Genomic DNA, 67093 nt, shown 5'->3' on the forward strand with positions numbered 1-67093 from the left:
CTGCCCCCAGGCCCCTCTCCCAACTGATTCAGAGCAGCCGATTCCAGAAACGCAGGCAAAGATGATTAAGAAGCCTTAGAAATTAATCCCGCAAGACAGAAGGTCCCAACGCAATTTCAAAGGGCTTCGCTCATTATTTTATTGTTCAACACACCAGCCCCCCTGGTTTCTCCCTGTGCGCCATAAGATCTTTATTGGGCGCACCGGGGATGGGGCAGGCGGTAGAAGGACGGAGGGGAGCTGGGACGAGAGAGGAGAGGCAGAGACAAGAGGCAGCATCCCAGTGCCATCAGCCACAAGGCAACGTCCCCCATCGTAATCATCGTCCCCAGCGCTTTTGAGCAGTGTCGTGACCTCCAGGGTACAGATGGGGAAACCGAGGCACAGCGTGGCCAGGTGAGCGGCCCAAGGGCACTCAGCAGGGCAGTGGTGGAGCTAGGAATGGACTCGGTCCACCTTTGGCCAGAATCCTCCAGGAAGATTTACTCAGGCCGCCTTTGATCCCCGCCATCGAGATCCTCCAGCCCTGACCTGCCGGCCTCACGCGAGCCAGAGAATCCTGCCTGGCTGCCGTCTGGCAGGCGAGCGATGGCCGGTCTTTTAGAGAGAGGTGTCCGCTCTCCGTGCTAAGGTGCCGGGTGACGGAGACTCCATTGTGTCCCTAGGGCTGTTCTAACTCACCCTCCGTCCCCTTTGGGCCTGGGGGGGCAGAGAAGAGCCACAGCAGAGTGCACCCTGGCCACACCCTGATGCACCCCGTATGCCAGGGACTGGGAGCAGGACTTTTACACCAGCTCCCCATTGGTCACTGAGGACTCCTGTGCTGGGGGGGAGGATGTGTTTTCAGGGGGCCATTCCCACCCCCCCCACGCCCCCGAGGGGGCCCAAGCCTGGCTCAGATTGGGGCCGGCCAGCTTCCTGGCAGTGACTCCTGCTGTCCCTCAATAGTAGGAGTCTCAAGCCCCTGCCACCCCCAGGCCCCGGCACTGCAGCCCCTGAGAGGTGGGGGGGGATTTCCTAGCAAAGGGGAGCAAGGGGGGGCAAAGCTTCAGGGATGCAGCCGGGGGTAGGGCTGGGGCCCGTGGCCTGTCCAGCCATGGGATGCAGGGCTGGGCTGCCCTCCAGCTGCCCCCCAGCCCGGTCAGGTGCATGTGGGGAGGGGGGCGGAGGTGTTGGCAGTCAAAGCAGCAGTTCAAGATAGGGGCGAAGGGGAGACAGGAGGAAGAACCATCATCAAACACCCCAATCCAGATGGCTGCTGCTGCCATGGAAACGGCTCTGGAGTCGCGGAGCTGAAAGATGGAGCGTGACAGAGAGCTGGGAAGGGAGGGGCCACTGGCCCCCCTGCCACACCCACTGGGGGCCTGGTGGGAGAGACCCCAGAGCTCAGAGAGAATAGCCTACCACAGGAGCAGAGATTGCTGGGGTGCTGCCCCCGAACCCCCTCTTTCTGGGGAAACCCCTGCAGCTGACACAGGCCAGCACCCTCCTCCCAGGTCCCTACATATTGACCCCCAGATTTCCCACTCCCAGTTCCCCTGCTCTAACCACTAGACCCCATTCCCCTCCCAAAGCTGGGCAGAGAACCCAGGAGTCCTAGCTCCCAGCCCTCCCCTGCTCTAACTACTAGATCCCATTCCCCTCTCCCAGTGCAAGGGAGAGAACCCAGGAGTCCTGATGCCTGGTGCTGACTATCCTGCTCATCCCCCCGCCCCCATTCATGTGTTAGCAGCGCAGCGTCACCCCTTGGCTGCCCCCAACTACCCCTGTTAAAAGTACAATTACCGTGTCCACACTAGCGAAGGCCCCTTCCCCCAGGTACAGCCGGCCCCAGTCTGATGGCTGTACGGCACCTGGCATGCCGGGGCCTTGGAGCATCGATGGTAGCAATCAGCCTTTGGGTCCAGGAGGCACCATGGCATCATCTTGTCTGATATCCTTGGGAAACCAGGCCCGAGAATTCCCCTTGTCCTTGTTCCTGCTGTGCTGAGCCCAGATCCCTGGTGCAGGGCCAAAGCCTCCTCCCATCGGGGTTTGATGGACTCAAGACGCAGGCTCTGCCGGTTACTCACCCTCACCGGCCGCTGGGCCTCGCGCTGCCGAGATCGCAACCCCGTTGGGAACCAGGCTTTGATCCTAGGGAATCCAGGTCTCTTCTTCTGCCTTCCCTCACCCGGCTGCTGGGGTCCCTTCTCCCATCAGGCTAGATCATTGCAGGGAAGCATTTGGTTGGGCGAGCCGGCCGGGATCTTTCCGTGACCCCTTGGGGTGCGTGGGTTATCGGGCCTGGATCCACGGACGAGTTGAGCCTGGTCTAGCACCAGCCCCCTGGCTGATTAGCTCACGACGTAGAAGCCCCTGCTGCAGACAGTACCTCCAGTGTGCCAGCCAACCGTTGCCCTTCCCAGCGTGGCAGACGAGCTCTGCACAAGCCGGGACACTTGTCTCCATCCCTGCCAGCTGCTGGGCCAGCAAGAGACATTGCCTCCCTTCATCTTGTCTCTCTGCTTCCCTGGGACCAACAACACAGCTGCAACACATCCACAGCACTGCAGGGGGGTGCACTAACCGGAGGGGTCAGAAGTGATGCATTGTGGGACAGTAGCAGGAGGACAGGGCAGGGGGGCGATTGTGGGAAGTGGGAGGACTGTAAGAATCCCTGGCTCTTATTATTAGAGCACTTTACAATGGATCATTAGCCCCCTTTTATCACTGGGGAAACTGAGGCACAGAGCAGGACAGGGAGAAGTTCACCCAGCAGGCCAGTGGCAGCGCTAGGAGCAGATGCTGCTGAGTCCCAGTGCAGTGCTCTGTCCACTGTAGCAGCCCTTGATTGTCAGGTCATGGGTCCAGACGTCAGAGGGAGCAGCTCTGATGGGAAACTCTCTTGAGCCTGAGCCCAGTGGTGCCAGCCCCGTGACCACAGGGTGCTCCAGCCAGGCACTGGGGGTTTGTAGCTGGCTGGGGCTCAGGTGCCATTGCTGATGTATGGCCCCTGGGCATCCCCCAAACCAGCATTTCCAAATCTCCCTCGAGCTCCGAGTCTTCCTCACCTTGCCCTAATCCAGGCTGCAATGCTGGGCTCTGCCTGCAGCTTGTTCTCCGCAGCCGGCCTTCACTCGTGCCCCCAAGCCGACTACGCCCTTTCTCTGCTCACACAGCCAGGAGGGACAGATTGACCCCCGGGTCATCAGGTACTGAGCTGGTTCCTCCAGGCAATGTGCCTGCTCGAAGGGGAACCCAGGAGTCCAGAATCCCACCGACCTGCCAGCTCCATCGCATGCTCCTTACGGAGATGGGAATAGAACCCAGGAGTGCGATTCCCATCCCCTCCAGCCAGCACCCCCTAGAGGGGAAAGGCCTCAAATCCCATTCCCCACCCTCCTGAGCCAGCTAATTATTTCTTGAAGATTTTATACATTTCCAGCACGGTTTGACTATTGGTGGTAAGCCAATAATAATAATAATAACGAGCTTGTTTCCGTAATAAGTTAATTATCATGTAAAATCATTAACATAACAATGAGCCTCTTTATCATAACAAGCTAATTGCAACAAGGTGCTTACTGTAGCCCCTCATTGGCATAGCAACAAGCTAATTACCACAATAATGAGCTCATTATGGTGCATCATTAGCATACTAATGAGCTCATTTGCATGAAAGCATCTGATCTCTTTTACTGGCTTCTCACTGGTAATTTTTCTTGGCTTTCCCAAAATCACCAAGACATCACAAACGAATAAGAGAACCAGACGGGTCACACTGAGTCCTGTATTTCACTTCCTGGAAATTAGTCAAAGTCAGTTCATCAGGGATTAGTCATCTGTGCATTGAGCCAACAGAAAGTTACAATGTCACATCACAATGGGGTGATGTCATGTTGAGATGCCGGAGGTCGCATCAGGTTGTGCTGACCCAAAAAAAGACCAGGAGCCGGGATCTTGTGATCTAAATATCTTACCAAGCTGGGCTTGTTTTTTAATCTTCCTGGTGAGATCTACCAGACAAGACAAGTTTGACATTTGTCCTCAGCCGCTTCTGAGTGAACCCAGGGAAGTCTTTCCAAGCGCTGCATGGGTGGGGGGTTTTTTTGGGTGGGGGGGTCTCTCTTTAGACTAACCCAAAAGCAGCTGGGCTGATTGCCTGCGTGGAAAACTGCTGCCTGGATGGGAAAAGCTTGGGAAAGTTATGAGCAATTGGAAAAAAGGGAAGAAAGAATTCACAGCAAGAAAGGTTGTTAGCTGGGTGCACTGGACCAAAGTTATGGGAAAGATGGGTCGGGGGGGAGGGATTAAGGCCAGATCAGAGACTGACTCACAAGCAAGTTGTAGGAGCTCTTCTTGTTGCATCTGGCAATGGCTTCAGTGAACTGCTCAGCAACCCATAAAATACAAGCAGCTGGGCTCTCTGGGGAGCTCCCGTGCCTTGTTCATCCAACTGCTCTGGCCACTCAGCCTGCCATCCGGGCTCTGCGGCCTGGCACTACCCTGTGCGGCTTGGGGGGCGGGGGAGAGAGACAGCAGCGCTGAGAGCTGGACAGGCTGGGCAGGCCAGGGGGGGCAGAATCTGGCTAGCTGACACAGTCCCCAGGACACACAGGAGCTGATCAGCACCGTGCAATACATCCCCTACTGCGTGTGTGCAGGCAAACACGCAAACACTACTCCTAAGACACACACACACACATACACAGACACTGCCCCAAATCAGTACACACACACACTGCACCAATCAGTACACACACACACACACACACACACACACACACACACACGTGTCGGCTCTGCCCTTCCCCGGCTGTATCTTCACAGAGACTGTTTGTAATTTCACAGGGTGTCCCCGTGCCCTGCCCAGGGGAGGCTGAGTTCTGGGGTGGGCGCATAGGCCAGGGGCACCTTCCTGGCCCTTCCTTCAACCTCCCCCCAGCTCTGCCAATCTTCCGCCCCCAGCAGCTTTCCTGCGCCCAGCGAGCGGGGTCAGTGCCCAGCCACATGCAGCTGTGGGGGGACTCCCAGCTACTGCAGTCCTGGCCTCTCCCAGCAGGGGGCGCTGTGATGAGTGGGGCAAGAGCTGGGTGTGGGGGGAGCTCCCAGCTGCTCCAGTTCTGGCCTGTCCCAGCAGGGGGCACTGTGCAGAGTGGGGCAGGGCACTGGCTATGGGGGGAGGGCCCTTCCGGCTACTAATTCCATGTTCATGGACGTGCCGTTCTGGGCTCATCCGGTCTCCGCCAGGCGGGCAGGACGAGACCAGAGCCAGTGGGTCGTGAGATGGGCAGCAAACGATGTAGCCGACAGGGTCCGAAAGAACTGGCTCCGCCCTCCCCTCTTTGCTCAGCTCTTGGGCTTGTTAATTAGTATCATTTGCATATATTCCCATAGCCCCAAAGGCCTCAGTGCCCACCTGTAGTCCCCCAGCACCCAGGTTACCCCCCGCCCCCAACCTGCCTGGATCCCAGCTGGTCTCTCGTCACCCCCACACCACTGATGGATTTGCTCTCAGACTTCTGCTCTCCGACACCCACCTCTGCCATCTGTGTCCCCCCCTCGCCCTGTCTGGGCACTACCCCCATCCCCTGCCCCGCCTTGCTCTCTGCACCTGCCCCCCCTTGCTCTGCCTCCAGCCCCCACCCCCGACACGACAGACACAGGCCGGACCCCACTGCAGTTCACACATAAAAGGTTTTAATCACTTCCTGAAAAGGGGGGGCCATGCCCCAAAAGGGGACAGTGAGGGGGAGAGGGATCGGGGGGGATGAGGAAATAAGGAGGTTCAGGGGGCAGAGGGCACAGGTTTTTAATGTAAAAACTTGTGTTCGATACTCAAACAGCGTTTTCCTTTTAAAAAGTCATGATGGGGGAAGGATGATGGGAAATGGGGTACAGTGGAGAGGTTGGGGGGATGGATGGGGAATGGGGTATAGCTGTGGGAGCAGGGGTGGATGGAGAGGAATGGGGTACAGCTGGGGAGGTTGGGAAAAGGATGATGAATGGGGTACCACTGCAGGGGCTGCGTGGATGGAAAGGAATGGGGTACAGCTGTGGGAGCTGGGTGGATGGAAGTGAATGGGGTACAGCTGGGGAGGTTGGAGGAAGGATGGGGAATGGGGTAACACTGTGGGGGATGGGGGGATGGAGAGGAATGGGATACAGCTGTGGGGGGTGGGGGGATGGATGGGGATGGGATACTACTGTGGGGGGTGGGAGAGATGGTGGGGGATGGGGGATGGCTCTGGGGGTTGGGCAGGTTGTGGGGGGATGGTGGGGGAATGGGGTACTGCTGGGGGGCTGGGGAGGATGGAAGGGGAGGGCACGGGGTATGGGGGGAGTTTGCTAGAGTGGAGTACAGTTTGGAATAACAGGGAAAAGGGCGATGACTTTTTCGATACTGAATACACTGAACACAGAAAATGATCTAGACCAGCCAGATACAATAAATAGGCCCCCCGCAGTCTGTGTCAGGGAGCAGGTGCCTGTCGCCCCCTTCCCAGAAACACTTGGGGGGCAGGGGGAAATAGGTTTATTTTGGAACTAAACTCTGCTCCATCCCCCATCCCGGACAGTTATTAATGCATAAAGATTTACTCAAGGTAAAAGGATCTTTGTAATTTCGTGTCATCTGTGCATGTGTCTTTGCTAGTCCTGCTCTGTCCTTCCCGTGCCGCCTGGCGCAGATGGGGTGGAGGGGGTCTCTGGAAACTCATCCCGTAGCCCTCCCAAGCCCATTCCTCTCCCTGCAGCCGGGCAGTCCCCTCCTTGCCCAAATGCTTGCATTCGCTCCGTCCGTCGGGTGGTGTTTTCAGTTTCTGTCCTCCGTCTCCGTTCTTTAAGGCACCGCAGTGGAAGAGAGCTGGCGTCGGTGAGATCGGTGCAGGACCCCTGTCTGGGGCGGGTGGGTGAAACCGGAGCCGTCCCCTCCAAGCCCCCGGGGAACTGGTCGTGCACCCCGCGGGCCCGACGAAATTGCCACCCCCGCAGCCCGCCCTGGGGCCCGTCTCAGACGGTGCTCTCCAGCATCCACTCGGTGCTGCTGAAGGTGACCCGGCGTTGGCTCAGCGGGCAGTCCTCCGCGTTCAGCTGGGATGTGGACATGTGCCGTTTTGTCCGTGCCCGGCGCGGGTAGCTGTGGCTCTGAAACAGAGAATAGTCCCCATCGAAGGAGTGACGGTGGTGGTGAGTCCTTGACAGCTCCCAGGGAAAGAGGCCCACGCTGCCCAGTGTGGCCCGGTGCTGGCTGCCTGGCCCACTGTCCCGGAGGAGACCCAAGGAGCTGGTCACGCTGCTTTCGGGCTGGCCCTCCTCCGAGGACAGCACGGCCACAGTCTGGAGGTTTGCACCCGGCTTGGGGTCTCTCTTGTCCGGTTCGGGGGTGATGGGCGTGTCCTTCTTGGGCTCCGCCTCCATAGGCCCCGCCTCCTTAGACCTCGCCTCCTGGAAGGTCTCGTATTTGTCCTCGGCGGGCTTGGAGGCCGGGGGCTGCCCACCGTTGGTCTGGGAGTAGACGTTGCTGACCTTGGCTTTCTTGGGCCCCTCGTGCCCGCCGTGGACCTTGTAGCGGATCATGAGGATGATGATGAAGACCAGGACGGAGGCGACGATGATCCCGCCAATGATGATGATCATGGTGCCGCCCAGGAACTGGGTGCGCAGAGCGTGGCACTGGGCCGTCTCGCCCTCCGTGGTGAACTGGACGCAGCCCACCACCCTGGTGGCCGTCAGCGCCGTCACCCCGTCGTCGTAGACAGCCAGCACGCACAGGTCGTAAGCCCGCCCCGCCGCCAGGTCGTTCACCAGGAAGGCCCGGCTGGATGGGGGGATCATCCTGGGAGAGGGGAGACACTGGTTAATTGCTGGGACAGCCCCTTGCCCCGTAGCCCAGGCCCCAGCCCCTGGCACATCCTAGGGATATAACCCTAACCCCATAAAGCTCTCTGGGATAGTGACCATCTTCCTGCTCTGTGTTCGTACAATACCTCGTGCCGTGGGGTCCTGGTCCATAACTAAGGGTGCCAGATGCTAATGTAACACCCCCTAATAGTGATAAAATGTACAGCTCCTGGCACAACAGGACCCCTAGTTATGGGCTAGGACCCCCATTGTGCTAGGTGCTGTACATTTTATCACTATTAGGGGTCTTACGGTAGCACCTAGGCACTCTATTTATGGGGCAGGACCTTCCGTGCTACCGTAATGTACATTTTATTGCTATTAGGTGTATTATGGGCAGAACCAAGGCTCCAACCCCATAATTAGAGTGTCTAGGCGCTATCATAATACACCTAATAGCAATAAAATGTACAGCACCTAGCACAATAGGGTCCTGGCCCACAACTAGGACTCCTACCATGACATTAACTGTCATCTGTAACCTATCATTTAAATCAGCTTCTGTACTAAATGACTGGAGGATTGCTAATGTGACGCCAATTTTTAAGAAGGGCTCCAGAGGTGATCCCGGCAACTATGGGCTGGTAAACCTGACTTCAGTACTGAGCAAACTGGTTGAAACTATGTAAAGAACAAAATTGTCAGACATAGAGATGAACCTAATTTGTTGGGAAATAGTCAACATGTTTTTTGTAAAGGGAAATCATGCCTCACCAATCTACTAGAATTCTTTGAGGGGGTCAACAAGCATGTGGACAAAGGAGATCCAGCGGATATAGTGTATTTAGATTTTCAGAAAGCCTTTGACAAGGTCCCTCACCAAACGCTCTTAAGCAAAATAAGCAGTCATGGGATAAGAGGGAAGGTGCTCTCATGGATTGGTAACTGCTTAAAAGATAGGACACAAAGGGTAGGAATAAATGGTCAGTTTTCAGAATGGAGAGAGGTAAATAGTGGTGTCCCCCAGGGGTCTGTTCTGGGACCAGTCCTATTTAACATATTCATAAATGATCTGGGAAAAGGGGTAAACAGTAAGGTGGCAAAATTTGCAGATGATACAAAACTACTGAAGACAGTTAAGTCCCAAGCAGACTGCAAAGAGCTACAAAAGGATCTCTCAAAACTGGGTGACTGGGCAACAAAATGGCAGATGAAATTTAATGTTGATAAATGCAAAGTAATGCACATTGGAAAACATAATCCCAACTATACATATACAATGAATGGGTCTAAATTAGCTGTGACCACTCAAGAAAGAGATCTCGGAGTCACTGTGGAGAGTTCTCTGAAAACATCCACTCAATGTGCAGCGGCCGTCGAAAAAGCGAACAGAATGTTGGGAATCATCAAGAAAGGGAGAGAGAAGATGACAGAAAATATCATGTTGTCTCTATATAAATCCATGATTCGCCCACACCTTGAATCCTGTGTGCAGATGTGGTCGCCCCATCTCAAAAGAGATAGATTGGAATTGGAAAAGGTTCAGAAAAGGGCAACAAAAATGATTAGGGGGATGGAACGGCTTCCGTATGAGGAGAGATTAATAAAACTGGGACTTTTCAGCTTGGAAAAGAGGCGACTAAGGGGGGATATGATTGAGGTCTATAAAATCATGAGTGGTGTAGAGAAAGTAAATAAGGAAGTGTTATTTACTCCTTCTCATAATGCAAGAACAAGGGGCCATCAAATTAAATTAATAGGTAGCAGGTTTAAAACAAACACAAGAAAGTATTTTTTCACGCAACACACTGTCAACCTGTGGAACTCCTTGCCAGAGGGTGTTGTGAAGGCCGATACTATGACGGGGTTAAAAAAGGAGTTAGGTAGATTCATGGAGGATAATCCATCAATAGCTATTAGCCAGAATGGGCAGGGATGGTGTCCATAGCCTCTGTTTGCCAGAAGCTGGGATTGGGTGACAGGGGATGGATCACTTGATGATAACCTGTCTGTTCATTCCCTCTGGGACACCTGGCATTGGCCACTGTCAAAATACAGGATACTGGGCTTGATGGACCTTTGGTCCGACCCAGTACGGTCGTTCTTATGTTCATAATACACCTAATAGTAATAAAATGTACTGCGCCTGGCACAATGGGAGGCCTAGTTATGGGCTGGGACCTTCAGTGCTTCCATAATCACCTAATAGCAATAAAAAATTCAGGTTCAGAGAAGTGCTGGATTTGGGGCAGTTTTGCTTATCTGTTTGTGTCATAAAAATCAGTGAAGTAGTAATAATAATTCTGAAGATGCCGTAATTTTCTTTTCTTTTTTGACCTTTTGCTTGGAAATTTCTGTCAAATTTAAAACCTACAATAAAAATCCCTCACATTTGAAAAAAAATGGTTTCTTTGACCTGACATGATTTTTTTGGTTTGCTGAAAAATTCAAAACACATTTTAATTTCAGTTGGTCAGGAATCAATCCCCCCCCAATTTTTTTGAAACTGCCAGCAAATCAAAAAATCTGTTATTTCTACAGCTCTACTTCTGGTCCGTGACAGCCCCCGCGCCTCACCCTAGAGGCAGCTGCATCTCACTGCTGAGCACAGGATCTTTGTATAAACAGTCCTGTGCTCCACCCCAGAGGCAGCTGCACCTCAGCACTGGGTGAGTGCTCCCTGTAAACAGCTGTGATGCCCCACCCCAGAGGTGGCTGCATCTCAGCAGCAGGGGGAGCAACTCCTGCACTTACCTACGCACAAAGAGTAATGTCACACACACACAAGAGTGTCACAAAACACGTGTGCGCACAGTTGTGGCTCACATGCACGCACACACACACACTGGGGAGCTCACACACACACTGAGAAATGGCTTATAACACACAAACACACATACACACACTAAGCAATGAGCAATGGCTTATAACACAGACACACACTCTCTACTGTCCCTGTTTTCAAAGGCTGCAGAGGGAGCCCTTAACCCTTTGTAATTTTCCTCCATCAACTCCCTGCCCTCTGCCCCCTGCCTCCCTCTCCCACACCCTGCTGACCCAGCAGTTGTTAATCCCACCCAGGAATGGAGTCACAGGGCCCAGATTCTGCATCTCGCTGGACTGGAAACCCTACCATCCCCTGAAACAGATTCCAGCCGCGTGGCCGGGCTCGCTACTGGTGATAACCAAAGGGTTCGGTTGCCATTCACCCCAAAGCCCAAGGCTAGCCAGGATTGTGCTACTGGAACGCAGCCACCTCTGGGGTGGAGGGCGACAGCCAACTGATGCACAAGGAAGGGGGAATCTTGGGCAAAGGGGCTTGGATCGGAAGCAAAGCTGTGCCAGACCTTTAGCATCTTGTAAGCTGTGGAAATTGAGCCAGCGGCGGTGGGATTTGAACCTGTCACTCTGGGAAACCTAATTATATGAAGCCAGATAATTAGAGCTCAAAGCCCTCTGCCCTGCCCCCTCCTTCCCCGCAGCATTGCTGCTCCTGGCCTGGGTTCGCCTTGGCATTGGGGTGATCCACAGCTCTCTCCCCGCATCCCCCACCCACGGATATTTCCAGCCAGTTTCATGGCTGTGACGCTTCCCCTAGAATTTCCCCAAGGGCAGAACTGAGAGAGACCCCCACAGGGCAGTGCAGGCTGGGAGCTAGTGAGCAGAGTCTGTCCATATCCAGCCACTCTACTCCTTCCTCTGCCTCTGGCTGCACTGAGGTCAGTGGGGCTACCTGGGGATGAGAGAGGCCAGGCTTCGGTTACACCTGGTGCATCGCCCACTCGTTAAGTGGTGCGTACAAGCTGGGGGTGCTATTAAGAGGATAACAACCTACTACTGCCACCAGTGGCTCTACTTTAGCACCTGCTTCTAATGCCCCTGGTTCCAGCCCTGCTGATGGCCCATGGACTCCATCCACCAGCCCAGCCCTCACCTATACACCAGCGAGTCATCCAGGGAGCTGTTATACTGAATCTGGTACATGCGGATGCCGGGAATGTGCCGCTCCGAGGGCCAGTGGATCACCACCGAGGTGGAAGTCAGCTCAGCTGCCACAATTTTCTTCTCCAGGTGGTTCTTGGTGTCGTTGGCACCCGACTTGGCGGAGGTGGTGATGTCGGATGAGCCGGGGTCGGGCTCCTTCATGTGGCCCGTGTTGTTGACCAGCAGTGGCAGCGGCACGATGCAGACCTCCACGGGGGCGGTGGCTTCGCCGGCGGCATTGGAGGCGATGCAGGTGAAGACCCCGTTGTCCTTGAGCGTGGTGATGTGCACCTCCAGCGTGCCGTTGTCATAGACAGTGGCACGGGTGGTGTTGTGGATCATCTTGCCGTCGGGCGCGATCCAGTGGATGGAGGGGTCGGGGTCTCCCACCGCCTTGCACTTGAGGCTGACTCCCTGGCCCTCCATGATGAAGGCCTTGGTGGAGTACTGGCGCGTGATGAGGGGCTGCTCGCAGATGAACTCCTCCTCGGGGATGGACCAGAAGTACTTATCCATCAGGTGCTCAGGAGAGGCGCAGGTCTCCAGGTCGTCCTCCCGCGTCAGGCGCCGGAGCCAGAGCAGCTCGCAGTTGCAGTGCAAGGGGTTGCCTCCGAAGCTGATGGTCAAGGTGGATGGGTGGGAGCCCCGGACATTAGCCAGCACCTGAGCCCGGAGGAAGAGGTTGTCCGGTGGCAGCTTCTGCAGCCGGTTGGAGGTCATGTCCAAACGCACCAGCTTGTGGAGCTGGGAGAAGGTGCCCACGGCGATATGGTCGATGAGGTTGTGATCCAGGGTCAGGGTGTTCAGACTGACCATCTGCCCAATGGCCTCCCACGGCAGTGTCTCCAGGTTGTTGTAGGACAAATCCAGGTCCTCCACGGTGGCCAGGAACTCGTCGAAGGAGGCCGGTTGGATGTTGTTGATCTGGTTGTTGCCCAGGATGAGGTGCCGGAGGTTGCCCAGGCCTTTGAAGTGCTCGTTGCGGAGGGAGGCCAGCCGGTTGCTGTTCATGTGCAAGGCGCGCAAGGCCCGCAGGTCGGAGAAGGCGTAGGGCATCACCTGGCTGATGGTGTTCCGGGAGAGGGTCAGGTGCACCAAGTTGGTCATGTTGGAGAAATCCTTGCGCCGGATGATGGTGATGAAGTTGTCCGTTAGCCGCAGCTCGACCGTGCGCCGGTCGATGGATGGCGGCACGAAGAGCAGCCCCGTCTTGGCACACAGCATGGTCAGGGTGGGCGAGATATTCTGGCAGATGCAGCGGCCGGGGCAGTGCTGACCCTTCGCCATGGTGCCGAGCATCAAAAGGGGCAGGAGGAGTTTTTCCATGGTACTGGCCCTTGCTTCCTCCCTGCCCGGGCTCTGCGGGCAAGAGGCACAAAAATCAGTGGCGACAAACCTACAGCGGCAAATTGCTTCCCAAGCGCTGTCCCCCTCTACTAGCCAGTCTAAGTATTCAGGTGGCTGCAGCCCATTCCCTAGAGGCATCTCCGTCTCAGCGCTGGGTGAGGGATCCCTGTATAAACAGCCTCCGTGTCCCACCCCAGAGACAGCTGCATCTCACTGCCACGCAAAGGATCTTTGTATAAAACAGCCCCTGTGCTCCACCATGGATTCTAAAGCTCAGATGGCAGAGGTCTCACCCAAGTGCCCCCCAGCTTGTGGAGCTGTGAGATCCCCCCCCCAGTTCGATTCCTGTGAGTGACGGACCATTCTGGGGACATCGTCTTAAGAAAAGGGGCCCCCAACGGATACAGCCTGGATCTTTTTGTGGCTAGCCCCATCCCAGCATCACCAGGGGTGGAAAATCATGAGTCATGCCCCTAGAGAAATCGTGAGATCTTGCTTGAAAATCATGAGGGTTTACCCTAAGCGAAGCTTCATAGCAGATCCTTTTTGTTAGTCGCCTCCTGGTTTTTGAGACGTTAGGGGTCCGGTTGCTAAGTTTTTCTCAGCCACCACCAACTTACTTATTTTTAAATGAAAGCTTAAATCCTTACAGGATCTCGTGCCTCCAGGAGCTGGCGATTGAAGGAAAAACACCAGGCATTGCCAGGCTTGGGATAAAATCATGAGAGGTGACGATACGGCCAACACCCACTGGGTTGCTTCCTCACGCTTGATTCGCTTGGAATTTTCCAACCCCCCCCAACCCTCCTCGTTTCCCCTCCCCCCACCTGGAAGGGTTTTGTTTGTTTGTTTTTTTGCTTTATTGGCCAGTTGTTTGTCGTTTGCTGGGGGTTGTTGTTTTTTTTAATTTTGCACGGTTTGCCATTTTCCAAAAATGAGACATTTTCAAACAAGGGATTTTAAAAAAAGTAACTTTATTTTTATTGGGGGGGGAGCGAGAATATCCCATCATTTGGTGAAAAAATATCATTTTTGGAAAATTTCTATCTCCAAAGATAGAAAAAAAAATGAAAAAATCACCCCTCCCCTCCCTGCCTTTTTCATAGATTTGAACATCTGAAAAGCCAGCTGTGATAGTGTAGTTTGACCTGCCCGAATACCCTGTCCCGGGGCAACAATCAGTCTATACAGCGGACAAAATTTCATTTCTAATCATAGGCTTGTGGGTTGGGGTGTTCCTTTCAGCCTCCGTGTTCCCCCCATTTCACCGTTCGCACAGACATTTGCTGATCTTTGTGCACAAAGGCAACCCCCCCGCCTCCCCGATCTCAGTCATCGCCCAGCACAAACAATCTTGGTCAGGCCCTCTACACACCACTGTCATCTATGAGACCAGTCAACGATCAGAGGTGAAGACACCATTAAAAAAAAAATCTCCTCCCACCCCTTCAGAAAACCCTTGAACAGGAACAACTGGGAAACCTTCAGATCCTCAAATCCAAGGTTCTTTGTGGCCCAGACACAGTACCTCAGTTTCCCCACTATGCTCTTCAGCTTTGGGTATGACTTGATTCCTCTCACCAAGCTGCTTCAGAGAATGTCTCCCACCTCCCCCGTGTCTGGGGCAATGGACGGTGACAAAGTGGGAATTTTCTGTCATATTTTTATGAAGCCTATGTGTGCCTTAGTTTCCCCTATTTTTCACAAGGCTGTCGGGGTAGGGAAGGACTGTCTCCGGACAAGTGCAGCCCTCCTGTCACACCGCTGCTCACATTTGTCTGAAATAGATGTCAACTCCCTGTGAGGCAGGAGGCGCCTCCCACATGACGGATAAATAGGAACAGCACTGATGGCTACAAAACCACGAGGGGGTGGGGGGGAGAAGGGCGATCAGGAGCTTCGGCTCACCCCCTTTTGTCACGCAAGGGTGAAGGGATGTTGGGGGGAAAGGGGACAAATTCAAAGCCAGTCCCTTTCCTAAGCCATTGGCCTGTGGAACTCACAGCCACATGAATCCTACCCAGGTCAGGATTTAGGGAGGGATTGCACATGGCTCAGATATGAAGAATAGCCGGGATTAGAATAGCTCATGCTGACAAGGATGAAACAGCTTCCCCAAAAAACACGCTCTAGGCACGTATCCCAATATCCCCACACAATCTCTCTCCAGTGACTTTCAGGTGCCCAGTAGGAGCGTCAGGGGCTGATGCAAAGCCCCGGGGCAATGAGAAGCAGCCACACTGAAGCACCTGGCTAGCCCCTCATCCTGTCTCCTTCGGGGGGGGGGGAGGGCGGCTTTGACGCATCAGTATTCCCCCTCACCCCACCCCACCCCCAAGCGTCTAGTCGCTCCCCAGCACTGCGCTGTCAGCCTGCACCCTGGCAGGCAGCCTGGTGACGGGATCGCGGCTGACAGCTGCGATGTGACTTTTATCCGGAGCAGCCGAGTGTGACGGCACTGAACCGGGCCCAGGAGACAGAGCCAGCTCCAACACGCGGCGGTTCAGACACAGCCCTGGCCCCCATTGGCCACCCAGGCTCAGAGCCGGAGCCTCCTATAAGCCCCTGTCCCATTCCCTGAGCCAGCCAGTCTCCTGTCCTAGGCTGGATCAGAGTCAGCACCCACTCCTGGGACAGTCTGGGACTGGGGTAGCTGGGAGCCACCCCAGCCTCCCCCAGTTCCAGAATCTCCCCCCACCCCCCACCCCCACTCCACAAAGCAGAGGCCTGGAAACTCATCACAGAATCTCTGGCCATTTCAACTGGCTCAAGCCTGTCCCCTCCACTCATTCATGCCATCCGTCCCTCTAGGCCCTCAGCCTGGCCCCACTGTCCCCAAGCCCTCCCGTCCCCATGCCCACACCCCACAGCGTGCCTCCCAGCCAGATGGCACCATGGGTGGGTAAAGGGGCACCTGACTCTCATACCTGGCTAGCTGCATCTCAGTGAGGTCCGCTCCCCACACTCCTGGCCAGGGAGATCTCAGCCTCCCAGCTGCGGATCCCCAGCATGGTGAGGCCACTGCCAGGCAGGCCCCCTCATATTACCAGCCTTTCCTTGGAGACGCAATGCTCGAGGGGCAGGGGATGTCTTTGCAAGCACCTAGCCTGGCACATGGGGGTATCTACAAACTTCCAGAGCCACCCCCACCAAACTAAGGGGAGCCCCACTACAAACCGTAGGCTCTCATCTGCTTGACCAAGGAGATTGCCACCAGCATCTCCATTTTGCAAGTTGGGGAAACTGAGGCACAGAAAGAGTAGCGAGCAGCCAGTTAGCAGCAGAGCCAGCGTTAGAACCCAGGCATCCTGCATGCCTGTCCCATCCTCTTCACACTGGGCCAAGCAGCTGCTGTGGAATAAGGTTACACTTGAGAGAAATTGTGACCCAGTGCAGAAATGCTCAGTACACCTGGGTTCCAGTCATGGAATCAGAGATTAGGGTTGGAAGAAACCTCAGAAGGTCACCTAGTCCAACCCCCTGCTCAAAGCAGGACCAACCCCAACTAAATCAGTCCGGTCTCTGTCACTTCTCTACTGGGTGAGCTTGGGCAGGTCATCTCGCTGCTCTCTGCCTCAGTTTCCTGCTCAGTCTTTAGCCGTCAAGACCGTGAGCATTTTGGGGGCAGGGATTGTCTCTCACTTGGGGTCTGTGCAGCACCCAGCCTGACAGGGGACCCCGTCTGATCTCGGCCAGCGTCTGGCACAGCACCTGGCCCGATGGGGGACCTCCCCACCCTGCTCATAGCCGGAGTTTCTAGGTGCTACATTTAATAATAATCCAACACAGGTGACGGGGAAAGTTTCATCCTCAGCCACACAATGACCACCCTGCTCCAACTGGCTGCAATTTGAGATCTGGGGGGAAAATTCCTAGCCCCCACTGTCTGTACCATGATCGTGTTTCACAGGCAATTCGAGGGGCATGGGGAAGAAAGTACCATACGAACTGCAATGGAGGGTGTGTGGGGGGGGTCCTGAGTCGTTATGGTTCAGTGTTTTATAAAAGGAAAAGCAACACTCATTATACCCTACAATCCCACCACCCCCACCACGTTTTTAACTCCCCTGGGGAGCTGACGTCCTAAGAGGAGTCACACACCCGAGACGTGAGTGAGAGCCTCTGCTCCTCATCCTTGCAGTATCTGAGCACCTCCCAGGCTGCAGTGTAATTATACACACTACCCCATCCCCACAGGAGCCCCATTGTACCGATGGGGAAACTGAGGCACGGAGTGGCAGCTCAAGGAGGCGCATCAGTGGGAGAGCTGAGACGCTAGCGCCCTAAGCCTGGCGCCATCCTGCCGCTCTCAAGCAGCTGCTTAATGCCGAGCAGTTTCACGAAAGACCAGAATGCAACTCAGGAGTCCTGATAGCCAGTTAGCTTGGTTCAAACCTCTACACGCCACACCCCTCCCAGAGCCGGGGATAGAACCCAGAATCCCAAGCTTCCAGTCCCCCCAGCTCTAACCACTAGACCCCACTTCCCTCCCAGAGCCAGGAATAGAACCCAGGCATCCTGGGTCCCAGCCCCACTGCTCTAACCACTAGACCCCACTCCCCTCCCAGAGCCAGGAATAGAACCCAGGCATGCTGGCTCCCAGCCCCCACTGCTCTAACCACTAGACCCCACTCCCCTCCCAGAGCCAGGAATAGAACCCAGGAATCTGGCTTCCAGCCCGCCCCTGATCTAAACCCTAGAACACCAGCCCTGTGTGCGGACGAAAACAACCCCTGCTGTTGCCAGGCAGATGTGGATCGAAGTCAGCGACCGGCTCTGAGCCTTTCTCTCTCATTCTCTCCCCAAGGAGAAGAGAATCAATTACACCGAGCGAGAGAGAAATGGAGGGGAAGAGAGAAAAACGGAGGGCGGGGGAAGAGGCTACAGCCACTGCCCTGCTAAGCACAGCTGGTCAGCCACAGCCCCTCCCCACGACTGGGAGCCAGACCCTCCCCCCGCTAACCCAAGTGCCCCCTCCCAGCACCTTATCGGAGGGGGGGAAGATAGGAGCTACAGAGGGCATTGCTGGGGCTTTTACTACGGTGGGGGCATCACAGGCTCAGCTGCCGTGGTGCACCCCCTGCTGGCCAAGCCTGGCGGGGCAGGCACACCCTGCCTCCGTTTCCCCTCCCCCAGGTGTTTGGTCTTTCCCAGGTCACTCTCAGCTTGAAATCCCCTCCCAGGGTAACAGGCCAGGCAAACAAACAGTCATTCCTCCACCCCGCTCAGATGCCTCTTCACCCACCTCCCAGACTCCTGTTCCCACTCCGGGGCAGAGCCCTGACTCCCAGGAGCCCCTCCCTCCAAACCAGCGCCACTTACTCCCCATAGTTCCTGCCCCCGCCCCCCTGCATTCTCTGCCCTTTGATGGGGCCCAGGCATTTCGCAGGCTGGCTGAAATCCCAATTAGTCCTGGCTCTTAGGCTGGCAGACAGCAGGTATGGCACAGGCAGGGCTGATTGTACATGGCTGGATACCCCAGCACATTGCCCCATTACAGGGGGGGCATGGGGGGGTAGGTACAGAAAGAGTATCAATGGAGTTTTTTTTGTGGTGGAGGGATACGAGTTGCGTAGAGCACTGTTGGCTGCTATTGTGGTGGGGGTATTACAAATACAGTATTTGTATGCTGGCGGGGAGGTCTGCGTGTCAAACAAGAGCCATCCATGCCTTTCTGCTGGCATACCCCGCCCTGGGCCCGGCAGTGCTGAGTGGCAGTGTCTCTATTGGGGTCCATCCAGGCCCTCTTCTAGTCCCGCAGACAATTCCCAGACGTGGGTGTGACATTATTGACTTGAACTGGGACCATATAGAACACTGTTGCAACCAAGGTCCTGTAGTAGCACCAAATCTTATAAAAAGGGGGTCAATAAGGTGTCTAAGACAAGGTTATGGTTTGCTGGTTATGATGATTCTATCTGTTTGCATGTATCATTTTTGTTCCCATTCAGTGTCATTGACATTTCTTTTGCTTTTTTTTAAATTTGCTTTCCCTCATTTCTCTTTGAAGCATTTCATAGAATGGCGTTTGTGAAATTAACCAAAATCTAACAGGAAAAAATAAGTTACCGATGGTTATTTCCCCAGCTATATCAAAACACTGGGTCTGGACTCCGGTACAACTCACGGTGTTTTCACTACACTGGTAAGAATCCTCAGCGTAGCATGCTGGACACTGCAGGCCATTGAGAACGGTTGTATTTAAAGATATAAGTATTGGCTCTATACTGTCTGTATTTCAAATTTGTGCTATGCTTCTGGGTGACACCCCAGACAAGTTGGTGTCAGCTCTGCCTAGCCTGCTGGATGGCCCATTAAGGACCATCAGCTACACAACTGACCCATTGAGAGAAGGCAGACACCCCTTGGGACTCAGCAAGGTGTGCAGGGACCTGCCTATGGACAGAACTCTGAGGTTTTTCCAGGCCATGTGCTGGACAGCTTGTCTTTGGGACAAAGAAAGACAGACCACATGGCAAGAGACTATAAAAGGCTGCTGCAGCTCCTCCATCTTGTCTTCAATCCTGCTTCTGACCTCTGGAGGAACTTTGCTACACTGAAACTTTGAACCAAGGACTGAAAGACCCATCCCAGCTGGGGATGTTCTCTCCAGAGACTTGATCTGAACCTGCAGTTTATTCCATCACTGCTGCAAGCCTGAACCAAGAACTTTGCCATTACTGTATGTAACTGATTCCATGTAACCAATTCTAGCTCTCATCTGTATCTTTTTCCTTTTATGAATAAACCTTTAGATTCTAAAGGATTGGCAGCAGCATGATTTGTGGGCAAGATCTGATTTGTATATTGACCTGGGTCTGGGGCTTGGTCCTTTGGGATTGAGAGAACCTTTTTTCTTTTAATGGGGTATTGGTTTTCATAACTATTTGTCCCCATAACGAGTGGCACTGGTGGTGATATTGGGAAACTGGAGTGTCTAAGGGAAGTGCTTGTGGGACTTGTGGTCAGCCAGTGGGGTAAAACCAAAGTCTTCTCTGTCTGGCTGGTTTGGTTTGCCTTAGAGGTGGAAAAACCCCAGCCTTGGGCTGTAACTGCCCTGGTTTAAGCAATTTGTCCTGAATTGGGCCTCTCCGTTGGGTCCCGCCAGAACCAGCATCGTTACAGGGGGTAGCTGCGCCATGCCAGCTGCCCTCGGCTACCCAATGGATGGCACAGCAGGGACACAGCTATAGGTGCTCATTTAGACACACATCTTAGCCGGCCCATGTTCACAGCTCTGCCACACTGTCGCCTCTGTTTATGGAGGAGCTGGGACAGAAGCACTCTCCTCCCCACCAGCTGTTCTCAGGGGTTATATTTAGGAACAGAACCCAGGTGTCCTGACTCCCAGCAGCCCCTGCTCTACCCAGCCTGGCTTCCCAACCCTTCCATTGATAGAGTGGGGTGCGCCCCCTCTCCGGCCCATACAGCTATCTGCAGCCCTGAGCCCCAGAGATAGGACCATTAATTTTTCACAAGGCCTAACGAGCTGGAAGTGGGAGCTAGCTGCTCCTCACCGTGGCACTGGCACTAACCCTGTAAGCACGATAATGCAATCTCGTAATATACCAGAGAACAGAGTAACGAGGCAGAGGAGGGACTGGGAGCTGTCCCACGATGGATGGAAGTGGACTGTGTGTCATAGGACCTATACCGCAGACATCAGTCCAGGGTCGGGGGGGAATTCTCCATGATGGCACAAAAGGCTCCTCCCCGAAGAGCAGCTTTGGAATTGAATAAAGCTAAACAGAATTAAGGCCCCTTTAATTCTGAATCAGAGCGTCCACAAAGGGTTTAACTAATCTACTTTAAGAGTTCATTTGGATTAGTTCCCCCTGTAGACAAGCAAGGATCTGTTGCAGTTTGCTGCCAATGCAGGATTCGGATCCCCTTGGAACCTGGGTTGCCAGCCTGGGGAGGAGTCGCCCAGGCCAGCCGGGACATAGCCAGGTAGAAAGCCCCCACCCAGCTGTTCCAGGGCCTGGGAAGCGGGTTACCCTTGGTGCCTTCTCTGCCATTGCCATTCACATCATTTCCTGCCGGAGTTTCCCTCCGCAGATCCCTTCAAAAGGCCATCAGGCCGGTTAACATGGCACCGATCAGCCGGGGGGCAGAGGGTTTTCATAACAAACGTACCACCCTCCTCCGCCCCAAGACACAACCCTTGGGCTGTCTCATTTGCTTAGACGGGCAGCGCTCTGGGACAGGGACCGACTTTGTGTTCTGTGTCTGTACAGCACCTGGCGCACTGGTCCAGGAGTGGGGGCGCCTGGGTACTACCGTAATACAACTAATGGCAACAGAAATGTACAGCGTGTAGTGCCATGGAAGCTGGGTCCATGACAGGAGCATCTAGGTATTACTGTAATACACCTAATAGTAATAAAAAGGTACAGCTCCTGGCATAATAGGGTCCTGGTCCATGCCTGCAACTGAACATTGCAAACCTGCTGTTAATTACTCTACACCATCTCAAATTCTAAGTAATTCTTTAAAATATTCTAACCCTATTGCATATGTCTATATGTGCTTAAATCTAATGACTTATTTTAAATAAAAGCAGGCTTACTTGCATTAGTCTTTCATCAGCCAAAAGCGCTGTGTTCCCATTAATGTATTACTAATGCCGTCTAAAATAAACCAGTTAAGGAACCACTGCTCTGGGCTCTAAAACCCCTGGGTAACAGATTTGGCAAGACAGGCAGGAGTCAAGCGTAGAATCTTCTGATTCCAATCATCAATGACAATGTTTTAAAGTATTGGCAAGATGCCCACGATTGTGGCTGGCACCCCAAGGACTGAACTAGGCTCTTCCAGGGCTAACAGCACGAGTGGCTATGGCTTGAGTTAAAGCTTTCAAGGCAGGGCTACCCCTGACCCTCTTCTCTGCAGATGTCACACACACTTGCCAGTGGGTCACCTCAGTGTCTAGCCTAGCGGTGATGCAGCACATGTCTCAGAGAGGCACCTACACGGGTTCATCAGCGTTCAACTTTAGAATCATAGAAGATCAGGGTTTGAAGGGACCTCAGGAGGTATCTAGTCCAAGCCCCTGCTCAAAGCAAGACCAATCCCCAACTAAATCATCCCAGCCAGGGCTTTGTCAAGCCGGGACTTAAAAACCTCTAAGGATGGAGATTCCACCACCTTCCTAGGGACCCCATTCCAGTGCTTCACCACCCTCCCAGTGAAATAGTGTTTCCTAATATCCAACCTAGACCTCCCCCACTGCAACTTGAGACCATTGCTCCTTGTTCTGTCATCTGCCACCACTGAGAACAGCCCAGCTCCATCCTCTTTGGAACCCCCTTTCAGGTAGTTGAAGGCTGCTCTCAAATCCCCCCTCATTCTTCTCTTCTGCAGACTAAATAACCCCAGTTCCCTCAACCTCTTCTTGTAAGTCATGTGCCCCAGTACCCTGATCCTTTTTGTTGCCCTCCGCTGGGCTCTCTCCAATTTGTCCACATCCCTTCTGTAGTGGGGGGCCCAAAACTGGACGCAATGCTCCAGATGTGGCCTCACCAGTGCCAGACAGCTGCAGTGGCACAGGAGCTAACAAACAGAGCTGTAAACAGGGGAGTTTGAGTGGGAGTTCTGTTGGAGGAGAAGATTAACAGGACTTAGGTGGGAAGGCTGTGATGGATACAGAGGCAGCTGTGAGAGTGACTCCTGTAGCGGAAGACACATTGAGGATGACTGGATGTGGAAGCTGTAGTATGTACATGATCCTGGAGTGGGGACCTGGTAAGAGTTTTTTCTGCATGAAATGCTGTCTGATAGAGCTGATGGAGGAAAAGATCCGAGGTCTGGAGATGCAGGTGCAAAGTCTGGTTGAGTTTAGGAAGGGGTTTGAGCAGATGATGGAGCAAAGACATTCCCTTCCCTATCTGAAGGGAAAAGCTCAGACTTACAGATAGAAGCAGGGCTGGGGAATTTTGAGGGGAGACTGGGTGAGGAAAGTGGTCAGTGGAAGCATGTGACTAAAAGAACCAGGCAGAGGAAAAGACGGGCTAGTGAAGGAGAAATATTGCTTAGGAACAGGTTTGCAGAGTTGGAAAATGAAGAAGGGGCTCAGCAGGTAGTTGCTGAAGGTGGAAGGGCAAGGAAGAAGAGAAGAGAGGCTAGTCCTATAGGAAAAGGGGAAGAGTCAAGGGAGACTACACCAAATATGAGCCCCAGGATGATACAGGATGGGTTGAAGAGGATTATAAGGGAAAATAGGAATGGAAAGAACTTGCAGCCAGAGGGAACAGGGGAGAGACTGGAGAATAGCACTGTCACCAGGAAAAGGCAGGTCTATGTGATCGGGGACTCTTTATTGAGAAGAATAGACAGGCCTGTAACTAGAGCCGATCCAGAGAATAGAAGGGTGTGCTGTCTTCCGGGTGCTAAGATACGGGATGTAGACCTGAGGTTGAAAAGGATCCTAAAGGGAGCAGGAAAGAATCCCCTAATTATCCTTCATGTGGGAACAAATGATACGGCTAGATTCTCGCTGGAAAGTATTAAGGGAGACTATGCTAGGCTGGGGAAGACGCTTAAGGAAATTGAGGCTCTTTTGAGCTGATCTTTAGTGGGATCCTGCCTGTTCCTAGAGAAGGGCAACAAAGGTGTGACAAGATTATGACTGTCAACAGATGACTTAGGCAGTGGTGCTATAAGGAGGGCTTTGGGATGTATGGCCACTGGGAGGCAATCATGGACAGAGGACAGTTCTCTCGGGATGGACTTCATCTGAGTAGGGAAGGAAATAGACTTCTAGGATGGAGGCTGGCACAACTGATAAAGAGAGCTTTAAACTAGGAATTTGGGGGAGATGGTTGGGAGATGTCCAGGTAATCTCCATGCCAGATTTTAGCATTGAGAGGGAAGAAGATGAAGTAAGAAAGGATACAGCCGTGTGTAGGAGAATGTATATAAGGAGTGAGGGGCAGTGTGGATACTAGTCTAATAGGTTATACTGGTAGTAGAATGACTGTGCCTAATAGGGTACAGAATGTGAGCGAGGCCAAACAGCAAAAATTAAGATGTTTGTACACCAATGCGAGGAGCCTAAGTAACAAAATGGAGGAACTAGAGCTACTGGTGCAGGAAGTGAAACCAGATATTATAGGGATAACAGAAACATGGTAGAATAGTAGTCATGACTGGACTACAGGTATTGAAGGGTATGTGCTGTTTAGGAAAGACAGAAACAAAGGTAAAGGGGGTGGAGTAGCATTGTATATCAATGATGAGGTAGAATGTAAAGAAATAAGAAGTGATGCAATGGATAAGACAGAGTCCGTCTGGACAAAAATTACATTGGGGAAGATAACTAATAAAGCCTCTCCTACTATAGTGCTTGGGGTGTGCTATAGACCTCCGGGATCTAATTTGGATATGGATAGAGCCCTTTTTAATGTTTTTAATAAAGTAAATACTAATGGAAACTGCGTGATCATGGGAGACTAACTTCCCAGATATAGACTGGAGGACCAGTGCTAGTAATAATAATAGGGCTCAGATTTTCCTAGATGCGATAGCTGATGGATTCCTTCATCAAGTAGTTGCTGAACCGACTAGAGGGGATGCCATTTTAGATTTAATTTTGGTGAATAGCGAGGACCTCATAGAAGAAATGGTTGTAGGGGATAATCTTGGCTCAAGTGATCATGAGCTAATTCAGTTCAAACTGAACGGAAGGATTAACAAAAATAAATCTGCAACGAGAGTTTTTGATTTCAAAAGGGCTGACTTTCAAAAATTAAGGAAATTAGTTAGGGAAGTGGATTGGACTGAAGAATTTATGGATCTAAAGGTAGAGGAGGCCTGGAATTACTTTAAATCAAAGCTGCAGAAGCTATCGGAAGCCTGTATCCCAAGAAAGGGGAAAAAATTCATAGGCAGGAGTTGTAGACCAAGCATCTTAGAGAGGTGATTAAGAAGAAGCAGAAAGCATACAGGGAGTGGAAGATGGGAGGGATCAGCAAGGAAAGCTACCTTATTGAGGTCAGAACATGTAGGGATAAAGTGAGACAGGCTAAAAGTCGAGTAGAGTTGGACCTTGCAAAGGGAATTAAAACCAATAGTAAAAGGTTCTATAGCCATATAAATAAGAAGAAAACTAAGAAAGAAGAAGTGGGGCCAATCTTATTTAATCTTTTTATTACTGACCTTGGCACAAAAAGTGGGAGTGTGCTAATAAAGTCTGCAGATGATACAAAGCTGGGAGGTATTGCAAATTCAGAGAAGGATCGGGATATTATACAGGAGGATCTGGATGACCTTGTAAATTGGAGTAATAGTAATAGGATGAAATGTAATAGTGAGAAATGTAAGGTTATGCATTTAGGGATTAATAACAAGAATTTTAGTTATAAATTGGGGACGCATCAATTACAAGTAACGGAAGAGGAGAAGGACCTTGGAGTATTGGTTGATCATAGGATGACTATGAGCTGCCAATGTGATATGGCTGTGAAAAAAGCTAATGCGGTTTTGGGATGCATCAGGAGAGGCATTTCCAGTAGGGATAAGGAGGTTTTAGTCCCGTTATACAAGGCACTGGTGAGACCTCACCTAGAATACTGTGTGCAGTTCTGGTCTCCCATGTTTAAAAAGGATGAATTCAAACTGGAGCAGGTACAGAGAAGGGCTACTAGGATGATCTGAGGAATGGAAAACTTGTCTTATGAAAAGAGACTTAAGGAGCTTGGCTTGTTTAGCCTAACTAAAAGAAGGTTGAGGGGAGATATGATTGCTCTCTATAAATATATCAGAGGGATAAAAACAGGAGAGGGAGAGGAATTATTTAAGCTCAGCACCATTGTGGACACAAGAACAAATGGGTATAAACTGGCCACCAGGAAGTTTAGATTTGAAATTAGACAAAGGTTTCTAACCATCAGAGGAGTGAAGTTTTGGAATAGCCTTCCAAGGGAAGCAGTGGGGGCAAAAGATCTATCTGGTTTTAAGATTCTACTCAATAAGTTTATGGAGGAGATGGTATGATGGGATAATGTGATTTTGGTAAGTAATTGATCTTTAAATATTCAGGGTAAATAGGACTAATCCCCCGAGATGAGATATTAGATGGATGGGATCTGAGTTACCCAAGAAAAAATTTTCTGCAGTATGTGGCTGGTGAATCTTGCCCATATGCTCAGGGTTTAGCTGATCGCCATATCTGGGGTCGGGAAGGAATTTTCCTCCAGGGCAGATTGGAGAGGCCCTGGAGGTTTTTCGCCTTCCTCTGTAGCATGGGGCACGGGTCACTTGAGGGAGGATTCTCTGCTCCTTGAAGTCTTTAAACCACGATTTGAGGACTTCAATAGCTCAGACATAGGTGAGGTTTTTCGTAGGAGTGGGTGGGTGAGATTCTGTGGCCTGCGCTGTGCAGGAGGTCGGACTAGATGATCAGAATGGTCCCTTCTGACCTTAGTATCTATGAATCTATGAATAGAGGGGAAGAATCACTTCCCTTGATCTGCTGGCAATGCTCCTACTAATACAGCCCAATATGTCGTTAGCCTTCTTGGCAACAAGGGCACACTGCTGACTCTTAACCTGCCTTCTCAGAACAGCAGCCGGGGCAATGGGGTCTCCTCGCTGCTCATTGCGTTGAATGCTCCTTCCGCTGAGATGACCTGTGCCTGGCAAGCACAGAGCCTCCAAAGCCCATGCCATGCCTGTGCCAGGCCTGCGCCAGGCCCTGCAACACCCATGCCAGGCCCTGCAATGCCCTCACAAGCACAGCCCAGATGCCCTGGGCTCGCCCTGTGCAATCTGGGCCCATCTCAGGTCACACTCGCACCCCAAATCTGGCCATGCCCCCCCCTGCCCTGCCCCCACCCAGCACATGACACGTTGGCAATTACCTCTCCTCAGGAATGCATCCCGCCTCCTGCCGGGCATGCAAGCCTCTGCCGCCACTGCCTGGGGAGAGAGAGCGAGAGAGATGTCAGGAGCCATCCCGCCTGCCCCCATCATCACCCTCCCCAAGTCCAGGGGCCAGGGGCATGCAGAGGTGGAGGGGGCAGGGCCTGAGTGCAAGGTGGCACGGCCTTCCCCGCCCCCCATGGCATAGTGGCTCACAGCACCTAGCGCCACACCTCGGCACTACCATAATACACCTAATAGCAAAAGAAAATATACAGCACCTTGCACAATGGGAGCCTGGGCCATGACTGGGGCACCTGGGTGCTAACCTGATCTCCAGTCCTTTCTTCCTAGGGACCCTGCTGGGCCCCTTCTGCCACTGCCCCTTTTGGTCCCTGGGAGATCTCATTCTGCCCATCTTCAGGGTCAGCTCCAGAGACCCACCATGCTTTCCCCATGCCCCCCTCTCCCATCAGGAGGAATTGCACCCATCCCTCAGCTGTGCGTTAGTACAGAACCTTGAACAGTGGGCCCTGATCCCGGACTCAGGCCTCTAGGTGCTACCGTGACACAGACGACAAGCAACGGCCAGAATAAACCCATGTTTCCCTGGGCCCCCCTCACGTTCCATCGTCACACCCACGAGAGCTCCTGCCCCGCCTGGCGTTTCTGGAGCCCATTCTTCAGTGGGTGTTGTGTGTCTGCTCTCGGGTTGGTCTGCAGTGGATAAGAGCCTACTGCTGCAGGTGGCTGGAGGAGTCCCTCCCTTAGCCCAAGCAGTGGTGGCTGGCACTCTGCGCACTGCAAGGCTCAGGTTCAACCTGCCGCGGCCGCTCATGACAGTGGTTGTGTCATTTTCACCCTTCCAGTGCTTGTAGATATTGTCTGTCCTTGAATCTCTCCTTCTATGCGTCCAGCTGGGGATCCCCCGTATCTCTCTATCCTTCTGTCTGTCCAGCCATCTCCCTCCAACCAGCCAAAATAGTTATCCATTACTCTAACTAGCCATCCAGCCATCTCTTTATCCCTCTATCCATCCATCCCTCCCCAGTATCTCTCCATCCATCTCTCTCAGACCTTCCATGGTTTTACCTATCCATCCATCCATCCATCCATCCTTTCCTCCTATCTCTCTCTCCTTCTACCCACCATTCTCTCCATCCACAATATTTATCCACCCCTCGACCTATGCATCTATCGGTTCATCTCTCTATCCTTCTACCTCACCTTCCGTCCCTGGTATCTCTCCATCTTTCCATACTTCCCTCTCCATGCCAGGTCCACCCCAGGCCCTGCAACACCAGCCAGGCCCTGCAATGCCCTCACAAGCACAGCCCAGCTGCCCTGGACTCACCCTGTGCAATCCGGGCCCATCTCAGGCCACACTCACACCCCAAATCTGGCCATGCCCCCCCTCGCCCTGCCCACTAGTTAGCCATTGTTTTACCTTCTACCCACCCTCAATATTTAACCATCACAATCGATCCCTCCATCCTTCCTTCCATTCATCCATCTCTCTCTAACCTTCCCTGGGTTTAGCTAGTCTCCCATTCATCTACCGCTCTATCCTTCTCCTCAGCTTTCCATTCATGCACTTTTACCTATCTCTCTTCCTATCTATTGATTAATAGTATCTGTCCATCCATCCATCCATCCATCCACAGGATTTAACCATCTCTCTGTTCATCCTTCCATTGTACTTCACAAACTCTTTTTTAGTCTATCCAATCCCTTCTGTAGTCCCCTAGCAAATCTCTCTCTTCCTTTATTATAGCTAGCTGGGTATTTGTATATGTAGCACCTAGGAACCATAGAATCAAAATATCTATTTACCTATTTATCCATTCATTCATCACCAGAAAGTTGCAGTTTCAAGGAAATTAATCAAAGCAGTGTTGCCGTAAACTCACTGTCCCAATCAGTGAGCTAACCCAGCATTATTTAGCTCAGTACAATATCCCAGTGATTTGACAGCACCCGAAATGTTCAGTTTTTCCCACTCCAGATGAAGCCAAAGGGCAGTATAGGGGTTTCGGGGAGTATGTGTGAGTGGGAGGAGCTCTCAGCACATGGGGAAGAGGGTTAAGATAGGCACATTAGTTGGATGTTCTCACTAAAAGGCTCAGTGGTGAAATGGCTCATAAGGTTCTAGTGAACATCACTAGGTTTCAGAGTTGACACTCAATTGAATTGCTTAAGGTCTGAGAGGTGAAACTCAGTGGGACCTTCACTGCCAGCTTTGACCATCTTGGATGGTTCTCTGATTATCTCGTTCTATCTGATTGGGGCAGGGGGGAATTGACACTGCTGAGAGTCTGGGATTCCCCCCCCTCCCCAATGTTTTGATCTCTGGGTGGGCATCTTAGAGCTTTTTCCCCAGACCTTCCTCCCCCTCGCACACCCTGTGCGAAGTGGGACCATCCAGAAGTGTCTCACGCCCACCTCGTACCCATGCCAATGACGGCACGAGGGGGCCAGGTGACAGGGCTCTTTGGCTCACATGGGGCAGGAGACGTGGCAGGGAAGGGCGGGCAGGCTCTCCCCCCTGGGAGAGGGCATCTAAAGCTTGGGCTGCTCACAAGCTCTCTCTGTGAGGTGCTTTGAGAGCCACTGCTGGCCTGTGCCAGAGAAGATTCCCACAGCAGCAGCAGGCGAGCTGTGTTCCACCGTCACGTCACAGCCCCCAGCTGGCAGTGCCATGGCGCAGCGCCGGAGATCCCGCAAGGCTTAGCACAGCAGGGGCTGGCTGCATGCGTGTTTGAACGGTGGCACCTAAAAGAGCTTGTCAGAGCCCGTGGTGCTGCCCTTCCCAGCAAGGGGTATCTAGTGAGCACGGGGACCTGCCGAGAGCCCGGGGACATGACAACCCCGCTCGGACCGGGGGGGATCTTTGTTTCAAAGGCTCTGGGAACAAGGGCAAGGGGAGGGGGAGCAGGCCTGCAAAGGCAGGGAGCTCCCACCTCACCTGCTCTAGCCTGAGGCAAAGACAGCAATGGAGAACAGAGAGCAGGAGGAGACTGTTGACATGAGTGTAGTTAGAGCGGGGTGGGGCTGAGAGCCAGGACTCCAGGGTTCTGTTCCCAGCTCTGGGAGGGGAGTGGGGTCTAGTGGTGAGAGCATGGGGGCTGCAAGCCAGGACTCCTGGGTCCTATTCCCAGTTCTGGCAGGTGAATGGGGTCTGGTGGTTGGAAGGGGGGGAGCTGAGAGTCTGTCCTTGTGGGAGCTATTCCCACCTCTCCTGCTCTGTGCAATCACAAGCAAGTCGCTCCCCCTCTCTGTGTGGGGCCTTGCCCCTTGGGCAGAGCACAGTGTCAGTTTCCCTAGGGAGTGCCCCCTTCCTGGGAGCCTGGCCACTCCTGGGTCACGGGGGGGCACAGCAGCTATTTAACAGGCAAACTCACCCCTCCCCCATTCCAGAACAGGGCCTGAAAAACAACCCCACACCCTGTGCTCTGGGATCTGTGTGACAATGCACAGGGTGCCTGCCCAGGGCCATGAGCCTCTCGGAGCTGAGGCCAGAACCCGGCCCTGCTGCGCTGGCAAGGGGCCCTGTGAATTGCAGGCGCGCTAGAAATAAAGGAACATGTAACAGCAGCTCTCCGCTGAACCCAGGACAGGGGGAGGTAAATGCAGCGGGCCCGAAATCAAAGGAAACAGGCAACAAATGGAATCAACCGGGTTTCCAATTGCAGTCCCCCTGGGGGCCTCTAGAGGGTGACATGACCCACCCAAGGTCAGGGCAGCTCTGGTCCCATCCAGCAGGGGGCAGTGGGGTTGATCTGGACCCTGGTCCTGGCCGTGGGAGAGGTGAGGCCGCACAGACGGACCTGGGGGAATTAGACGGGGACCGAGGCTGGTCACGGCAGGGACAGACCTAACCGGCGCCGGTGCCGTGCTTGGAGCCGTGGCCTGGGATCCCCGGGGCATAAGGCCACTAAACCCACGGGAAAGTGAAAAGCCGGGGGGCTCCAGCAGGACCTAGATTTTACACGTTGTCTGAAAGAGGGCACGGCCGCCTAGTATCAACTGAAGGAGCCCAGCGCCCCCTACTGAACCCCTGCACAGCTACCGGCAGCCCAGCACCCCCTGTCGAGCCCCCGCCCCTCCCCACAGCCCAGCGCCCCCTACTGAACCCCTGCACAGCTACCGGCAGCCCAGCGCCCCCTGTCGAGCCCCCGCCCCTCCCCGCAGCCCAGCGCCCCCTACTGAACCCCTGCACAGCTACCGGCAGCCCAGCGCCCCCTGCCGAGCCCCCGCCCCGTTCCCCGCAGCCCAGCGCCCCCTGCCGAGCCCCCACCCGTCCCTACAACCTAGTGCCCCCATTGAGCCACAGCTCCATTCCCCGCAGCCCAGCACCCCCTACTGAGCCCCCACCCCGTTCCCCGCAGCCCAGCGCCCCCTGCCGAGCCCCCGCCCCTCCCCGCAGCCCAGCACCCCCTACCGAGCCCCCGCCCACCCCGCAGCCCAGCTCTCCTGCTGAGCCCCCGCCCCTCCCCTCCCTACATCTCAGCACCCCCTACTGAGCCCCCACCCCCCTACATCCCAGCGCCCCCTACTGAGTCCCCGCCGCTCCCTACATCCCAGCACCCCCTCCTGAGCCTCTGCCCCACACCGTACATCCCAGCGCCCCCTGCCGAGCCCCCGCCCCTCCCCTCCCCGCAGCCCAGCGCCCTCTTCTGAGCCCCCGCCCACCCCGCAGCCCAGCTCTCCTGCTGAGCCCCCGCCCCTCCCTACATCTCAGCACCCCCTACTGAGCCCCCGCCCCCCTACATCCCAGCGCCCCCTACTGAGCCCCCGCCCCCCACAGCCCAGAACCCCCTACCGAGCCCCTGCCCCTCCCTACATCCCAGCGCCCCCTACTGAGTCCCCGCCCTGCTCCCCGCAGCCCAGTGCCCCTGCCGAGCCCCTGCCCTGCTCCCTGGACCACAGTGCCCCCCACCCGACTGCACAGTGCCCCCTGTTGAGCCCCCCCACCCTGCTCCTCGCAGCCCAGTGCCCCTCACTGAGCCCCCCAGCCCTCCCCACAACACGTCTCCCCGCCGCTCTCCAGCCGGGAGCTAGCCCTGCTTAGAACCCAGCGGCTGCCAGAGAACAGGGCCCTGGGCACAGGGTCAAAATCTACTCACCCCCCCACCCCCGGACTCTCACCGGCATGAGAAGCCCCTGGTCTGCTTCATTCCCAGCAAGGCCCTTTTAGTCCAAAGCCTCTTAGCGCCATCAGGCCGGGGCGGGGTGTCAAAGCCCAGCCCCCCCATCCTGCCGGGGGCCAGCACTGGGACGTCACGGGTTAACCCCCCCATCCCGCCCTGAGCCCCTCTCTCGCCAGCCTGGCGACGCCTGTGTTGGGGGGGCCTGGGCAGTGGGATCCGGGGTGGGGAAGGGGAAGCAGCTGGGTTTCTGGGGGTGGCTGTGGGGAGGCAGCAGGCCAGAAGGGGAAGGAGGTGGCTACATTCAGGGACCCAGCTGGGGGCCTGGCACCGACGCCCTACTGAGCATGGCCTGGTTCACCCCCTGCCCCGTCAGACCGGGAGGGCAGGAGCAGCTGATTTCAGTGGGGAGAGAGCAAAGCGTGAGGGGTCTGGGGAAGACAGCGCCCCTCTCTGGTGCGTGGCGGCAACACTGGGGGGGATGGAGCCGTTATCCAGCAGGCTCAGGCTGGAAGGGAAAGAGCACAGGGGCCAGGATGGGCTTGAGATGAACCAAAGCAACAGGATCAGGACAGACCCTGTGAGCTCCCTGGCTGTCAGCCTGCCTCGCCCTGGGACCCCCAGGGGCTCCCTGCCACCCAGGGCTACACTGCACAGGTCCGATGTCAAATTCAGAGCTGGTACTGAGGGGTTCAGAGGGCGGGAGGGGGATCAGGGCTGGGACAGGGGGTTGGAGCATGTGGGGGGGCAGGGCTCAGGGGTGCAGGTTCTGGGCAGCGCAGCCGGCATGTCCCCCCTCCAGTTCCTACCTGGAGGCACGGCCAAGTGGCTCTGCACACTGCCCCGTCCCACAGGTGCCGCCCCCACAGCTCCCATTGGCCACGGTTCCCAGCCAATAGGAGCGGCAGGGGCGGTGCTTGACGCGGGGGCAGCATGTGGAGCCTCTGGGCTGCCCCTACACATAGGGTCTGGAGAGGGGACATATTGCTGCTTCCAGGAGCCACGCGGCACAGAGGCTAACAGGGAGCCTGCCAGCCCCGCTGCATGGCACTGCCAACCGGACAGTCAACGGCCCGGTCAGCAGTGCTGGCTGGAGCCACCAGGATCCCTTGTCGAGTTCTGGTCCAAAACCAGAGACCTGGCACACACCCCAGCCCTCCCCACCACTTCTCTCCTCTCCCTCCCCAACCCCTCCCTTCCATCCCCATCCTCTTCCCAACCTCCCTTCCTTTCGATTTCATCCTTCTCTTCCAGCCCGAACTCCTTTGCCTCCACCCCCATCCACCTAGTCATTAGCGCCCCTCTCCCCCCGGCACCGTTTTCAGCCCCCCGCAATCCCGCCGGGACATCCCTCCCTTTCTTCCTGCTGGGATGGGAGGCCACCAGCATCGAGGCTCAAGCCAGCCCCACTGGGTGAGATCCCAGCCCCGGGTGATGACCCCTTGAGCCCTGCTCCCTCCGCCCCGTGGGCTGCCCCCTCTTCCTTTCCCTGCTATTTCCGAGCGGGCACGAGGGACGTGCTGGGAATAACACAGCGGGCCCCAGCTCCACCTGACATGCTTTGACTCGAAATCAGCGCTTGATAAAAGTGAGATTGCTTGTCGACAAACAGAGCCGCCAGCTGCCGGAGCCGCCACGCCCCCCCCCCCTCGGCTCCCCCCCCCCGCAGCACCGTGCACAGACTGCTAATAACGCCACCCCCGCAGCCAGCCACCCGGGTGGCTGGACTGGGGGAAGGGAGGCTGGCTGGCTCCGAAGCCTGGATCGCCCGGCCCTGGTTAAAGGGCCGCTGTGCTGCAGGGAACAGGGTGGGGGCGCTCTCCCCTGGCAGTGAGGTCTGCCCCCAATGCCCCAGCGTGGCACTAGGGGGCGCTGTGCTGCAGGGAGCAGGTGGGCTCAGTACAAGGGTGCTCTCCCCACTGAACCAGCCATGCAGCAGCGAGAGGGAGACGCCCCTCAAGTCCCGTTCAGAACCCGTAGCCCACATGCTGCCATCCGCCCATCCTTCCGCCACGTCTCCATCCTTCTGCGGCAGCTTTCTTGCCAACCGCCGCAGGATCTGTCTGGCTTTTGACCCTCTCCCCGATCGCCACAGCAACTCCGCTCCCGCGCTGAACTTCAGACAGACTGACATCAGCTGGGAATCCGGCCCTGAGAGTAAAACGTTCCCACCGCTGTCATCCGAGGGGGAACGTTTCGCACCAATTTGCCCAGGTGTCAATGATGGTACATGAGCGATGGACAATCTTACCTTCATTATGTGACTCTTTGCCAGCTCCCCCTAGAATAACCAGGGACCCCTGTATTTAGGCTGCCTAATTCTTTCCATTAAAAAGGAGGCCTGTGACCCTAAGCCCTCATCGCTTGCAGCAGGCCTATGAAATGAGGCCGGGAGAAAACCCTCGGGCCAGGAAAGTGCCTTTTCTTTGTTACAGCAACTTCCATTCAGGGTTAGCTGAAGCCATCACAAATCCCCCTTTCTCTTCTATCACTTGCATTGCTAAGAGAAGTGGTGCCAGCCTATCAGAAGCTGTAGGTCTCAAACCACTTTACAAAGAAGGCATTATCAGAGGGGGGAAACTGAGGCATGGGGTGGGGGGCAGTGATGACATGCCAGTAGCAGAACTGGGATTTGAACCCAGGTCGCCTGAGTCCCAGTTCAGGGCTCTGATCACTAAGCCCCCCCGCCCCCACCTAACAAAATAATACTTGACAAATTAACAACAGAACAGGACCGTTCTAAACCTGGGCTGACAACACCAACGCAGATGCTGCATTGGGAATGCACGGGAATTGCCAGAGCACCTGGGGGGAATAAGGGGTGGGGAGAGGTGGGCTGACTTCCCACTGTACTCCCAACCCCAACCCAGCCCCTCACTTTGGCCTCTCCCAACCACCCATGGAGCCAGCATATGGCTGCCAACTTGGTAATATTTAAAAACCAGACGCTCTCCTCCCCCCCGAGACCCCACCCCTGTCCCGCCTCTTCCCCCCAAGGCCCTGCCCCGTCCACTCCTCTTCCCCACTGTTGCTTGCTGCTTTCCCCCCCTCCCACTCCTCCGCCCGGTCAGGAGGGACTCGCCTGCAGAGCCCGGGGTGGGAGCTGCAGCCGTCTGATGCAGGCAGGAGGCAGCTCTGGCTGAATAGGGGCTGGCGTGGGTGAAGACCTGAAGCCTTCCCCGGATGCAGTAAACGGACATTGGGTGTCCGGTCAGTAGATCTGACGGGACACAGTCATGTCCCCTTTTTGACTGGACTTTCTGGTTGAAAACTGGGCACCTGGCCACCTTAATAGCTAGTTCTGTAGCCCAAGGTGTCAAAAGCCTGTTTCTTAAGAGTGAAGGCTGAGGCCGCAAGTCCTACAAAGGGTGCATAAGCCGCCTTATTTTTCCCTTTCACAAACAAAAATGGCAGGAAATGCCATGCAAAAAACTCCGTTCAAACGGTATTTAGGGTGCAATGCCAGATGGACAGTGGCCGTGCCCCTGACCACTGTCCCGTCGAGTGTGCGCACCGGAATCTCATCTTTGGTTTCCTCTGGGCCCTACCTCATTGCAGGTCGGGCACAGAACTGCACAAGCAATCACAGAGTTGCCATTTCCTGTCTTTTTCCAGGCCTCGACTTTGCAACCTACACCACGTTCTTTTAATGACGGGGCTTTTCCACATGTGTCTAATTATTTATTCAGTCCTCTGAATCATATAATGATGCTCCTGGAATCACTGTCTGCCTGATGCCCTTCCACTGAGATCACGAAGGAACCACAGTGCTGACCTGAACCGCAATTGTCTAAGAACTGATATTAGCTTCTATTTCCTATTAAAGATAATTATACCCTGCGTTGCAGTCGCGTGGGGTTTGCCCCTTTTCTCAACGCTTGATCTGATGATCTCCCTCTTGACCAGGGCTGCAAAGGGCGGAGAGGCTGGCGTAAACCAGCATGGACGGCAGTAGAGTGATGCCAATTTATTCCAGTGAGGATCTGGCCCCGTCTGATGCTTTTTGCCATGCAGGCAGCAGCCCTGCTGTGATGCGAGCACAGAACATCAACTTTTCACCCCTAATAAACCCAGCAGCTGGCGCTGCCAGTCCAGGCTGGATTCGAACCAGCGCCCTCGAGGGCCAGCCCCTGAGCCACAGCAGCTGCTAGGGGGGCCCAAGTTCAAGCCATCCAGCCTCCTTTCCTTCCCCTGTCGCATCCAGCCACCTCCCTGTCTGCAGAGTCAAGAGGCACATACATGGGGGTGGCGCGGACGCACGCAGTCCTAGTGAATTATCTTCCCCATTTCAACTGTTCCTTTCTGGCACGGCTTGATTAACCCATATGTCATCCTCCTTAGGCTGCTTCCAATTAGGTTAGCAGAGGCAGCGAGATGTCGGCTGGCTTCTGGAGCCGGTGTGGGCGGTGGGGGAGGACGGGCGAAGACCCGTGCCATTTCTTTCGGGATGTGTTTATATTCCTGTTACCCGGACAGGCCTGCACAAGGCCGGGAGGAAAGCGTGAGACCCGAGCGCACTAGCTTGGCTAATCGCATGTGGCCCGGTGCAGCTGCCGGGCCAAATGCCCATGTGGTGGCTTCCGGCACGCAGCCCCCTGGAGCTCTCCGGTTGTCCTCATGCCCGCACTCTGCCACGTGCCGCCTGGCGCATCGATGCCAGATAGGATGACCAACTTGGTAATCTTTAAAAAACTGGACACTTCAGCAGGAGAGTGGGAACCTCCCTTGCCCTGCTTCTTCCCCCCCCCCCCCGAGGCCCCCACCTCTTCCCCTGAGGCCCCACCCATCCACTCATCTTCCCCCCCACCCCCTCGCTAGCTGCTTTTTCCCTCCCATCCCCCCACTTGGAGGGTCTTGCCTGTGAAGTTGGGTCTGGGAGCAGCCTGATGAAGGTAGGAGATGGTCCTGGCTGAGTAGGGGCTAGCGTGGGTGATGACCCGGCGCCTCCCCCGCTCACAGTAACCGGACTTTGGGTGTCCGGTCAGTAGATCTGACCAGACATAGTCAGGTCCCCTTTACAACCAGACTTTCCGGTGGAAAACTGGGCACCAGGCCGCCCTAATGCCAGACAAGGCAGTCACATGGTTGGAGCTCCGCTGCCAATCTCCTGTGTAACCTCCAGCCGGTGGCGTGGGTGGAGGAGGTCTTTCGAAGCCAGGGGGGACAGGCAGGTATCTGGGAGATGCCGCCCCCGCCCCCACCTAGAGCCACTGTGCCTTTGAGCCAAATCTGCCCCCTCGTTCGAGAAGGGTTTGATAATTTCACGAGCAGGATTAGCAAGAGGGAGTACGGGGATTAGAACTTGGGCCTAAAATGGAACAGGACGGCCTAGGAAGGAGCACTGCGGAAAGGGACCTGGGGGTCAGAGTGGACCACAAGCTAAATATGAGTCAACAGTGTAACGCTGCTGCAAAAAAAGTGAACATCCTTCTAGGCTGTATTAGCAGGCGTGTTGTAATCAAGACACGAGAATTAATTCTTCCACCCTACTCCGCGCTGATTAGGCCTCAATTGGTGGATTGTGTCCAGTTCTGGGCACCACATTTCAGGAAAGATGTGGACAAACTGGAGAAGTCCAGAGAAGAGCAACAAAAACGATTCAAGGTCTAGAAAACATGACCTATGAGGGAAGATTGAAAGAACTGGGTTTATTTAGTCTGCAGAAGAGAAGATTGAATGAGGACACGATAACAGTTTTCAAGTACCTAAAAGGTTGTTATAAGGAGGAGGGAGAAAAATTGTTCTTCTTAACCTCTGAGGATAGGACAAGAAGCAATGGGCTTAAATTGCAGCAAGGGAGATTTAGGCTGGACTAAAAAACTTCCTAACTGTCAGGGTAGTGAAGCACTGGAATAAATTACCCAGGGAGGTTGTGGCATCTCCATCACTGGAGATTTTTAAGAGCAGGTTGGACAAACCCCTGTCAGGGATGGTCAAGATAATACTGAGTCCTGCCGTGAGTGCAGGGGACTGGACTAGAGACCTCTCGAGGTCCCTTCCAGGCCTAGGATTTGAAGTACCACCCTGTGGAAGGTTGGACTGACAACTTCCCTTGCGGTTGGGCCCACCCCTGTTTAAGCAGAGAACGAGGTGGACTTCCCAGCTACCCCAGCGGCAAAACTTTCCATTTTCAAGGGTTCATTTTTCTAATAAATTGGAGCAAAAATTCCAAAATGCAAAATCAAAACATGTTAATGCCAAACAAAATGGCCTTCTGAATTTTTTTTTTTTTTAATTCAACCAAACCAAAGTGTCAAAACCATGCTGGTGTTGTCAGTTGTTTCCATGGCCCCGAATCTGTATTTTTCAGCCCAAAAAAGAGATATGCACAAAAAATGTCACCCAACTCTAATTTCAGGACTCTGGAAATAGCTGGCAAAGCCCCTGTTTGTGGAGTCACAGCCCCGCTTAGCAGTCCTGGAAGCTAGATGTTGTGTTCCCAGCAGGCACCCAGAGAATAAACATGCAACACTCTTGTGGGAAGGTTGCAACTTAACACGACTTTATTTCTCACAATCCAGACCCTTAACACACAAGAACCCCAAAACAGAGAGAGACAAAGCAGGCTGCTCACTAAGGCAGAGGGGCGTAATTCACTCCACCTTGCTGTCGGTGGCTCACTGCAGATTGAATCTGATCGCACGCTTCCCTACAAAGCCCTCTAGCTTGGCAGCAGAATCCAGAAAACCCCTTCACGCCTGCAATGACAGCTTGGAATTCCAACACAGTCCTCAGTACACCACACTAGACACACACAGCCCTTCCCTAGTATGTCAACCTACGTGGCTGTTCTCGGAGCTACGTACCCATCTTAGGGTTTTTTATGAGCCTACTACTGTAATATCCAAGTGCCTCATAAGCTTTTAAAGTATTTATCCCCATAATACCCCCGGGAGGTCAGGCAGGGGCCCAATTCAGGCAATTATTCCCATTTCAGAGGCCCGGCTCCTCAAAGGTATTAGGTGCCTAACTCCCATGGGAATCAGCCCCATGGGGAGGAGAGGCCTAGCTCTCTTTTGAGGGATCCCCCAGGTCGAAGTGTAAGGATTAGAGGGACTTGAATGCAGGCCAGCCAACACCACCCTGCTCCCCGCCCTCCTCAGAGGTGGCACGCCACAGGAAGTTCCGCCTTGAGTAATCTGACTGACAGTTGTATTAGCAATCCCCGATTGGCTCCTTGATCCTATATAAGGGGCCTACCAGGAAGCGTCCAGGTAGCAATGGGGTCTCCAGCTAGCTGCTGTGACCACCCTGCTTCTGAGCTCCTGGCATTGACCTCAGGTCTGACTAGGCCTGATTCCCGATCGATTCCCAGGGTCCCCCCAACACTGACCTGCTACCTGGTATTGCTGACCTCGACACCGGCGGTGACCCCCAGCTTCGGTTCCCAGCTCCCAAGCTCCTGCCACTAGTCCTGCCTGCCTTCACCCAGGATCCTGAATGGGAGGGCAACAGAGCAGGGATTCGAGTCACCCAACTGGCTCCCTCACCACTAGGCCATCCTTCCCCCAGCTCCTTCTGGCTCCGGATCAATCAGGACGTCCCAGGTCTGGCTGCATAGAACAGGCCTCGCTTCCCCCAAGCGTGCAGCCAGGGCTTGCCTGGGCTCCCCTCTCTCCACCGCCTGCCAGTGTCCCCGTAGCCAAGAGCCGCGTAGAGAAAACAAACAAACAAACCAGGTTTTGCAAAGAGAATGGGCAGCCCAGATGCCGGCCGGGCTCACCGAGTAGGCTGCGAGCTCCATAAACACACAGCCCCAGGCCGGAGCAACTCACAGGGCTGGCATCACAGCCGGGCGCCCTCCGCACACCTCCAAAGACTTCCAGGGCCACTCGACTCACAAGGTGGGGGGGACCGCTCAGCCGGCACAGAGGGCAGGCAGTAGCAGAGCTGAGCCCTGTGCACGTGGCATGACCCAGAGGGCTGGGCTTCAGGACGCCTGGGTCCCAGTCCTGGCTCTGCCACTGAGCTGCCGGGTGACTTGGGGCAAGTCACTGCCCTGCTCTTTGCCTCAGTTTCTCCTCCTGTCCTCTGTCTCCATAGACTGTGAGCTCTGTGGGCAGGGGTCTATGCTGCACCCGGCCTGTCGTGGGGCCACTCCCTGAGCTGGCAGGGGCCTCTAGGTGCTGCTAGCTAATAATAATCCACCAAAAGGAGCAGGAACCATTCGGTATGTTCCCATGTGATAGGCCCACACCCATTTTAAGGGATTCACCCCTACGCCCTGAAGGCAGTCACCAATGGCACCTTTCTACCCCCACTGCCGAGGGTCAGGATTCACTCAGGACACTGCCCCCGTCCTCATTTATCTGGTCACTGCGTTGATCTCTTGGCCATCCTCAGAAAGGAAAGGAGTGGGCAGGTGGGAGAAGGAGAGCTGGGGACAAAATGGGGTCAGGAGCATTATCCCCATTTGACAGATGGGGAAACTGAGGCATTGAGAGGGGTGACTTGTCCAAGGTCACCCAGCAGGCAGAGCTGGGACTCTCCCCACTAGGCCACACCGCCTCCCTCCCAGCCAGCTCTCCTAGGGTGGGAGCAGGAATGCGAAGTCTTGCTCTCCGCGCCAAGGAGATGCCCTGAGGCCGTGGCTGAGTGGACATGTTGATGGGGGCTGAGTAGCGAGCGCCAATTCGCCTGGGGGGGGACCAGTTAGCCATGCTGGTTGGGAAGCGCCGCGTGCTGTCCTTCACACCAGCGCAAACTGGACGTGTGACACTACTGGATCTGAATGGGAGTGCTTCACACCCACGGTGGGCTGGAGTATGTGAGCGCCCGGGGCCCTTGTGCGATGCACAAACCGAGGGTCTTTGTTTGCAGCTCAGTCACACCAGATTTGCCCAGTGTGTCGGCTGTGGAGCGACTCCTGATTTACACTGGCAGAGAAACAGTGGAACCACCCCTCAGAATCCCCCCCCGTCTCTCTTCCTCTTCTCCTGGGTGTACACCCCTTACTCAACCCTCAACTGCCAAAAGGCACCAGAACCCAATCCCCAGCTGGTGAAAATGGGGGCAGCTCCCATGGAAGACATTAGCTGGTGTAAATCAGCAAAGGCCTGACCCACATGCTCACTGTAAGAGCCTTTCACGACACCCTGCATCTGGAAGCCAGGCAAAGACTATCCAAGCAGTGATCTTATGTTGCCACGAATAAAAGATGTCTTAAAATTATCTGTCCATCCCCACACACGCCCATCTAGCCACCCATCCGTCCCCATACACACCCCTCTATCCATCCGTCCATCCATCCCCATACACACCCCTCCGTCCCCATACACACCTCTATCCATCCATTCGTCCTCACACACACACCTCAAAGAAACGCAATCCAAAACCAAGTGACCCAACAAGCCAGGAAAATACTCATGGAAATGAAAATCTACCCAAAGGTTATCAATTATAACGTAGTCATAATAAATAATGATTCATAATAAATAATAATTGGACAAAGGTTAAACCTCTGGAAAACAAATTTGACTCACTTTGCTTCTTTGTATAAACACAATTTTTTTTAAAGGGCAGCATGAGGCAGGAATCCAATTAAAAAATAAATAATAATAAAAATCTCCAAGTAGGAAAAGGGAATTTTAATGAGCCGTTGTTTTAATATAAACATGGTTTGACAAACAGAAATACCAAAACAAAACGGAGAAATGCAATGCAATGCAAGTGGGGATGGGGTGGGGGGGGGAGGCTAAAACAGCACCATCTGACCTCACTGCCTTCATCCCCCGCATGGCCTACTGAACCCCACTTCCAAAGTCTTTGTCTGTATTTAAATATTAGCATTCAGCAAATAGTGACTTAAGGCAAATGTGGGTCGAGTCCGGGTGGAGGGGCGTGGAATCAGGACTCCTGGGTTCTCTTCCTGGCTCTGGGAAAAAAGCATTTGTCTAGTGGTCTGAGCAAAGAATTAGGGCTCAGGACACCTGGGTTCTATACCAGCTCTGGAAGGACCCTGTGTCTAGTAATGGGTAAGGGATTGGGAGCCAGGACTCCTGGGTTCTATTCCCAGCTCTGGGAGAAGAGTGGGGTCTAGTGGTTAGAGCAGGGCAGCCTGGGAGCCAGGACTCCTGGGTTCGCTCCCCAGATCTGGGCAGGAAGTGGGGCCTACTGGTTAGAGCAGGGGGGCTGGGAGTCAGGACTTCTGGGGTCTATCCCCAGCTCTCCGAGAGGAGAGATATCTATTGGTTAGAGCAGGTATCAGGGCTCCCAGGATCTAATCCCAGCTCTAGGAAGGGAGCGGTGCCTAGTGATTGGAGCAAGGGGCAATAAATCAGGCCATCTGGGTTCTAGCCCCAGCTTTGGGACTAACCTGCTGTTTGACTGGGCTCCAGAGGGATTCCCTCTGCCCTGGGGGGCAAAATTTCACCTTTCATGCTCCCTTCCGGTCCTGTTGCAGCCAGGGAAGGTCTCCACGTAGCCTGGAGGAAGCAGATTTCAAAACAACCAGCCTGCCCCTGCCCGCTCACACACAAGAGCAACTCTGCAGGGGGAGCTGCCCATTCAGGTCACTGGCTCTTCCCAGGTGTGCAAGACCCATCCCTTGGAAGCCAGAAACTCAGGCCCAAACCCTCCACTGATGGCCAGCAGCATCATCTGATTCACACCAGCTGAGATCTGGCCTCATTGACTCCAGTGGAGCTATGCCTGATTTCACAGCTAGGGATGCAGCCCATGCTCTGGAGAGCCCTGTCTATTTAAAGGAATAATGACAACGCCCTAATATTCGTCTTCCAATGGACCTTTGCGTGGTGTGGGCCGTCCTGCGCCTCAAAGCCGAGGTTCTCAAAGAATTAAGGGCTAAATTCCCAAACTATGAGGCCACTTGCAATGCCCTGAAGGAGAAAGGCATTTTCTTACCTCTAAGGGGGAAATGGCAGGACCATGGTCACCCAATGGGTCAGTGGCAGAACTTGGAATTGAACCCAGGAGTTCTGATTCCTAGGCTCTGCTCGACGGACAGATGCCTGAAAGCCTGTTCTCTGGGCAGCATGAGTGCTCCTTGGGACCATGCCTGGCTAGCTGCCAAAGCTCTGTACAAAGACAGAGCGAGATTATAAGCCCCACTTCACAGATGGGGAAACTGAGGCACAGAGTGGGTGAGGGTAGAGACACTTGTCCAAGGTCACGCAGAGCTAGGAAAGTCAACCAGAAGGCCCGGCTCTGAATCCCCTCTGCTCAAACCACTGGACCCCACTCCTCTTCCAGTGCTGGGGATAGAACCCAGGAGGCCTGACTGCAGCCCACCCAGTTCTAACCACTAAACCCCACTCCCCACACCCCTGAGCTGGGGATAGAACCCAGGAGTCCAGACTCTGCCATTCTGCCCAGCTGTCAGGGGGGTCAGGAGAGAACTGGGCAGCCTAGAAAGGCCCTAGTCCCGAGTGGAAAGTCCAGGGAGCCAGTGCCCATGAGTGGGCAGCGCGGCACCTGCCCACCCAGCGCCAAACTGCTGGTGGTTGCATGGGGGTGGCCAGGACAGGTCCTGGGTTATAAAAGATCCCTGCATGATGCATGGGTCACCCAGACAGCGGGTGGGGGGAGACACAGTCAGGGTGGGTGGATGCCTGAAGCGTGAAGCTGGCACGGGCCGGTGCTGGGAGAGACTCATTGCAAGGCAACTATATTGGCACCGCAAGTGCTGCAAAAGGGTGAGGAACAGCCCCAGCCCGCCAGGGTGAGATCTCAGGCCACACGGCGGGTGGATCCCCCCTGTCTGGTTGTCATTCGTGGCAGTGCCCTGGTGCCCGATGCCCAGCGGGAACAGCCCGGCCTAACCTGGGGTACATCAACCCCAGGAGTTTTGTGCAGAGAAGGGCTGCCCCATGCACGGCAGCCTTGCTCCCATGCCCGGCCCCCCACTGGGTTGCAGAGGATGGCCTCTGGGTGCTCCAGCAAAGCCAGGCAGGGGAGCAGGCGGGCACAGAGCCAGCAGATAAGCGCCAACATCCGTCCGTGAGCCAGGAAATGGAGCAGAAAATCCCCTTTGTTTGAGAGGCAGCCGGCTGTGGGCAGGGGCGCTCTGGGTGACCCCGCTGTGCCTCCCCCGAGTGCCAGGCACAGGGCGGTCAAGGGACTGAGTCTGCATTGCTTGATCCCCTCCCCCCAGCCACCAGCTCCCTCCTTGCTGGGGAGGGCGAGGGGAGGAAGGAGACTCGCGCCCTGATCTCTCCAGCTAGCAGCAGGACCAGACAGCCAGGTGACCCTGCAGCCTGGGCATCCCCTGGCCTCCATTTTGCCCCGAAATTTCTGCCATGGTAGCAGAACCAAAGAGGGGCGCAAGCAAAACCAGTGCTTCCCCTGCTGCTTGATCGCCTCAGTTGCTCCAGTCCTGGGCTGGGCTCTGAGTAACGCTTTGGGGATGGGAAAGGACCCCTGAGATCTACCACCCTGGGCAGGGTCCCCAACCCCTGCACAAGGGCCCTGCCCCCAGCCTGGGGGGGATCAGGGGTGTGGCCAGAGCACCCTATGCTGTGGCTATTCTCTGCCTCCCAGGGCCCATAAAGGGTGGACTGAGGGTATGGCTGGGGCACACTGTGTTGTGGGGCTTCTCTGCCCCTCAGCTCCCCTTGAGGGTGGATCAGGAGTTAAAGAATTGAGGGGGGAGGGTCCTGATTGTTCCACCTTGTGAATGTTTTTGAGAGCTCGAAAATTTGGACTCTCCAAACCAGGACGAAGCGTCGAAATCTCCAAAATTTTCACAAATGGAAAAAACAAAAACAAAAACCAAAATCCCCCCCACAATGTTTTGGTTCCTGTCCATCAAAACGGTTGGATCGCCGTTTTCCAAAACATTTTCTTTGGATTTGGACCTTTTCCCTTCTTGTCATCTTGGTTTCCAGCCCGAATCGCTTACATTTGGAACCAAAACGTCCTTTCGAGCCGGGGTTTTTCATTTCCAAAACGTCCCGAGGCAGAGTTTTGAAGAGCTCAACCCTTCGCCTCTCCACCGACTCGGGAGAGCCCTCCAATCCGACCCCCTGTTGCAGAGACTTTCCACTTAGACACCTCAGGATTTTCGATGGCAGTCGATTCACGGGGAAATTCCCCGACCAGTTCTGCTCGGGTGAGCTCGACGCTTGGGGAAGGGCAGCGGGTCGGTTCTGGTTCTGCTGCCCGTGGCCCTGGCAGGAAGGCGTCTCCCGAGCAAGGTGGAGGGGGCAGCTGGCTCCATCACAGCGCTCAGCAGTGCTGGGAAGATGGAAGCACAGGCTGGGCTGAGGAAGGAGCTGGTTTCTGCAGGAGGATTTATGGGTCCCCTGCCCAGGCTTGGCTCGCGTTTCTGTTTCAAGCTCCTAATGATCCTGGTGCAGGGTTGGTTTTGGACCCCTCAGCCTGGCTGCTGGCTGCAGCTCAGGAGGGGACGGAGGTGGCCGCAGCCACCAAGTGGGGGGCACAGGGCTTTAGGGGTGGGGGAGGGGGAATGTGACTACGCGGCTGGCCCAGCTCCCACCTGCTGGGTATCTCAGCTGTAGCTTTGTTGGAGTCTAGGGGCCAGATCCACAGCTGGTATAAATTAGTGTCACTCCACTGGAGTCAATGGGGCTAGGTCCACAGTTGGTGTAAATGGGCCGTAGCCCCATTGGAGTCAATGGGGCTGATTCCCCTCTCACCCTGGCATCAGTCAGGAGGCAATGGAGATACACTAGTGGAAGTGAGATCTGAGGGAGTGATTGATCACTCAAGCCACATGGTCTCATTTCTCCTTCCTGGTTGACATGCATAATAATAATAATCATTCATAAATCCCCAGTGACACGCTTCCTTGTCCAGATTTTCTTTTCCACCAGAGGCTTGGAGCACTGGCCAGCAGCAGTACTTCCCCATTGGGAAAGGGTTAACAAACAGGCATTGGCCTCATATGGCAAGGCCTGCCTAGCCCCCTGCTGCAGATATCCCACCTGGAACAGCCTTAACCCCATTGCAGAGATGGGGTCACTGAGAGGGCAAGGGACTTGCACACGGTCATACAATGGCAGAGCTGAGGATAGGACCGAGGAGTCCTGACTCCCACGGCCCCTGCTCTAGTCACTAGACCCTGCTCTCTCCCAGCTCTCTAAATAGAACCCAGACATCCGGCTCCTCCAGTTTCCTACTCTAATCACTAGACCCCATTGACCTCCCACAGCTAGGAAAAGAGTCTAGGAGTCCTGACACCCACGGCCCCTGCTCTAACCACTAGACCCCACTCCCCTTGCAGACCTAGGACGGAACCTAGGAATCCTAATTCTCAGTGCTTCTGCTTAACCCCCTAGACTCTATTCCCCTTCCTGAGCTGGGAATGGAACCCAGGAGTCCTGGTTTCCAAGACTTACACACCAGCCCCATCCTTCTTTGAGATTTTCACAGGTATTATTTGGGGTTAATGTCCCAGCAAGCCAGTTACAGGTCAGAACCACAGTCCAGCCTCCTGATTTGATTTCCAGTCCCTGATGATGGAAATAAAGCAAAGGAAGCGAATCTCACTTTATTCCTGGCCCATTAACGGTTCCCTGGGCCCCTGAAAAATGCAACCGAATGGAAACCCAATCTGCTGCATTGTGCTAGCGTCACTGCCCAGGAAGTCTGCTATTTCCTGCCCTGGATAAAAGATCTCCCGAGGTTGCGAGACGAGCAGGATCTGGAGAGATGCCAGCAGAGAGGAAAAGCTTTGCTAGAACGCGGGCAGCTTTAGAGCAGTCGAATGAGCTAGTGGACAGCGTACAGGATTCAAGAGACCTGTGTTTTATTCCTGGCTCGGCCGCTGACCTTTCCCTCTCTGTGACTCAGTTTCCCCCTCTGTAAAGCGGAGATAATGAGACTGGCCTCCAATGGAAAGCACTTGGAGATCTATGGATGGAAAGCGTTAGGTGAAACTGAGGGATTCTCTGTGTGTTTGTCTGCCTGGCCAGGCTATGATCATTGGTAGGGTTTGCGTAGGAGTGTATACAGTCAGAAAATGAAATGTCCACCCTCTGGGAACTTTCTAAATGCTGACAGTCATTTTCCTTCCGAATTAGGAGTGAAAAGTCAAAACAAATGAAACATTTTCACCGCATGAAAAGTCCTGAAAAACGTTGATTCGGAAACAAAAAAGTCGACATTTTGATGGCGATAGTTGGATATTTTTCATTATCGGACAGTAAGTCCAAAGCAGCCTAATAGCAATAAAAACGTACAGCACCGGGCACGATGGGGGCTGGTCCATGGCTGGGGTTTCAAGGTGCTACCGTAATACACCTAATAGCCATATATATGTACAGTGTCTCGCTCAATGGGGGCTGGTCCATGACTGGGGCACCGAGGTGCTATTGTAATTCACCTAATAGCAGTACAAATGTACAGCGCCCAACACAATAAGGTCTGCTCCATGATTGGGGTGCCTAAGTGCTACCGTAATATACCTAATAGCAATATAAATGTACAGCACCTGGCACAATGGGGGCTGGTCCATGACTGGGATGCTGAGGTGCTATCGGAATTCGCCTAATAGCAATACAAATGCACAGCACCCAGCGCAATGGGAGCTGGTCCATAACTGGAGTGCCGAGATGCTACCGTAATACACTTAATAGCAAAAGAAATGCACAGCGCCCGGCACAATGAGGGCTGCTCCATGACTGGGGCTCTGAGGTGCTACCATAATAAACAGGATTATTATTAATAATAAAATAATAATAATAATAATTAATAATAACAGGTGTCTGCTGTTGCTGACATTTTACATGGAGATATCAATTTGTGGCAACATTTCCAAACCAGATTTCCCCTGTGTGAAGGTGCATGTTGAAATGAGTCGATTCCAGGCTATGTTTTCCAGTCTGGCTTCCCAACGGAAAAGCAGAAAAATTTAGGCTTTGCCTTGATTACAAACAAAAGTGCATCTAAACAGCAGACTCACGATAGCTTCCCCCAATGCCATATCCTCCTGGAGATAAGACATGGATCACTTTTTAACCTCCATGGCGCAAGTTAAAGTCAAATCTATACCCTCACCTCCACCTGCAGCTTAGTCAAAATCGACCTTTTCCCACCAAAGAGTTTGATTTTGACCAGCCCACATTTTGCCTCCTGGAGAAATGTCAGCCAGCTCTCAAGAGGAGCATTTGAGTCTTCGCACGATGGAATCCTGTGCCCAGTTCGCGGCACCCATCCCCAAGGAAGATGAATTCCAACCGGAAGAGGGGCAGCCCAGGGCTGCTCGGATGGTCTGGGGACCGGAGAACTGATCTTAGAAAGGAGACTGAACGATCTGGGCTTGCCCTGCCTCAAACACAGTCTGGGATCTGAAACGCATCCGGAGGGGAGACACCAGGCAGGGAGAAGAGCTACTGGGGTTCAGGGATGATGCTGGCACAAACACAACTGGGGATAAACCAGCCAGGGTTCAGAGGAGGCTGGAGAGGATGGTTTCTAACTATCAGGGGAGGGAAGTTCTAGAACAGGGAACCTCAAGGAGTGGGGGGAACGCAAAGCTTAAGAACAGCCAGACTAGGTCAGACCAAAGGTCCATCTAGGTCTATCCTGTCTCCTGACAGTGGCCAGTGCCAGGTGCCCAAGAGGGAATGAACAGAACAGGTTATCATCAAGTGATCCATCCCCTGTCGCCCATTCCCAGCTGCTGGCAAACAGAGGTTAGGGACACTGTCCCTGCCCAGCCTGGCTAATAGCCACTGTCCTTCATGAACTTATCTAGTTTTTTGAACCCTGTTATAGCCTTGATCCATTTATGAACGGGATGATTTCATGAGGCCGGCTCTGATAGCAGGGACTGGGCTCCAAGACCCAGGCAGTCTCTTCCAATCCTATGTTTCCACATAGCGCCTAGCAGCCCCGGTCACGGATCGGGTGCTGGAAGTTGTACAAACACAGAGTGTGCCCCAGAGATCTTACAATTGAGCCAAGGGACAGCAGATGGATCCAGACAGACAGTCGGGGAGCATCAGGGGACAATGAGGGGATAGCAATCAGCCCCTAGTGGCAGCAATCTCACTCCTGTAACCACTTTACCATCATAGGGTGTGTTCATAGATTCATGGATTCCAAGGCCAGAAGGATCCACTGACCTCAACTAGCCAGACGTCCTGCAGAGAACAGGCCAGTGAATGTCCACAAATTATTTCCTGTTTGAACTGAGCAGATTTTTTGCAAACACATCCCGTCTTGACATAAAACCTGCCAGGGATGGAGAATCCACCACCCTGACCCTCGGTGAGTAGCTCCAATGGTTAATTTCACCTCACTGTTAAAACTTTGCAACTTATTTACAGTCTGAATTTGTCCTGCTTCGGCTTCCAGCCAGGGGATCTTGTTAGACCTTTGCCTGCTAGACTGGAGAATCCATGATCAGTTTTCGCTTCCCCATCCAGGCACCTATAGACCGGGATCAAGTCACGCTTTTGACCTTCTGTGACGTTGCACTCCACATGTTTTATGGAAGTATGCTTATGAGTGTGAATATGATGTAACTGGAATATGCTTCATGCAAAAGGTCTCGTAAGGTATCATTACAAAGCTTATAATCTACTGAGTGTGGTCACCTGATTTGTTGCATGTATTATTTCTATGTCTGGAGTTAGAAGAATAAGATATAAACTTGTATTATTGATGTGACCATATTAAGTGGAAGCCATTAAGGGTGCTTCAGAATCAGCGACCTGTAAACGATTCTGTTTACTTGCCAACTTTCCTGGGTAGGTGCTGGCCAGCCCAGGAAGAATGGAGGCTGGGGTCTCACAGGACATGTGAACATGTCATCTGATACTGAAATGTATCTTAAACCTGGTACTTTTCCATTTAGAAGAAGGGGTGGGGACCCAGAGAGACAAAGGATTCCCACCTTTGCCAAAGCTATAAAGGGGGATGGAACAGAACAAAGGGGGTCCCAGTCATGAGAAAATCCCAGCTTACCACCTAAGATGTCTACTGGAACTAACAAGGACTGTCCCAGGGGAAAGGATTGTGCCCAGATTAGGAAGGAGCCTAGTCTGTGAAAGAAGCTTATAGGATCATCTCTGAGGGTGAGATATTACCTGTAATCAGTTTCTCAATGTATTAGGCTTAGACTTGTGTGTTTTTGTTTTATTTTGCTTGGTGACTTACTTTGTTCTGTCTGTTATTACTTGAAACCACTTAAATCCTACTTTTTATACTTAATAAAATCACTTTTGTTTATTAATAAACCCAGAGTAAGTGATTAATACCTGGGGGAGCAAACAGCTGGGCATCTCTCTCTATCAGTGTTATAAAGGGTGGAAAATTTATGAGTTTACCCTGTATAAGCTTCATACAGAGTAAAATGGATTTATGTGGGATTTGGATCCCATTGGGAACTGGGTGTCTGGGTGCTGGAGACATAGAATAATAGAATATCAGGGTTGGAAGGGGGAGGTCATCAGGAGGTCATCTAGTCCAACCCCCTGCTCAAAGCAGGACCAATCCCCAATTTTTGCCCCAGATCCCTAAATGGCCCCCTCAAGGATTGAACTCACAACCCTGGGTTTAATAGGCCAATGCGCAAACCACTGAGCTATCCCTCCCCCCTTAAACAGGTAATTTGCTGAGCTGTTTTCAGTTAAATCTGCAGTTTTGGGGCCATGGTGCAGACCCTGGGTCTGAGTTGCAGCAGGCTAGTGTGTCTGGCTCAACAAGGCAGGGTTCTGACGTCCCAAGCTGGCAGGGAAAATGAGCTCAGAGGTAATTCCAGCACATCAGGTGACAGTCCCAAGGGGGTCTCTGTGACCGAATCTTTCACACCTTCCCTTTGTCAAACTGGTATACAGCCCATATCTATAGCCACATAATCCCTCCAGCTAGTCACCATGTTATCAGTTGACCAACTTTTTAGCATGGTCTAGTAGCTAAGGGAGTCTGGAGACTCGGGTTCTATCCTCACCTCTGCCATGGACATCTGTGCCTCAGTTTCCCACCACTGTCTATCTAGACTCTATGGGGCAGGCCCTGTCTCTCACTCCACAGCCAAGGGTGTGTCTGCACTGCCAAAAAAAGGCAGGTCCTTTACTCAGGTTAAAATAACAGTGAAGATGCAGTGACTTTGGTTGACTTTTATAGGGGAGTTGGGATTCCAGACATGACTTCGGTGCTATTTTGACCCAGGTTGGAATAACAGAATCATAGAAATGTCGGGCTGGAAGGGACCTGCAGGGTCCTTCCCTGCACTGAGGCAGGATAAAGTATCCCTAGACCACCCCAGAGAGGGGTTTGTCCAGCCTGTTCTTAAACACCTCCAATGACGGGGATCTCACAACCGCCCGTGGTCACTTGTCCCAGGGCTCCACTATCCTGAGATTTAGCAAATTCCTCCTAATATCCATCCTAAATCTTCCCTGCTGCAGACTAAACCGGGACCTTCCTGCCCTACCTTGGCAGATGGGGAGAGGATTAGTGAGCTGAGTTCCAGACACACGCCTTTGGTTTTAAAGGGGGGGACTCACCCCTGTGTGCCGTTGAGAGCTGGAGCTGACTCAGGCACCCTTAAAATCAAAGGGGACACTCTGGGTTTGCCCCAGGGTGTAATGTGGCCCCTGTTCCACTCCAGCCAGTGCGGCAGCACCAGTTTGCACCAGTGAGGCCAACTCCACTAGCTCCAAACCGAGCTGTTTGCTGGTGCACCTGTTCCTTCACAATCTGTTGGGTTTAGATTCCCCATCCCCCTCTCCCCGCCAGTGATCCGCCGTGTCTGCTAGGGGACCGACAACCTTTCCTGCCAAGCCCTGACTATAAAGGAGACTTCGCTGAGAGCCCTTCAGCTACATATCAGCCTGTGGGTTAACTCAATTAAGAGTCCATGCTACAAAAAGGGGAACAAGAGACATGTAGCAACATCAGGCCGCACTTAAAACAAGAAACATTAAGCAGGAAATAATCACTGCAGAGTGGAGAGCTCTCCTGCAAGGTAAATGTGCCCCTCAAGTAGCTTTCATCCTATCTCCCTGGGTTTTGCAGCGTTATCAGGGATGTCTCGAGCAAGGTCTCCACACAGAAGCAGCGCCATATGAATGATATGAATAGCGATAGATCGGTTTGCTTGGGTTCTGTTCCCCCGATAACCACAATTCCCTCCTGAAACACACACGGCTCTTGCGAGGCGCATTCCTTATCAGATGGCGGGGGAGCGAGGAGCGGCTGCCATGCAAAACATTTTTTGGGGGGGAGGGGTTTCCTCCTGTTATTATTATTAGCAGGATTCATTTCTTCTTCCTTGGTAACATTCCCCACCAGAGCTGACGGGACAACTGGAAAAATCCCTGCGAAAAGTGGCACCATTTGGAACAAAACACGGAGTCCCAGGGAAAGGCCAATTTTGTCACAGGAAGGAACGTCAAGAAAAACCAGGCGAACCAGCCAGGAAGGGTTTGGCTGGGAGATAGTGAACCTTTCCGCAGCAGGAGCCAAACCAGATCACTTTACCCACCCCAGCTGTGACCCTCAGCAGCCCCCCCGCCCCTTCTTTTGTCAATTTCATTTTCCTCTGACCGTAAAATAGACAAGAGCCAGGGGGGACGGGGACGGGGACGGGGCAATGTCTCAATTTTCCCCACAGCAAATCAAATTTTTTCGCCAAAACTGGATTTTCCCCATGGAAAATGTTGGTTTTGTGAAATGACGGGTTTTTTGTGGGAAAATTATTCTGATGACAGTCTTCCAATCTGCTCTATTCCCCCTCCCTCCCCCCACGTCTGGTTTTAAAGACTCCGTCGGCCGGGTCCTCAGCTGGTCTAAACTGGCATCGCTCCATTTAATGGAATTACATTGATTTACACTCTCTGGGGATGTGGCCAATTTGTGTTATGTCAGCATAAAACAGAGAGGAACCTAACCCAATTCCTCTTAAAACAAAATTAAATAGCCAAGTAAGGCACTTGCCAGGAATTATTTATATAACAGATTTATTACTATTGTCGTATATAGTGACCCCGACCGAGATCAGGGCCCCCATTGTGCCAGGCGCTGCACAGACACAATGAAAGTCCCTGCCCTGAAAAGTTTACAATCTAAAAAGACAAATGATCATTCTCCCGACAGTACAGAGGGGAAACTGAGGCACAGAGGGTTTTTTTTTTTAAGGGGTCTGCCCTTCCAAAGAGCTCATCTCCTATTTCGGCGTTGAAGCAAGCAGTCAGGTTTTCAGAAGATCTCAGTGCTCTGGGTGCTCTACTTTATGGAAACCCTGGTCATAAGCATCAGGACGGGTACTTTGGAAAAAAAATCCAGACGTGGTCCCACCAGCACTGCCGGGAACTGAACCCACAGTTCCTGCATCCTAAGTGAGGGCCTGAAGCATAAAGCCAGCTACAAACCTGTCCTGTTCAACAACCCCAGGAGGTGACTTTCCTCCAGTGAGGAGTTCCACTGAACCACATGGGGTGGCTCAGGTGAGGAAAGCTAATGCATCCGATGAAGTGAGCTGTAGCTCACGAAAGCTTATGCTCTAATAAATTTGTTAGTCTCTAAGGTGCCACAAGTACTCCTTTTCTTTTTGCGAATACAGACTAACACGGCTGCTACTCTGAAACCTGTCATTATTCAGGTGTGTAAGTGTTTTCAGGCTTGAGCCCCAGCTCCGCCAGGATAACACACGGGGAATATGTACAGCAGTCCACGCGCCATCAACCCAGAAGGAATCACCAGCCAACCAGATGGCCCAGTGTCTGCCAAGAACAAGCCTGGTTCAGAACAGGCCCATCCATTGGTGGTCGTGTACCTGGTGAAGTAGCACCACAGCCCTGTGTCAGGGTGCTGGGAAGGCCTGGGTTCAATTCCTGTCTATGCAGCAGATCGTCCTGGGTGACCGTGGGCAAGCCTCTTTGCCTCTTTGCCTCGGTTTCTCCATCAACAGGAATAATAATTCTATTTAGACTGAAAGCTCTTTCTAGGAGGGGCTGTCTCTCACACTGCCCAGAAAGAGGGGGCCCTTATCTCAGCCAGGGTCTGGGCAATGCCCGACACAAGGGAGGCTCTGATCTCAGTCGGGGGCTGTGCAGGGCCTGTCACAAGGGGGGCCGTGATTGCAGGTGGAATCACTATGCTACCATATTACACCTACTAACAGGGCCAGGTGGTGCAATCTACCCATGGTACTGCTACAGTGCCTATTACCATAACATCTGAGCACCTCACAATCACCCCTCACACACCCCAGGAGGTGGAGCAAGGCTCTTGTACAGCTGGAGAACTGAAGGCTAAGCAATGTGCCCCATGCCACACAGGGAGTCACCGACAAAGCTAAATCCTAGCTTAGCACCCAGCCCACTGCACCATCACCTGAGCCCCACCTCCGTGCTCTTCTCCAGGGGAAATCATGGCCAAGACTCCCACCAGCGGTGATCTTTAGCTACCTCCAGAGCAGTCACTTAGTGGCCACCCTCTGTCCCACCCCACATCCATCCCTGCCCCTTCGCCAGGGCTCCGCCATCTGCGTGGGGAAAGTCCTGGCACGCTTCTCCAGCCTTTCTGCCGGACACCTGCGGAAGAAACCAACTGTCCCGCGCCCTCGACCTCGCCTCCCTGACACCCTCTGTGTTCAAGCAGCGATGGGACTGACAATGGGCTGCCCCCAGTGCTTTGACATCCTTTTAACCTGCCCTCGAGCTTTGGGCAGTCATTTTCCAAATGCACTTCCTCTCTCCCCCCCACACCCGTCCCTCAGATAGGCTCCTTACCCTGCTCTCGCTTGTGAAAGAAGACAACAACTAAAAACCACCCCTAAGTGGTGGCTGAGTGCTGTTAAATCCAATTAAATAAATCGCCATGGTGGGCAGAAGACGGACCCTTTCAATGACCTACGTGCTGGGCGGAGGAGCCAGGCTGGGATGAAAGAGGGAAGCAGGGGTATTGCAGGGCCTGTGGGGTTTTTTGTGGGGCGGGAGAGGCTCTGAACCCTGGCTTGTGAAACTGATGCCCTACACTATGCAGGAAGCTCAGTGCCAGCGCCTGGCACCAGCTATGTCACCCTTTGCCACATGGCATCTGTTTCATTCCCACAGTGCCCTGTCATGGGCATGGATTATTCAGGGTCCCCCTGCAGCTGAGCCCATTGGTGAGTTTGCCCCCACACTGCCCAGGTCTGGAGGTAATCAGCCTGTCATGGGGCCGGGGGTGGGGGGGATAGTCATGCTCCAGGCATGTTCACTCCCAAAAGTTTGCTCTAATCTATTTCTCCTGAGTGCACAGAGGGGCTTGTTCACTGTGATCAGCTTCTACCACTGGGCCAGTGCAGCCTGCCAAAGCTGGAGCATCCCCATCACACTGCCAGTACAGCCCTGCCACTGCCCCAGTGCACCCCATCACACTGCCAGTACAGCCCTACCGCTGCCCCAGTGCACCCCATCACACTGCCAGTACAGCCCTACCGCTGCCCCAGTGCACCCCATCACACTGCCAGCACAGCCCTGCCGCTGCCCCAGTGCACCCCATCACACAGCCAATGCACCTTTCATCATGCTGCTTCTCTCAGCGCCTCCCTCTGTGACCCTGGTTAGAGAAGCTGCCCTGCCCTGCCTGTGATTAATTCCTTGCATTACCTGCACCTCTAATGACACCACACGCTTCCAGCCAGTGCCCATGACATGGCTCCGCTGCTCCCGGCATGTATCCGCCAGCTCAGCAACGGCTGCCCATGTAGAGCCATGATGTGTCGAGGAGCATTTGCAGGGCACACCTTGCTAGAGAGACGAGCCTGCAGCATGGATTCCATCCCTCCTCTGTGCCTCACACTGCCCCATCCCCCCACCAGCCACCCCGAAACAGAATTAAGAAAGAAAGAAAGAAAGAAAGAAAGAAAGAAAGAAAGAAAGAAAGAAGGCTGGGGGCATAGACCAAGATGTGTGCATGGGGACAGCAAGAGAGATGGTGTGTATAGGGATTGGGAGTGGGTATGGGGACAGAGAGAGAAAGAGGGGGGTTTATGGGGATAGAGATGTGTATGGGGCAGTGGGGGTGTATGGGGATAGAGATGGGGTATGTGGGGTAGAGGGGTATATGGGGCATTGGGGGTGTATGGGGGCAGTGGGATTATGGGGTAGAGATGGGGTATATGGGGGCAATGGGGGTGTATGGGGATAGAGGGGGGTATATGGGGGTAGAGATGGGGCAGTGGGGGTGTATGGGGATAGAGATGGTGTGTATGGGGATAGAGGGGTGTATGGGGATAGAGATGGGGTGTATGGGACAGTGGGGGTGTATGGGGATAGAGGTGGGGAGTATGGGGATAGAGATGGGGGAGTGGGGATGTATGGGGCAGTGGGGATGTATGGGGGTATAGATGGGGTTTATGGCGCAGTGGGGGTGTATGGGGGTATAGATGGGGTGTATGGGGGCAGTGGGAGTGTATGGGGATAGAGAGGGGTGCATGGGAGTACAAAGAGCAAGATGGAGTGTATGGGGATAGAAACAGGGGATGCATAATGGGGACAGAGAAAAAGGGGTTGTATATGGGAATAGAGGGGGGGGTGTATATGGAGATAGCGAGGGGGTGTATGCAGATGATAGAGAAAGGGGTGCGTATGGGGATGGATGGAGGGATGGGATGTAGGGGGACAAAGGTTGGATGGATTGAGAGAGTGAGTGTGTGAGGATGGATGGATGGGGACAGAGGGTGGATGGAGAGATGGATGGATGGATGCATGGATGGATGGATGGATGGATGGGGTGTAGGAAGATGGATGGATGATGAGGATGGATGGACAGATGGATGGATGAACGGCTGCTTGGAGACCTAGCTAGCTAGATGCCAGGAGAGGGGCTGGGAGGAGCAGGCGGCTCTGGAAGAAACAGAGAGATGCAGGAGACCGGAGGACTAGCAAGGTGAGGGGCAGGCCATATGTCCTGAACATGCCACAGCCCCGCAGCCCTGTTGCTCTCACAAATGGGGTGCTCATGGCTCTGGATTCCCTGGGAGCTGGGCAGGGGCAGACCCCAGGAGGTGAGATATGAGACTCTTTGCTTTCCCCAAGGCCCTCCACAGCTGCCCCCACTGGGCCAGACCCTCCACTGGGATCAGTTGCTGGGAGCTCCCTTCCTTCCACACAAGCTCATGCCAGCTGGGAGCCAGCCCTGCAAGGCTGCTGCTTTTTACCCAGGTAACGCACACTCATCACACTCTCACACTGGGAATGACACAGCACACACAGAGCTACACACACACACACACACAGATACTTACACACTGACACACCCCCAGAGATACACATGCACTGATACATACCTACACACACACTGACACACAAGCACTAACAAACACACACAGCTACACACACTGATACCCACAAACACACTGATAGATACAAACTAACAAACACACACACAGATACACACACTGACCCACACTGATGTGCACACAGTAACAAACACACACACTCACAGCTACACATGATTACACACACGCATACAAAAACACTGAAACCCACATATTAACACTGACACACACACACGCACAAACATACACACACAGATACACAAGCACTAACAAACACACGTAGATATACACTGACACACAAACACACACACCGACCCACACTGATGAGCACACACTAACAAATGTTCATGACTACACACACACTAACACACTGACACACACACTAACAAACAGACACACATCAACAAACTAACACTGACACACACAGACTCCCACATCCACACACACGGGAAGGGCTCAGGGGTCTGACAACGGGCAGGAAAGGCAAGGAATGAAATGCACGTTTATATTTCAAGGGGAAGGAGTAACCTCTTTGGGGCACCGCAGGCCCCCCGCCCCCCAGATCTCCCCAGCAGCCTGCATGCAACAGAGGGGAAATTTAGCCAAGCCAAGGGGCCTGGTTATTAAAAAAATACAAACTAGCCCCGACTATACAGAGACCATTTCAAAGCCACTTTCTGGCCCCCTCCAGTCTGGAGCTGGTCTGAGAGCTCCAGGCCTGAGCCAGCTCAGCAACTGGTGTAAATCGGTGTCATTCCCCTGAAGTTGCGGGACTGTCATGATCTACACCAGCTCTACCCACACTGTGGTGATCTACACCAGCTGCGGCTCTGCCCCTCGCTGCCTGACACACTCCTTGCACGAGAACTGCTGTCCTGGGGGGTGAACATGCACCGCTGGCACACATCCAAGGAGAGAAATGTGTGTGTGAGAGAGGTTGGGCATGTCAATGTTCGTATGTGCACCAGTCAGGATGTGTGGGAGTGTGTGTGTCAGCATTTGTGTGTGTGTCAGTGCAGGCCCGGGTCTATATCAGACTGTATGTCAGTGTGTGTGTGTCAGTGTGTGCATGTGTGTGTGTGTCAGTGCAGTCTAGAGTCTATATCAGAATGTGTGTTAGTGTGTGTGTGCGCAAATGTGTGCCAGTGTGTGTGACTATGTGTGAATGTGAATATGTGTCAGTGTGTTTCATTGTTTTCATATCATGTCTCTGTGTGTGTGAATGTGTGTGTCAGTGTGAGCAAGTCAACATGTATCCGTGTGTGTGTGAATGCATGTGTCAGTGGAAGCACGGCAATGCATCAGTGTATGTGTGTGTGAATGTGGGCCAGTGTGCAGGTCACTGTGTGTGTGTCAGTGTGTGAATGTTAATGTGTGTCCGTGTGTGTGTGTGTGGCTCTGTGTGTTTGAGTGTGTGTGAATAGACGAGAGCCAGCCGCAGTTTTTAAACAAACAGAAAGTGCTCCCCAGCTTCCGATCCACCCTTCAGCCCCAGCTCCAAAAGCATCAGCCAGCAACCTTGGGGCAGGAGCCAGAAACAAGCCAGTCTAGCAACAAGCTGCAGCTGGGCACCAGGGGCCAGGTGCGACTGGATTCTGCGGGGATGCGCGTCTGGTGTGTGTGTGTGGAAATCGCCCTATTCCGCCCAGCTACCAAGAGGGTGACCGACACCCCCACCCGAGGGGCTGTGGAGGGGAGTGGGGTGGGGTGGGAGCCGTCAGATCAAACCCAAAGCCTTGACAAGGTTTTCCAGGTCTCGATGCCCCGGTGCTGCAGCTTCCAGCCCCAGGTGCAATGATTTTCCATAGGACTCTGCAGGGCTCCGATGGGAGAGGCAAATGCACCAGATCGAGAGGGATCTGTGGGCCAGCTCTTCCCTGTTATTTGTCTGACAAGCTCCCCCCCCCGCCCCCCCTCAATTTCATTCACCAGGTGAGGGAATGTCTCTCTCCATCTCCAGGCTGATGCACTCCCCAGAGAAGCTCTCTGAAGCTTAGCACCATGGACAGCAGCCCAGCAAAGATCCCACCCTGCGCTGGTTGGGTTGGGGGGTTGGGGGGGGGGTATGTCTAAGAACCAGCTTCCCCGAGAACTGGCAAGGATCTCTCTCTCTCTCACACACACACACACACACACCATCTTTTTAACCAGGTGCCACCCCAGCGTCTGGCAGCACCACCCAGCCCCGGGAGCGGAGGAGAATCAGAGCCTGGCACAGATGCCAGACAATGCCCCCTCCTTGCCCCCCCATCAAAAAAAAACCCTACCGCCTTTCCAAATCCAAGTGCTGGTACAGCACAATACAACTCCCCCTCCCCTTCCCCACCACACACATACACACAACTCCCCCTCCCCCCCATCCCTGGCACGATCACACCCAACCCCCCCCCATTCCTGGAATGATCCCCCCAACCCCCCCAACCCACACACAGCCCAGCCCTGGCAGGGTCTCATACCCCCCCTTCCTCTCTCCCGCCCGCACATTACCAACCCCCAGCCTTGGCATCACATCGCCAAACCTCCCCTCCTCCCCCCGATAAAATCCAGGCCCAGAAGCCCCCACCCCCAATCCGCTGGCGAGGGGGGGATCCGCCCGGCAGCCCAGGGTGCACCTACCTTTTCGGGGAGCAGCGGGGCTCGCTCAGCCTAGGGGAGGTGCCATCCTGGATTTTTTTCTCTCTCCCCCTCCCCCGCCCCCCAGGGATGCCGGATGGATCCAGAGGGCTCCGTGCGCTCTGCTCGGAGCGGGGGGGGGGCGTTCAAGGGGCCCCACCAGGCCGGTCCCCTGCAGGCTCCATCGGAGAAATCCACAAACAGAAGCAGGTCTCGCGGCTGGATCCGCAAAGGGAAGGCTGTGGGGGGGGGACAGGCGGGGGGGGGGCTGGGCGGAGGGCTGGCTGGGCCCCGACTCCCTTCTGAGCTGGGGCTGCCCCGGATGATCGTGCGTTTTGGAGAAGGGGTGGTGGTGGAGGGCTTTGGCCCGGCTCGGTTCCCCGGCGATCCGGATCGGGGGGGGGGCGATCCGCCGCCGTTCGCGGCTCCTTCCTTGGCTTTTCCCAGCCCGCAGAGCCGGGGCTGGGCTGGAGAGAAGGAGGAGGGGGAGGAGGAGGGCAAAGGGGACGCGCCGCCCCGGAGCCGGGCGGAGAGGCCAGGGCGCACGGGCCAGGGCGCACGGCAGGATCGGGTCGCCTCGCAGCCCCCTCTCCCCCCACCACGCCGAGAAGGGCGCGGGGGGGGGGACGGGTGATGGGAAAAGCGGGAGGCTGAGGGTGGGGGGCGGGGAGGGGAAGGGTAAGAGGCGGGTCTGCCCGTTTCCTGCAGATGGAGAGGGAGGGATTTGGGGAGGGAGGGACGCGCGGGGAGGCGGGACGGAACATCACACATTGGAAATCTTTAGCACTGCAGCAGCTGCGCGGAGGAGCCGGAGCCGGGAGGGAGCTGGGCGGGGAGCGGGAAGAAAGGGGAAGGGCAGGGACAGACGCAGCTGGGAAGCTGCAGAGAGATAGGGGCAGCCAGGGGACAGGAGGAGAGGTCGCTGCGGGGAGGGAAGAGAGAGAGGAAGGAACAGAGGGATGAGGGCGAGCAGCTGCCGAGGGACGCGGGGAGAGAACAGAGACTGGAGGGGAAGGAGAGGGAGCTGGGCTGGGTGTGTCTGGGGATGGGCTGAGAGGCAGCCAGGCAGGAGGAGGCATGGTGGGGCGAGACAGATGGACAGGGAGGGGGCTGGAGAGATAGGCAGAGACAGGCCGGCAGAGGGATGCGGAGGGGGCTAGGTAGGTATTTTCCACCCTGAAAAGGAACCCAGGGGAGGGCAGAAGGGCAGAGCACAGGAGGTCACGGATGAAGGGGTGGAGAAGGCAAGGGGTGAAGGGGAGAGAAGGGAGGATCTTCCAGAGAACTGAATAGAGGGATGGAAGGAAATGGAGAAATCGGGGGGGAGGTAAGGAGAGGGAAGGACACCTGGTGGGATGGCAACTGAATACAGGGGACACATGGGTGGAGCAGGAGAGAGCTCGCACGAGGGTGGGGCAGAAGCTCGCATGAGGGCGGGGCAGAAGCTTGCACTAGGGCAGGGCGGGGCAGGGCTTGCACGAGGGTGGGGCGGGAGCTCACACGAGGTCAAAGCAAGAGTTTGCACAAGTCCCCCCTCTTGCCTCAGCCCCCCCTGCTGGAGTTTGCCGCCCCACAGCTCTGGGCCCAGTAGCCTTTTAGTAGGCCCAAGCTCCCCCCCTCCCACACCAGGGACTTAGCCATTACCCCAGGCACCCTCCCTGCACAGCCAAGAGCCCCAAGCCCCTCCCTGCCCATGAGGGCTTGGCCACTGGGGGGCATCTTCCCAGGAGCCATTAGTGGCTGCAGCCAGCAAGTGGGGAAGGGAACAGGGCCATACATGCCCCGAGTTCTATTAACCCTTTCCCTGCTCGGCTCAAGCCCCAGAGGCAGGGTGAGACCCGGGGATGGCAAGGGCTGGTGCAGTGTTCACTTAGTGACGCGCACACACCCCAGCCGCCCTGGGAGAACTGATTGCGGGTTTGGGGCAACTTCCGCCACTGCTCCCATGCCCAACCCAGCCTTGACATGCAATAGCCCAGTGTGGGTACATGAGTGTGCAAATGTGCATGTGTGCGTGCACATGGAAGGATTCAATTTTCATCAGTAGCTGCCGATCCCTGTCAATTTCACCACAGATGCACTCAAACTTCCCAGCCAAATATTTCCATCCCTAACAATCCCCATTTACAAACAGGCAAAGTAAGAGAAGCGCATGTGTGGCACAGCCCTTTCCCTGGGTGGGTTTGCCACGGGAGCTTGCCCACTTGTGGATTCACAACTAGAAAGCTTTCACTTTTTGAATCTCAGGGTCTGCTCGTGTCTTCCCCCTCCCCCACACCATCTGACACCTCTTCCCCAAAATTTCCCCCAACTTTTAAAGAGGGGGAAATGCTTAAAAATAAATATGGAGATTATCAGTTGAAATTATTAAAAAATAAAAACTGAAATCTGCCAAGCTTATCTATCTATCCCTATAGAATCGATCTATCCATCCCCATGCACCCCATCATATCTATCCATCCCCTTACACCTCCCACATCATCACACCCCCATCTTATCCATCCATCCATCCCCTTATACCCCCTTTTATCTTTCCATCCCCTTACACCCCCTCTTATCTATCCATCCCCATGCACCCCATCTTATCTATTCATCCCCTTACATCCCCATCTTATCTATCCATCCCCATACACCCACCACATCATCACCCCACATCTTATCTATCCATCTCCTTCGACCCCTCTCTTATCCATCCATCCCTATCTATCTATCCATCCCGATGCACCCCCATCTTATCTATCCATCCCCTTACATCCCCCATGTCATCACACCCCCCATCTTATCTATCCATCCCCATACACCCCCATCTTATCTATCTATCTATCTATCTATCCATCCCCTTTCACCCTCTATCTATCATCTATCTAATCTATCTATCTATCTATCTATCCCCATACACCCTCCAACCATCCTTTCCTTAGTGGGTTACCATTCAGGTCCCAGACAGGTTAACTCTCTGTGCATTCTTTCATCAGCAACCAAACTGGTAACTGGGCCTGTGAAAGGCGAGGGGGAGGAGCTGTGGTCCAAGCTGGAACCACATGAGGATAGATAAGATGGGGGTGTAAGGGGATGGATAGATAAGATGGGGATGGATAGATAAGATGGAGGGTGTGACGATGTGGGGGGGTGCATGGGGATGGATAGATAAGAGGGGATGCATGGGGATGGATAAATAAGAGGGGGGTACATGGGGATGGATAGATCGATTCTGTAGGAGATGACTGACAGTTTGGGACAAGCTCTAAGCTGGCTAAGAAGGAGCCAGCTCCAGGCGTGGGGCTCATACAACTTGTTTCACCTAGTCCGGTGAATGGGCTAAACTGGATTGGGCCCCTCAGTGGTGGGCCAAAGATAAAATCTCCTGTGGATGCGGTGGGGTGGCAGGATACCGGGCTCGATGGGCCCATGGGTCTACTCCAGGAGCCCGCGGGAGGAGGGGGGATACCGGTCTGGCTGCGCCCACTGATCTATCCTCACTGTTTTCTTTCCACCTTCCCTTTGGCACATGCCACTTCATGCTGAGTCAACTCAGCTCCCAGAGCGGCTCCTGCTTTGAAGTGGAGTGGGGGGAGCTGACCCACCCCCCACCTCTCCGCCGCTCCAACGCCAGCACCGTAACGGAGTCACCTCGTTAGAACTGGAGATTCATGAATGATGCATGCGCTGCTTGGGGAGCGAAGGCCCCCCCCCAGCCATTAGCATCTGATTTGTGAGGCCCCGCGTCTGGCGCTTCTGTTCAAAGGCTGCTCCTGCAGGCCTCAGGTGCCCCGGAATACCATTGTCCCAGCTCTGCGCCGGAGCTGGCTTTTTATCTCAGGCTAAACAGGCAGTGACGTGACCTCAGCTGGTCCAGATGTGCAGCCTCTGTTCCCTTCCCCAGCCGGTCACTGGCTGACTCAGCGCGGGGGGTGGGGAGGTGGAAATCGAACCCACGACCCTTGGAAGCGCAGAGGGCACCCAAACCGCTGTGCATGGCTTGGCCTCCAGGGGGCGACCGAGAGCTCTGCATTACAGGGGACCACATGGCCTGTGCGGCTTTTCACCACTAAGGGGCCCAATCCAGTTTGGCCCATTCGCCGAAACAGGTTGGGTGGGTCTCAGCCCAGCTCCCCAGGGCAGAGGAGATCCCAGGGCAAAATGGATCAGCCCCACCCCTGGAGCTGGCTCCTTCTTAGCCAGGAGCGGCCTTGGCCCCAGAGGGCGAATTGTCCTGGGAAGGGCGAAGGGAAGAAGTGGGGGGGAGGGGGGAACGAAGGGAGAGGCCGGGCTAGTGAAAGGAGAACAAAGGGGAGTGGGAAACTGAGAGGTTGTCTAGATGAGAGGCCTGGTGGTTAAGGTATGGCCATGGAACCTGGACTCCTGAGTTCAATTCCTGGTGATGCCGCAGACTGCCCTGGGGTATGTCGCTTCACGTCTCTGGCTCCTAGAGTCCTGACTCCCAGCCCCCCCCCCCGGTCTAGCTACTACACCCAACTCCCCTCCTAGAGCTGGGGGTAGAACCCAGGAGTCCTGGCTCCCTCCCAGTGCCCCCCCCATCCCAGCCCCACTCACATGCTCTGGGGGTCACAACACGATGCAAATGTCTCCCAACAGCGCCCCCTGGTGGTTACCCACCTTCCACACACCTCGGGCTGGCAGGCTGTAAGAATGGGTGGACACCACCCTGTCCTCGGCGCTGCCACACATACGCACACGTGTGCGCACATGACTGCAAAGGGAGCAACTGTGCATGTACATACACACACACACAAAGGGATCGGCCGCCCTCCCTCTGAGCAGGCCCCACGGGGCACTCACAGACGGAGTCACTTTCACCCCTTTCAGGGTCGCGTCTGGAAACAGCAGGAACTTGCTGGCGTCAGGCATGGACCCGGATCCAGCACTCTGGGGGGCCTGGGGGGGTCTGTGATCTGGGGGTTGAGGCTCCACGGCAACCTCCTGTCTCCACTAGCAGGCCCACGGGGTTCTCCCTGCCCCGGGGGGCTCTGTGCTGCACAGAGCCCCCCCGCGGCAGGGAGAAGGTGGCACTTGCTTTCCCCAGAGGGCCAGAATCAGCCACCCACCGGTGGCCAGGTCCTGGTGCGATAAAAGGCTGTCTCATACCCTGCCACCCCTCGCAGCTGACGCGCCGCCTGTTGCATCTTGGCAGAGCGAGCGGGGCTCCTGGAGGAGCAGATGATATCGGTGCCCACGGGAAATGAGTTTGATTTCAGAGCCAGATCTGAGTTCCCCCCACTCCACTCCCCTCCCTGCAGCATGGTGCTCCTCTCGGCCATGCTGGGGTCTGCACTGACTGTGTGGGGGGAGCGCCCCCTACAGAGACTCCCCCCCCCCCGCTCCCTGCAGAACGGTGCCCCCTACTGTGCTGATTCCAAGTTTCCTGCTGTAACTCACTGGACCCCATTCCCCTGCCAGAGCCAAATATAGAACCCAGGTGTCCTGACTCCCAGGCCTCCCTCCCCTCTTCTAAGCCAGTAGCCCCCGTCCCCCCCCCGCCCCTGCCAGAGCCAAGAATAGAACCCCGGAGTCCGGGCTCCCAGCCCATAACACTAACTACCAGATAAATCCTTTAGGATTGACGTAAACTGTCCCAGAAAATAAGGAATGAATCCATGGACGTTCTGTTGAGATGGAGATTGGGGAAGGGGGCATTGCGCACAGCTTCTCCCTGGTTCCCAAGCCTGCCCTGTATCAGAGAGCCCCATATGTGTTATGTCTCTTCTGCCATGTGTGTGCCCCTCCACCTCGGGGGTGGACACGGAGAGAAACTGGCTTTCAATGCCCTAGCATGGCGCTAGGGGGCGCTGTGCTGAAGGGAGCGGGGTGGGGGGCTCAGTAGGGGGCGTTCTCCCCTCTGAACCAGCGACATAGCACAAGAGATAGACATGTCCTATATTCTGGGTTTATACTAATTCCCGTACTGACCCCACAGCACGCACGCCACTGTCTACCCATCCTTCCGCAGCGTCTCCATCCCTCCATCGCTCTGCCGCAGCGAGCGATCTCCCCTCCGAGGGATTCCTTAAGCATCTGGTCCACACAAAACCCGACCTGAAAAAAAATGATTATTCATTAATTATTATTAACTATTATTCAGCTTACAACATCAAAAACGCCCAAGTTAGCACCTGCTGAGTGAAAGATGCCCCGTGCGCAGGCATCGGGAATGGGGCAGGGGGCCCATGGGGAAACGAGTGTGCGGCCACGTAACTAACAAGCGGATCGCGGCGCGTACGCCAGCCTGGAGACACGGGCAGCCTTAATCCTGGCATTTCGGGACTTCCAAGTGCTTGGCTTTGCAACCCACTCTTTTAACAGAGGTTTTTTTGTGTGTCGCTTCCAAGATTTTAAAAAAAATAATAATAATAAATCAAGCTGGGGGAAAATAACCCAGAAATTCCATCCTGTGGCATCATCTTGACACACACACACCCCATGGATCATCAGCCAGGCTGGCGCCTTTAGATCCATCACACAGGTCTCTGCCACTTGAGTTAATGGCGGAACTGGTAGCAGTAGTAAGTTGTCATCCTCTATGTGGACCAGCTCTGGAGGGGGTTCGGACACTTTGCCCCAGATTTCACCGACGCATGGTGAGAATCACGGACCTTGGGCTCCATTCCAGGCTCTGGAGGACATGGCCTCTTCTGCCCGTCCACCCCCACTCCCTGCCCTGCCCTTCCCCTCCAGTCTGTCCCTGTCTGCCCCCCACTCCTGGTTCCTTGCTTTAGTCCCATTCTCCTTGCCCAGCTAGTCCCAGATCCCCCCCCCACACCTTATCTGATCCGTCTCACTGACTCTTGTCCCCTCTGACAGGTGAATCAGGCAGCTTCCCAGGCCCAGCATGGGGCTCGTTGGGAGCACAGGAGAGGCCACGCTCCCTGCTCTCTAACAAGTCTGGCCTGAGTGTCACGGAGTCCCCGGGCGATGCTCTGGAGCTGCTCCCTACGAAGCCAGGCAGGACTCTGGGGAGTCTTCTCTCTGGGAGCAGCCTGTCTCCAGGGCAAACAGCTCACCCGGCTCCCACCTTCCTGGGGCTGACCCCGCAGCATTCAGCATCCTCTGCCCCTCCGTGCGCTTCCCCCAGCCAGTCCGCCCAGGAGGGGTCCTGGGGAAG

General features: G+C 54.4%; 1 protein-coding gene across 3 annotated transcripts; it reads right to left on the bottom strand.

The window, feature by feature from the left end:
- Positions 1–5661: 5661 nt before the first annotated feature.
- Positions 5662–60575, bottom strand: LOC119847174 (leucine-rich repeat and fibronectin type III domain-containing protein 1-like). Of its 3 annotated transcripts, none has more exons than XM_038381709.2 (4): positions 59977–60575; positions 27015–27072; positions 11759–13167; positions 5668–7819 (listed from the first exon to the last, which is right to left on the bottom strand). In XM_038381709.2, the coding sequence occupies exons 3-4, from the start codon at positions 13132–13134 to the stop codon at positions 6994–6996; spliced, it is 2202 nt and encodes a 733-aa protein (XP_038237637.1). In that variant the 5' UTR covers positions 13135–13167; positions 27015–27072; positions 59977–60575; the 3' UTR covers positions 5668–6993. The 3 variants fall into 3 exon arrangements, with proteins under 3 accessions (XP_038237640.1, XP_038237637.1, XP_038237638.1); XM_038381710.2 differs by lacking the exon at positions 59977–60575 and adding an exon at positions 42478–42678; XM_038381712.2 differs by lacking the exon at positions 27015–27072 and having other exon boundaries at positions 5662–7819.
- Between the last annotated feature and the right edge of the window lie 6518 nt (positions 60576–67093).

This window comes from Dermochelys coriacea, chromosome 23, assembly GCF_009764565.3.
Source record: "Dermochelys coriacea isolate rDerCor1 chromosome 23, rDerCor1.pri.v4, whole genome shotgun sequence".
NCBI classification, from domain to species: Eukaryota; Metazoa; Chordata; order Testudines; family Dermochelyidae; genus Dermochelys; species Dermochelys coriacea.

What these genes read in the sequence shown, in the direction of transcription:
- LOC119847174 (XM_038381712.2), bottom strand. Translation starts at nt 13,134, where the DNA reads ATGGAAAAACTCCTCCTGCCCCTTTTGATGCTCGGCACCATGGCGAAG. An exon ending in GATGACTCGCTGGTGTATAG is followed by an intron (nt 7,820 to 11,758) that starts GTGAGGGCTGGG and finishes CCCCTCTCCCAG; the next exon opens with GATGATCCCCCCATCCAGCC.